Source organism: Peromyscus maniculatus, chromosome 11 (assembly GCF_049852395.1).
Source record: "Peromyscus maniculatus bairdii isolate BWxNUB_F1_BW_parent chromosome 11, HU_Pman_BW_mat_3.1, whole genome shotgun sequence".
Taxonomy (NCBI): Eukaryota; Metazoa; Chordata; class Mammalia; order Rodentia; family Cricetidae; genus Peromyscus; species Peromyscus maniculatus.
Window position 1 is genome coordinate 14,243,485 of NC_134862.1, and position 72,089 is coordinate 14,315,573.

Consider the following 72,089-nt stretch of genomic DNA (forward strand, 5'->3'; position numbering starts at 1 on the left):
ATAATTTGACTCACTGGAGACACAATTTCCATTTCACTAAAATCAGGACAATGATAACCAAACATGGATCAAAGTGATGTACACCAAGTCCTGTCACATGAGTACTAGCATTTAAAAAATTCTTATTACTAATTACAAAAATTGTAGTTAATGCATACTTTTAAATTTAGTTAACTTAATTTCATTTTTCACATCGTGTGTGTGTGTATGAGTGTGTGTGTGTATGAGTGTGTGTGTGTGTGTGTGTGTGTGTGTGTGTATGAGAGTGTGTGTGTTCACAAGGGTTTTAGCGTGTCTTCCTCTGTAGCTCTCCACATTAATTTTTGAGACAAGGTCTCTCACTATACTTGAACCTCACTGAGGTGGCTGGACTGGCTGGCTAGGAAGCTTCATGAATCCTCCCATCTCCCCTTCTTCAGCACTGGGGTTACAAATGTGAATCGTGGTGCCTGGATTTTTACACAGTGCAGAGGATCTGAACTCAGGTCTTATGCTTGCATAGCAAACACTTCCTCACTGAGCTGTCCCCCCAACCCACTCTGATACAAGGACTATTGAGTACCTTCAATGCCCTTTAGCTCTGAGGTATGTTTTCCCAAGAGTCATGTAAGAGCCTCTCTATTGTTTCTCTCACACACATAATACACACACACACACACACACACACACACACACATACACACACACATACACATAGTAAAATATGTTAACTATGTAGAGAAGCATCATCATTTAGACATTTTTAGTGTCTGTAAAGATTTAGTGAGTAGGGAATATTGAAGAATTTAGCACTCTCCTGCCACCTTTGACCCCCAACTTCCCTACCTTCCACACCAACCCACAATATGGCTTTGGACATCTACAGATTCAAATCAATGCATAACGATTATGCTCGGGATGTATGTAATCTAACTGCCATTTTTTTCTGCACTTAAAGATGTCGATTGACATTTATGGGGATATTAACACAAACTTGAATAAATTGCTAATAAACTGCCACCGTGAGACTAAAAAAGTATATGAATCCAGACACAGTCAAGCCTTGGCAGCAGCTAAGCTATACTAACTGAAACCTGGAAGGAAAATTACCCTTTTGTCATTTGACATTTTGAGATCCACTGACCTTTATCTCACTTGCAATAGCATTATGGTTTTATTTCATGTACTTTCTTGCTCCATTCCCAGCTGATTTTCCTTTTTGATTTCCAGGGGACAGGACACCCCTGCCTCTGAGCATGCCACTGCTCCTTGCTTTTCTTGAGTTTTAAGTGCAGCACAAACATTTGTTTAGGAATGTGGTACAATGTGTAGCAAGGCCCCTGCCCTCCTGTATGTTTCTGTCAGTGTGACAACTGAGACACAGGATTTTGAAGGGGAAGGGAAAGGGTGGAATCAGGAGTCTACAGGGAGGAGAAATGGAGGGAGGGCCACAGGAGCTGAGAGGAGAGACTTGTTTCAGGGTGATGGCAGGAAAGGAACAGTGAAGTTGCAGAGGGACTGCCATATCACAATTGTAAATGAGGGGCATCACACTGTTCCTGGCTCCCCTTACTCTGTGTCCCACTGAAACTATAGCTATGGACTAATTCTCAGGTCTTCTGCCAGTGTATTGGTGGTGCCTGTCTGTCTTCTGTGTGAGTGTGCGTGTGCGTGTGTGTGAGTGTGTGTGTGTGTGTGGTCATGTAGGTAGGAGTGCATATATTTGTGCAAATGTGTGTAAATATATGTGGAACTGCATGAGGAAGCCAGAGGATACCGTTGGTGTTGTTCCTCAGGCACCACCCCCTTCCCCTTTTGAGATGAGTTGCTCACTGGCCTGGAGATTGACAGGTCTACTAGGTTTGATTGACTAGTCAGTTTCAGGTACCAGGCCATCTCTGTCTCCACAGCATTGCAATTACACACATCACCATCACCACACCTGACTCTATAGACTGTTTTCTTTTAAAATTAGACTCTTCTGTCTGATTCTAAGACTGGGAATTGAACCCAGGGCCTGGAATGTGCTAGGCAAGCTTTATGCCACTAAGCTACTGTTCCTATGTCTAGATCTTTTTATTGGTTCTGAGCATGGAGTTCAGGTCCTCATGTTTGTGAGACAAGCACTTTCATATTTCCTTAGCCTCACTTGACAAGATGTATTTATTTTAAATCCTAACTAATGGCTATCTGCACCCAGGCAATGTGTCTTCTGCATTCTGCCTGCTGAGCTTGCTGTGGATTCCCAGGCTCTGGGGATGGGTGCAGGATGCTTAGCTGGGCTCCAGATGGTCAGGGATTTCTTACAGCCATTCTGTCCACACCCTCTCCCCCTATTTTCCCAGGTAGAACCTCTGTAACTTTAGCTGTAGCCTAAACACCCACTGCTTCCTCCCATCTCTTTCTAGAATGATTTTTCCTATCTCATTGGCCTGGACAACAAATACCCTTTCCCTTTACAAGTCTTCCAAAATCCCATTTGGCCATCTTTTTCTCCTCTAAATGTACCTCACATGGCCCCCTGTGAAAACTGCTCAGGGTCTGTTTTTCCTGGTCAGATGCAGCCATTCTGTTCCTTAACATCATGGCAAGCTCAGTGCTTAGGCTCCATTTCAAACTTCAGTTCTGTTAAACTGAAGGGTTTTCTCCAAGCTTTCTAACCCACAATGGGGGAGAAGGGAGTTCTTTTTCTGATATTAAAAAAAAAAAAGTTGATGTTTCATATAAGAAGTTACCTGAGGAGACTGGAGACATGGTTCAGTTGGTAAAGTGTCTACCATATAAGCAAAAGGGCCAGAGTGTAGCTGCCCAGGACCCAAGTAAAAAGCCAAGTATGGCAATGTACATCTGTAATCCAATATTGGTGTGCATGCATGCCTGTGTCTGTGTGTGTGTGTGTGTGTGTGTGTGTGTGTGTGTGTGTGTGCGCGCGCGCGTGCGCATGTGTTAATTGCATCCTAACTTTGACCTCTGTTCTCCACTTGAATGTGCAACTGCAAATGTGCAGGCACACACACACACACACATACACACACACACACACACACACACACACACACACACACGACAGAGAGAAAGAGAGAGAGAGAGAGAGAGAAAGAGAGAGAGAGAGAGCGAGAGAGAGAGAGAGAGAGAGAGAGAGAGAGAGAGAGAGAGAGAGAGATCATAAAGGCAGGAACTGTGATCCATCTTCTGCCTTGCTGTTTGGATTGCATATTAGTTGCATATTAGTCAGAACATCCAACTTTCTGTACAAATTGGCTTATGGTCAGGCCCCACCTCCTTCAGTGGCCTTTCCTAGTCAGGCCCCTCCTCCTACAGTAGCCTATGGTCAGGCCCCACCTACTACAGTAGCCTATGGTCAGGCCCCACCTCCTACAGTGGTGTTTCCTAGTCAGGCCCCACCTTCTACAGTGGTGTTTCATGGTCAGGACCTGCATCATCCAGTGGCCTCTCTAGTCTTCTAGATATGTGGGAGGTGATTGGGATTTTCTTGCATTCACAATTTTTATAGACAGAAATTTCTCTGTTCTTGATGCTTGAAAGTAAAGTTGGAGATAAACTTTGATTTCAGGTTCAATCCCTGTTTTCCTATTAAACCTTTCTAGAGAACAGTATTTATCAACTCTGTAGGGCCAACCCATTAGCACAGCTGTATTGTTCTCACATTTGCACCTTGAAATTGTTAGAAGTTTCAGCAAAGTACAGGTATTTGATTAGCACTTGAACCACCAGCGCTAATAACCTCCTGTGTGACAATATCATGGGAGCTGTGACGTTTTCACAGCTTTCCTCTTGATCCCATATTCCCTGCCCTCCTGAGGTGCTTCACAGCTTACAAGGTAGGGTAGCAACTCAGTAAATACCTCAGACTGATTCACTGTTTGCTGGTTATATTTAACAAAGATCATTGATCTTGAACACAATTTTCTGAGGTTATCAGATGGGCATTGTTTCCTGCTTTTCTGACTCTCTCTCTCTCTCTCTCTCTCTCTCTCTCTCTATATATATATATATATATATATATATATATATATATATATATATATATGTTTCTCTCTGTGTGTTTTTGTGTGTGTATACATGTATGTGTGAACATTTATACAGCCTAAATGAAACTAAACATGCATTATACATATTTGAAATTGTTGATGCTGTTTTGCATGCGTGACTGGGCATGTTAGCTTTCCCTTGCCATGAGCTGTAGAAAAATGCAGGATGCAAAGTTTCATCTCTAGCTGGGCTCTGCAGACCCAAACCTGCAGATTTAGAGCCCAAGCATTATGTTCTCTGCCCTTGAATCTGTCACTTACAAGCTATGCAGTTTTGGCAACATTCTTAGCTCATTTAGGTCAATTTTGATAACCCTGCCAGTATTCTTAGAATGATATCTATAGCTTTCAATAAGTGTCAGCCTATTGTATTTGCTCCTTTTCTTATTGTGACAAAATACTAAAAAAAGGCAACTAAAGGAAGCTAGGTTTTACTTTGGCTCACAGTTTGAGGGGCACAGTATACCACAGTGGGAAGCATCGTGGTGGGGGGTTTGAGGTAGCTGGTTACATTGTAGCCAGTCAGGAAGGAGGGAGGGAGGGGGAGAGGGAGAGAGAGAGAGAGGAGAAGGGGGAGGAGGAGGGGAGAGAAAGAGAGAAAGGGAGGGAGGGGGAGAGAGAGAGAGAGAGAGAGAGAGAGAGAGAGAGAGAGAGAGAGAGAGAGAGAGAGAGAGAGAGGAATGCCAGAGCTCAGCTCACTTTCTTTTTATTCAACCCTGCTCATAAATGGTGGGTATAACTACCCCAATTAACCCATCAAACTACTTCACAGGTATGCCTAGATAACTGTCTTCTATGTGATTCTAGGCACATTCAAGTTAGTAGTCAATATTAACCATCAAACCAAAATTAAATAACATTGCACTTTGTGTGAACTTTGATGTTATTGCTATAAAATTTCCTGATGAAATTTGTTTCATCATTTCTTTTAACATTTGTTTAAATGTATAGTCATTACTTGGCTCATCTTGATTTACCTTTAATATTGTTACAAATGTACATAACAATAATAAAGCACTTCTGTAAGTAAGGCAACATGCAGGGTCTCTAATGTTCATCTTTTAGTGAATGCATTTTTCTGTAAGTGTGTAATCAAGAAATGACTCATGTTCTGCTTTTATTTATCCAGAGCCATGGGAATGAGTTGCATTGTGGTCTGAGTGTCACTACTCTGGTAGATGTCACTGGGAGGGCATTCTGTTAAATTTAAAGGTCTCACTAATAATAAGCGATGTATGCCCCATGTATCTGAGGGAAGGCCTCCTACAGTAAAACAGGAGCTGTTCATCAACCTTTCAGTTATAATTTAATTCAAGAAGTGGGAGGATTTGAATTGTTCTGGAAAGGAAACTGAGAAGTCCTGGGAAGGACCTCAGGGCTCTACGTTCATTTTTTATTATAGCTTGAAGGCATTATCTTTCTCTGCCATTACTGGGGGCTGCCAATAACAAGGAGATAATATTTAAAAGGAATGTGTTAGAAGTTATGTGTATAAGGCTTAAGAATGGTACTGTAGAAAAGAAGGTAACACATGAGGGTAAGAAGATGTGAGAACTATTTGGAGTTCTGTATGAGGAGTTTAAAAAATCTGGACCTCAAAATAGTGTGCATGCATGTGTGTATGTGTGTGTGTGTGTGTGTGTGTGTGTGTGTGTGTGTGTGTGCATGCACATATACATGCACATATGGAAGCCATATGTTGCCCTGTGTTGTCACTCTGGAGCTGTCCACTTTGGTTTTAGCGACAGGGTCTCTCATAGGATTTGGGGATCCCTGATTTGGCTAGGCTGGTTATCCAGGGAGCTCCTAGGATCTACCTATATCTTCCTCCTCAGCACTGGATTACAAGCACATACAACCATGAGCGATATCTGCTGAGATACATGGCGTCTTAAGTATAGGCTAGTTGTATAGGTACAGTTCTCAGATTCTATTTTAATTAGAATGTCAGCATGAGGTTAGGGAGAGAAAATGGGGCTCCATGAAGAGAAAGGTAGATGCTTTCTAGCCTATGCCGCAGAATTACTGAGTATGTGGTGCAGTGCTGTAGTTTAGCTGTGGCTTGCCATCACAGTTTATGTGTGAAACATTTGGGCCCCCGGGTGACAAAAGGTGACATAGGGTGACATGGGCTTCAAGATGATTTGCAGATGGGGGTACCTTGCAGCCCAGCCTAATGACCTGAGTTCCATCCTTAGGAATTACTGGGTGAAAGGAAAAACCAACTCTCACAAGTGTCCTCTTACCAACATACATGTGCTGTGGCATGCTGTATATATGTATATGTGTATATACACTAAATGCATTCAGTTTACAAAGAAAGATTTAACATACTATTTTTTTTTCAGAGAGAGCCTATGAGAGGCTCCAAACTAGATTATGAAAGCTGTCATCAGAAGAGATTAGTGTTCCTCAAAGGGAACTGTCTTAGTTAGGGTTACTATTGCTGTGATGAAAATATGTGTTGCAGCTCTGAGGGGAAGCACTTACTCAGCAGAGGAGTTACAGCTCTGAGGAGAAAGGTATCCTGGCAGTCAGGAGCCAAGGAATATCACAAAGTCATACTGCACAACAAACCTCACACAAGATATTTATTAAGAGAGATACATGATGGTGACTGCCTCTCCTCAGGTGAGAAGCATCAGGGAACTCAGCAAGAGTCAGGTCTGATACAGCGTTTCTTGGGGGTAGAGTTTTCCAGAGTGGGGATTGGTAGGATTTCAATTCAAGCCCAGGGATTGGTGGGCTTTGGAGCTTAGAGATTGGTAGTATTTCAAAGCCAGAAGTAGACTTGGAGGACCTTTTACCCTACAGAAACACTATGACCAAAGCAACTTGGGGAGGAAAGGGTTTATTTATCTTACACTTCTATATTACTGTTCCTCACTGAAAGAAGTCAGGACAGGATCTCAAACAGGGTAGGAAGCTGGAGGCAGGAGCTGATGCAGAGGCCATGGAGGGATGCTGCTTACGAGCTTGCTCCTCATGGCTTGCTCAGCTTGTTTTCTTATACAGCCCAGGACTACAAACCTGGGGAAAGCACTACCCATCATGACTGGGTCCTCCCCCATCAGTCACTAAAGAAAATGCTCTACAGGTTTATTTACAGTTGGGTCTTATGGAAGAATTTTCTCAAATGAGGTTCCTTCCTCCCTGATGACTTTAGCTTGTCAAGTTGACATAAAACTACCAACACAGGGACCCTGGTACTTCTGAGAATTGTTATTTTAAACCCCAGCCTACCCTGCCCTGTTTCTTTGGCTTCCTGTTTTGAGTCATGACCTTGTCCCCCAGCTTTTTATTTTTCTTGTACAGCCATCTCCATCTGCTATGAGCTTTTCACCAAGGCTGAGCCAGTATGCTGCTATCCCTTGAATTTCCAGAACTGCTAGCTTAGCAATTCTCTTTTCTTTACAAAATTAGCTCATACCAGGTATTATGTTATAGTATCAAAATACTGACTAATCTTGAAGGATTACAATTGCATCCTTCAAGTAAGGTGTAAATCCTTAATTTTCACCATAGATTGGCCATAGTAATGCCTAGGATATGTAAAACAATCAAGGTGATAACACCTTTTTTGTTTTTTAGGTTAATTGAGTCATGTCAACTTTTAATGGATGTAATTGTCACTAAATATGATTTTTAGTTACTCCTGTATAAAAAAGAATGTGAATGTGTTGCATAGCAGTTGTCACTGTGATTGAAATATTAAATACTATAGGGAAGTTCTGTAAGACAGAAGGTAAACAACTCAAAATAGCTTCAGGAAGTACCTGAAACTGACCAGATTCACTGAGACCCTCCCACCAGAGCCAGAGTTAACAATGAAGATTGGGAGAATTACTCTAAAAAAGTTAAGCTGCCAGGAATATTTTGTCCTAGCTGCTTTGAAGATGCAGGAACCAAGAGAGCTTTCTAGAAGAGGTTTAGACATGTTGAATAACTTGGAAAAGATAGTCTCCAACCTGTTGAGCCCTCTGTAGGCTGTGCCATGTACTCCAAGTCACCAACTTCTGTGAGCTGTTAACCATGCTAGGCTTTGGTGACACAGCTATCTTGGAGAAATTTTTGCTCTTGTAAGTAACCCCATAAAGACATATGATTCACCAAGTTTGCTTTGGTGTTATCTGAACTTTGGACTGTCTTCAGTTTCCTCTTTAGGGTGAGTAAATGTGTGTGTGTGTGTGTGTGTGTGTGTGTGTGTGTGTGTGTGTGTGTGTGTTGCATCTCCTCAGGAAAAGTCTGTCACACAACAATGTTACCATGTCTAGAGAACACTGGCATATGGTGCCCTACATGGATTTAGTCTGGTCCTCTTGGTTGAGGAGAGCACTGTGGAGAAGTATATTGGATGCCTAGGAACAGTTTCTCTTTGCTATTCCCAGCAGACACCTACTTGAAGCTGTCTAAACAGCCTCCATTTTGAGTTCCATGTCAGAAAAACACTGGTAGGCCAATGTTCACCATCCATCTCCGTGGCTTTATGATTGGAATTTAATCTTTACACTCATTATTGTACATATTATGCTGGGATAAAAATGTGTTAAATAGAAACAATTCTTGAGACTTATTCCAGTACTGAATTTAACATTGCTTTATTTTTAGCCCAAAGTAAAACATTAGATGGCAGTCAAGGGAAACATTGAGACTCTTCAGCATTTCAGAAAGGCAGGGCTGACAGTTTGGGAGTTGAAGAAGAAACAAAGTAGCCAGGCTTGTGCTTATATTCCCAGTGTCTCAATTCCAGCAAGCTTGTCCTCAGGCCCCCAATGTGTCACTGTGTGTGTGTGTGTGTGTGTGTGTGTGTGTGTGTGTGTGTGTGTGTGTGTGTGTCCATGTGTATCCTCAGGCCATGAGATGGTAAACTGGGAGAACTAGCCTATGAATATTTCTCATGCATTTTTCCTATACATGAAATTTTCCACATGCTTCAGAGGATAATTTCCATAATAAGAAGGCAATTTTGACACCACAGTTCAATGCTCACCAGAGGAAATAAGGCAGACTTACAGAACTGACTACTGCATGGTGGGAAAGGAAATTACAGCTTCTCATAAAACTCACTACTTGTCTTCCCAAAGTAGAGTTGCCTGGACTTTCATAACTATGGACAATTGGTCTGTATTAAGTCCCTTGGTCACTTCTTTTGTGAGCCTGTATATACCTGCATGTGTGTGTGTGTGTGTGTGTGTGTGTGTGTGTGTGTGTAAGAGAAAGGGGGGAATATATGATATGTGGAGGAAAGAGGAAAACCCCTGATGTCCTTCATCAGGTGTCATTTGAAATAGTCTCATACTAGCCTTGAAGTCACCAAGTCAGCTAGGTTGTCTAGCTAGGCTGGCTGTTCAGTGTGTCCCAGGGACTTGATTGTCACCTCTGCCCAGCTCTGAGATCACAAGTTATGCTGCTTCAACAGGCTTTTCATGTGACCTATGGGGACTGAATTCATGTCCTCATACTCGCAAAGTGTACTAATTATCGTTTTGCCAACGTGACACAAGCATAGAATCATCTGGAAAAAGAGAACCTCAATTGAGAAAAAGAACTCCATCAGACAGACCTGTAAGCAGGTCTGTGGGGCATTTTCTTGATTAATGACTGATGTAAGAGGGCCAAGTCTACTCTGGGTAGTTCCACCCCTGGATAGATAGCCATAGGGTGTATAAAAACAGGTTGGACAGGTCATGGGCAACAAGCCAGTGCGCAGTGTTCCTCTATGTCTCTGCTTCAGTGGATGCTTCCAGATCCCTGCTATGGGTTATAGCCTTGGCTTCCCTCAGTGATGGACTCTAACCTATAAGATATAATTGACTTTCCTCCCCAAGTTCCTTTTGTTCCCTGTCTCTATTGCATCAAGAGAAAGAAAACTAGAATACAGAGGAAGTCCCTTACTAACTGAGCCATCTCTCCAGCATATTAGTAACATCTTAGTCTTGATTAAAGAAGCAGTGGAACTCATCTGCCCTTGCATAGCTCATATAGTCTATGAGGAACACAAGTCCTTACTGAGCAATCATTTATAAAGTACTGAAAAAAATTAGATTGGAGTTACTTTAAGGGTACTCTAGGGAACACAATCCAGGGCTTTCTAGATGAAGAGGGGGTGGGGTGATTCTATACTTTTCAGTGAATCTTGGAATAGTAAGTGCTTCTTGGACACAATCAAAGGGAAGGCAGTCTGAAGATTTCTCTTTTCCCAGAATTGTTTGTGGCTTAGTTAGGGTTACTGTTAATGTAATAAAACGATGAACAAAGCAACTTGGAAAGGGCTTATTTGGCTTTTATTTCCTTATCACAGTTCAAAGAAAGTCAGGGCAGGAACTTAAACAGGACAGGAACATGGAGGCAGGATCTAATGCAGAACCTATGGAGGGGTGCTGCTTGCTGACTTATTCCCTATGGCTTGCTCTGCCTGATTTATTATAGAATCCAGAACAACCAGCCCATAGATGGTGCTACATACTGAAAGGGCCAGATGAATATCATGACAGCCTGTTCTAATAACTCAATTAAGAACTAGGCCTTGGTCCCTGCTTTTTGCAAATGAGCAGGCAGTTTCTGAGGAGGCCACAAACAAGGATCTTCAATCTTCAATGCCCCTAATAGCAGAGAAGAGGGAGATAGTGTATATCAGGCCTGAGCTAGCCCCCACAGTCGATAGCTCAAGGTAATAACCAAATGAAGACAAAGTTTGGGACTTGTCCAGGCCTGCCAAAAAATGGGAAAGCTGTAGCCTTAGCCAGCCCCTGACTAGCCCTAACCAACTAGAATGTATTAATATGATTGCCATTTGCTTAAGCTAATTATATCTGTGATGACCTCACTGCCCTAGGAACTCTCCTTAATTTTGCTTAAAAGGAGCCTGCAAACTTTTCTTGGGGTCATCACCATTTGCTTTTGTGTAGGATGGACAGCTCCAGCATGCTAGAATAATATATGCTCTTGTTGATTGCATATATGGATGGTGGTCTCTTGTGGGACTTCTCCAAGACCCTAACAGCACAATGGGCTGGATCCTCCCCAATTAGTCACTAATTAATAAAATTTCTGTACGCTTGCCTACAGCCTGATCTTATGGAGACATTTTCTCAATTGAAGTTCATTCTTCTCAGATGACTCTAGCTTGTGTCAAGTTGACATAAAACTTACCTGCACAGTAAGGAGTGTGTGTGTGTGTGTGTGTGTGTGTGTGTGTGTGTGTGTGTGTATGCATAGAGGTAAGAGGACACTCACTGATGTTGGTTCTCACCTTCTGTCTTGTTTGAGACAGGATTCCCTGCTGCATACCTCACCCTAGCTGGCCTGTGTGCTTTCAAGGATCCTCCTATCTCTAAAGACGTTTATGGGAATATACTAATGATACATAACAATAGGCTTCCTGATGACATTTCACATATATGTTACATACAATGTATTTTGATCATTTACTCCAGTTACCTACTCTTACTCCCCTTCCCAAGTAACCTTCTACTTCTATGTTTTGTGTGTGTGTGTGTGTGTGTGTGTGTGTGTGTGTATAAAACCCCCAGTTTTATCATTGTAGGAAGTAATGTGAAGAACTGATGTCAGTCAGCAAGCATTAGTCCTGACTTGATAAAACTGTTCCTGAGATCATTTACAGACTAAGCAACAACTGTATTCATAACCCATTTTTCAAAGAAAAAATATTTAGTCATGGGGCACTTGTACTAGCAGAAGAATGAAAAGAGCATTCCTTAAACTGAGTGCCTTATGGAGCCTAAGAAGAGATTTGGGAGCTGGAAGAGTTTTTATTCTGATCAGTACAGACCTGTGTGCAAACATTTGCATGTGTGTGTATACTTGTGCATGTGCGTGTCCACATGTGGTGTGTGTGTGTCTTTGTGTCTACATGCATACATGTGTGCATATGATGTGTATATGTGTTTGTGATGTGTGTATGTGCATGTGTACCCATCTGTGTGTTCATGTGGTGTGCTTATGTGCATGTGTGTGTATTGTGTGTTTTTATATGTGCAAACATGGTGTGTATGTCTGTGTATCCATGAGTGTGTTTCTCAGTCACTGTAGTTATTTTTTGAAATGAAGTCTGTAGCAGGAATCTTTAAAAGTTCTTATTAATAAGATCAAACCTGAAGCCAGGTATTGGGGTGAATGCCGGAAGATCAGAGAAGCAGAACAAGTCACAGCTAACCTCACCTGGCCAACGTCTCAGCTGATCTTGTTTCCTCAGACTGGAAGCCTCTGTGTCCTCATATCTGAACGGCTGTCAGCTGAACTGCTTCTTGAAAGCCTGAATGCTTAACCAACTAAAAGCTTCTAGTTTCTGGTCCTCACGCCTTGTATACATTTCTGCTTTCTGCCATCACTCCCTGGGATTAAAGGCATGAGTCACCATGCCTGGCTGTTTCCAATGTGGCCTTGAACTCACAGAAATCCCTCTGCAATGCTAGGATTAAAGGCATGTGCTACCACTACCTATCCTCTATGTTTAATAATGTGGCTGTCTTGTTCACTGTCCCCAGATGAGTTTATTAAAGTGCACAATATTTTGGGGAACACAATATCATCACAGAAGTCTCTCATCATTTCTTTGGTTTTGATCTTTGATGACTTAGATGGCCAGTCAGTCCCAGAGCTTCTTCTGTCTCCACGCTCCCTCACACTGGAGTTATAGCTATGTGCAAGCACATCGGTTCTTTTTCTGTGAGTACTGAGGATCCAAACTCAGGGCCTCATGCTGTATAGCAAGCAGGCCATCTCTGCAACCTCACACACTGGCTGTCTTCCAGAGCACAGTCACCGAGGGGTGTGCACGAATGACACATGGAAGAGTGTGTTCCACTATACCTGCTTTTTATTTTAGTTCAGGGCACCGATTCCTGCTTATGTTGCAACCACTTTACCAGTGAAGGCATATTCATATTCCCAAATCTTTCATACAAGATTTGCATTGTTTTCCAGAAGAAACTGAAAGTTCTTAGGGATAGATAAATATTCTCATGTGAAGTTAAAGGTAGAAATAGCTAATTAAAGATGTATGATGATATATAACTTTGAAATTTTTAATCACATTTATCTATATGTCTACATATGTACATGTATATGGCTGCACATGTGCCAGAACACATGGTTGGAAGTTAGAGGGCAACTTGTGGGTGTTGATGCCCTCCTTCTACCACATGGGTTCCAGAGATTGAAGCAAGTCAAGGAGATAAACATCTCTGCCCACAGAGACATCTCATTAGCCCCTCATTGATTCCTTAAGTGATTTAGACATTAGTTAACCTGACATTCATACAGTCTTCTAGTTGGTGCCAGGGCTTCTCTGGTCCCTGTAGATGGATAAATGGCCATCAGCATTATATTATTTCTGTCTGATATCGACATCTATGACAGTGATGTCTTAGTCCACTGTGTGTACTTGTGAAAGATTAAATGCATTCAGTCTTGTCTGTCTGGTCTTTGGCCTCTGATTCATCCTCTGTGCTTCGGACAATAACTTCCAGTTTTCCCAGGCCTATGTCAGAATGCTCACACCAGACTTCCCATATCAATGCTTTTCATTACAGTCATCCAGTTCTGCTCATTGTGTTCATGACTCCCAAGTTAGCCATTCTGAGACAGTGATTTGCTGACTATTATGTCCAGTTAGAAAGGCAGGCATATGTAAAATGACCACTTATAGAAACTGTCCAAGTTTCCTTTCCATTGCTATGATAATACCCTGACAACAATCAACTTAGGGGAGGAAGGATTCATTGGGATTACAATTCCAGGGTACAGTCAATCATTTGGGGGAAGTCAAAGCAGAACCTCATACAGCTAGTCACATCATATCCACAGTTAAGAGCAGAGAGAAATGGATGAACCTGTTTGATTATTATTTATGCACAGTTAGCTTTCTTCACTCTTATACAGCTCAGGGCCCAGCTCAGGGAATGGTCCCACCCACAGTGGCCTGGATCTTTCTTCACCAAATAGCATTAAAGTCAGTCTTCCACTGACATGCCCATAGGGTAACTCTGTAGCAGGCTTTCTTTTGGGCTACCAGCCAGCTCCCAAATCATGACTTGGAGAATTATTATTAGTTATGAACGCTTGGCCTTAGCTTAGGCTCTTTTCTTTCTAGCTCTTATAACTTAATCTGTTTCTGTTCATCTATATTTTGCTCCGGAACTTTTTTACCTTTGCTTGTTTCTATCTTTGTTTGTTTGTTTCTTTCTTACTTTCTCTCTCTCTCCCTTCCTTCCTTTCTCTCTCTCTCATTTCCCTTCCTTTCTCTCTCTCTCATTTCCCTTCCTTCCTTCCTTCCTTCCTTCCTCCCTCCCTCCCTCCCTCCCTCCCTCCCTCCCTCCCTCCCTCCCTTCCTTCCTTCCTTCCTTCCTTCCTTTCTTTCTATCTTACTTTCCTACTGACTCCGTGGCAGGCTGACTTCTGGCCTCGGTTATGTCCCTTTCTTTCTCCCTTGTTCTTTTCTTCTTCTCTCTCTCGAGCCTAGTCCTCTCCTCTTACTTATTCTCTCTGCCTGCTAGCCCTACCTATTCTTCTCCTGTCTATCTTTTGGCTACTCAGCTTTTATTAGATGAATCAGGTGCCTTAGGCAGGCAAGGTGAAGAAATGTAACATATCTTTATATCATTAACAAAGTCAGCATAAATGAGTGCAACACACTTTCACATAAAGTAATATGCTGCAGCATTAACAAATGTAACACATCTTTGCCTGGTTAAAATAATATTCCACAAAATAACCCAATGAAGAAAATTACTCTGTTGAGAGTCTCTTCCCAGGTGATTCTAAGTTGTGTTGAGTTGACAGTTAAAAGTAACCAACATAGAAATTTTATCTTCATCTTGAAATAAATTTTGTTAAAATTCAGAACCCATGTTATCAGAAGCCAGGTGAACACAGTATAAAATGGCATAAGTCTACTGACTTTGCTGCAAGAAAAATTGCTTGTCACCTCTGAGTACCAGTTCCTATACCACCAAGGAAAGAGTCTTCAAAAAAATCACTTTGAGAGGGGAATGAAGGTAGGGCATATGTTTATAAATTTATGAGAAAATAAGTTCTTGTCAATGAAATAAACAGCTTAGTTCAATATATTTGATAAACTTTAAAAATCTCTTCTTGGCACAAGTACATATTCTCAGAAAAAAAATCATTTGTACTTTTAATTTGAAATAATCGCCATTAGGCTAAAATGACTTTTGGATACTTGTAATCAAATCAACATAAAACAAAACAAAACAAACAACACCAGCTTGTAAATGACTTTGATATGAGGGAGAAATTTGCAACGCCCTGGAAATTGTGTTTGTTTGTTTATTGTTTTAAGACAGGGTCTCCTGCATCACAGTCCAGCCTTAAACTCCCTATGCAGCCAAGGATTGCCGTAAACTTCTGATTCTCCTGCCTTCCTTTGAATGCATCACCATGCCCTGTTTATGCAAGGCTGGAGATGGAGCCAGGGCTTCCTGCGTGCCAGGCACACTCTCTGCCAACTGAGCCACATCCATATCTTGGAAGTGTTCATCCTGAAGAAACTGTGAATGCAGTGACTTAAGAAACAGATGTCTTCTTTTGTTTGGTTTTGTTTTGTGTTTTTCTTCTTTGCTTTTAGAGACAGGTTTTCTTTGTGTAGCCTTGGCTGTTGTGGAACTTGCTCTGTAAGTCAGTATGGCCTCAAATTCATAGAGATGCTCCTGCCTCTGCTTCCAGAGTGCAAGGATCCACTACCTGGATTAAAAAAAAAATATTTTTATTTTATGTGCATTGGTGTTTTGCCTGCATGTGTATCTGTGTGAGGGTATCAGACCCCAGGAGTTACACACAGCTGTGAGTGGTGGATGCTGGGAATTGAACCAGGGTCACCTAGAAGAGCAGCTGATGCTCTTAACCACTGAGACATCTCTCCAGCTCCTACAGAGATTTTTTTTTTAATTTGGGAAGGTATTGTTTTAATCTGTTTTTAAAATTTTTTAAAAATTCATTTTATATACCAACTACAGATCCCCCTCTCATTCCTTCTCCAACTCCCCCCTCGCCTTCCCTCCACCCTCCTTCCCTTCTCCAACAGGGTAAGGTTTCCCATGGATGGACAGCTAAGCCTGGTACACTCAGTTGAGGCCCGATCAAGCCCCTCCCTGCTTTATTAGGGTGAGCAAGGTGTCCAACCATAGGTAATGGGATCCAGAAAGCCAGCTCATGTACCAGGGATAGATCCTGATCACACTGCCAGGGGCCTCTCAAACAGACCAAGCTACACAACTATCTCATTTATGCAGAATGTCTAATACATCCCATGCAGTTTCCAAAGCTGTCAGTCAAGAGTTCCTGAGTTCCTTTGAGACTGGTTCAGTTGTCTCTGTAGATTTTCCCATCATGGCCTTGAACCCCAACCCCCAACCCCCTTGCTCATATAATCCCTCTTCCCTTTCTTTGACTGGACTATCAGAGCTCAGCCTAGTATTTGACTATAGATCTCTGCATATGCTTCCATCAGTTATTGGATGAAGGCTCTATTATGACAGTTAGGGTATTCACCAATTTGATTACCAGGGTAGGCCAATTCAGGTACGCTCTCCATTATTGCTAGTAGTCTAATCTGGGGTTGTCCTTATGGATTCCTGGGAATTTCCCCAGAGATTTCTTAAAAGATTTCATTTAATATCAAGATGTATAGCCTTTCTTCATTTGCTCAGCATGAATGATTTCTCTCGGTAAGTGTTTAAAAGTCCATCTGTTATAGACAAGAAATTATATGAATCATGGATTTCCTGTGTGTCTATGTGTTTGTGTCTATGGTGTATGTGTATGTAGTATGTGTATGTTTGGGACTCAGGTCTGGTGAATGGTTAGAGGCCAGGAAAGGGTATCAGGTGCCCCAATCTATTATCTATAACCTTTGTCTTTGAATGAGGGTCTCTCACTGTACTAGAATCAGGCTACTGTTCAGCAAGCCCCAGAGAGCCTCCTGTCTCTGGCCTCCACATCACTGGGGTTTCAAGCCACTTCTAGCTTTTTGTAGGGGTGCTGGAGATTTGAACTTGGTTAAATGTGTGAGCACAGTACATATTTTTACTCATGAAGTCATCTCTTCAGATCCTAAACATGGATTTTATATCCCAACATTCACAAAAATATTCTGCTTTTGTTTGTCTTTTGAGGAACCATGTACATATTTTGGAATTATATTTGGTAAGGTCTTCTAACGTGGAAACCTGCCTGCTCTCTTCCACAAGCCACAAGGAGCTTTTTTCTCAGCAGTGCCCTCTGAGCCCATTCACTGAATCAACTGAGTCATTTATCTGGAATAGGAAATGGAGTTGGTCCAAAGTACCAAGTACTAGCAGGTAGTAACAAAAGCAATGGTCAGGATCTGTCTTGCCAACAGCCTTGGCTATTAAATGATGGAATAATCCCCACCTCCCACAGTATTTAAGTCTCTTTGGAAAATCAATTTCCTTAAATTTCTTTCCTCAGTACCAAGTACTACTCTGGTCTTCCTGCCATCTATGAAGTAGAGAAATCCGTGACTCCATGCTTCTGTAACTCTTTGTATGAAAGCCAACAATCCATCACCAAAGGTTAATCAGTGAGACAGCCCAGAGAGTGACCAAATGCTACTAGGCTTCGGATGCCAAGAACTGGAGATGGAGACCTGAGAGGATCTGTGACCTATAGGCTGACATCTTTTAAGAAGTATATTCAACAGTGAAAGACAACATCTTAGAGCCCTCAAGATGGCTCAGAAGGTAAAGGTGCTTACTACCAAGCCTGACAACCCAGGTCTAATCCCTAGAACCCATATGGTGGAAAGAGAGATCAGACTCCTCTAAGTTGTCCTCTGACATACACATGTGTGCTATCACATGTGCATGCCTCTCTGTATACATGTGCCCATAGGACAAATAGATAAAAATATTATAAAAATTAAAAAACAGCTTTAAACATAGAAAGACTTCTGTAAATTCAGACTTGGAGACAAAATATTCAATCCTTATTGGATTAAGATTATTCTTTACTTCACTGCTTTCCAGAAGATAAAGCTTCCTCTCTGAGGAACAATCGCTCCATAGAAACATTTTTCAAGCAAAGGTCAGCCAGACTTCAGCCATTACTAAATGGCTTAGAAGCCACTGATGGAGGCATTGCTGTTTATATTAACACTGGTGCTCTACACATATTAAAAATGAGTTCTAGAGTAGGGGAGGGGGCTCAGTGGGTAACACCATTTGACCTGAATTCAAATCCCCACATGCACACAAAAAGCTGGGTGCTGCTGTGAGCATACCTGTAACCCCAACACTGTTTAGAGGGTGAAGAGGAGGATCACTGGGGCTTGCTGGCTGCCAAACTAACTCCAAATCATGGTGACACTTTGGCTCAAGGGGCTAGAGAATGCAATTTGACATCTTCCTCTAGCCTCCACGCATGTGCATACACTTATATAATGTGTGCAATCATCACAAACACACTACAGTCTAGAACTCTCTCCCTCCCTCCTTCCCTCTCTCTCTCTCTGTAGCAGGAATCTTAAAAGTTCTTATTAATAAAATCAAACCCGAGGCCAGTTATTGGGGTGAATACTGAAAGGTCAGAGAGACAGAACTAGCCACAGCTATCTCACCTCGCCGGATTCTCAGCTGGTCTTGTCTCCTCAGATTGGAGGCCTCTGAGTCCTCATCCAGAATGGGTCTCAGCTGAATTACTGCTCAAAAGCCTGAATGCTTAACCAGCCAAAATCTTCTAGTTTCTGGTCCTCACGCCTTATATATCTTTTTGCTTTCTACCACCACTCCCTGGGATTAAAGGCTGGCTTTTTGGGATTAAAGGCGTGTGTCACCATGCTTGGCTATTTCCAATGTGGCCTTGAACTCACAGAGATCCAGAGGGATTTCTATCTCTGGAATGCTAGGATTAAAGGTGTGAGTGCCACCATTTTCTAGCCTTTGTATTTAGTGGCCGTCTGTTCTCTGACCCCAGATAAATTTATTAAGGTACACAATATTTTGGGGAACACAATACCACCACACTCTCTCTGTCTCTCCCTCTTCTCTTCCTCCCTTTCTCTCTCACACACACAAGGAGGGTATTATTATATTTTAGAAAACATGATAAAATTACTACATATTCCATGTAAAAAAATGATTTCCAAAAAGAGGCCAGAGACAAAGTAAATGAATTTGTCTAAGATAATATAGGATCAAGGACTATGAAATGGACTCAGTAAAAACCAAAAGGAAAACCTTCAATAAGGATTATGTTAAATGGATTAACAATGATGAGTGAGTAGAGGTGAGAAGAACTATGATAGATCAGTACAAAATATACAATATAAATGTAAAAGAAAAGGAGGAGGGATTGGGAGAAAGGAAGAAGAAGGAGAGAGAGAGAGAGAGAGAGAGAGAAGTTGGTATCTTAGGAGGAGAAAAGAAGTAATAACTGAGGATACAAAAGTTGAGTAATTTCTAAAACTAAGAAAAATACTAAACCATGAATTGAAGAATTTTTATTATCCTCAAGTAAGAAAATATTCACAATGGAATTCACAAAGAAAGAAAAATCTCAAAAAAGTCCAACAAAAATAAAATGTGGCCTTTGAAAAAGGAACAATGAGAATGAGAAATGCTTCTCAGGTAGAAAGTGTTGTCAGAAGATTGTAATGCCAGCTTCCAATTAATTACTAATAATTGAAAAATAAAAGCGAAATTCAAAGTAGACTTAATTTTCTCTTTCCTGGTGACTAAAGATGTTAAACATTTCTTTAAGTGTTTCTCAGCCATTTATGTTTCTTCCTTTGAGAACTGTTTAGATCTGCCCCCCCACTTTTTAATTGGATTATTTGTTTCCTTGATGCCCAGCTTTTTGAGTTCTTTATATGTTTAAGATATTACCCACCCAATATCACATGGTAAAATCCTTTTCCCACTCTGTAGGCTGCCATTTTGTCTGAATGATGTTGTTCTTTGCTATAAGAAGCTTTTGAGGTTCCTAAGGTCCCATTTATTAATTGTTTTTCTTAATGCCTGTGCAATTGGTGTTCTGTACAAGAAGTATTTTTTGTACCAATGAATTCAATCTCATTTCTCACTTTTTCTTCTATTAGATTTATGGTAGTTGGTCTTATGTTGAGAATTTTTATCCATTTGTAGCTGAGTTTTTTGCAGGGAGATAATTGTGACTATATTTGCATTCTTCTACATGCAGCCACACACTTTGAACAGTACCATTTGTTAAAGATGCTGTCATTTCTCCAAGTGCACATTTCTGTTTCCTTTACAAAAAAAATAGGCCAGGCGGTGGTGGCACATGCCTTTAATCCCAGCACTCAGGAGGCAGAGCCAGATGGATCTCTGATTTTGAGGCCAGCCTGGTCTACAAAGTGAGATCCAGGACAGGCACCAAAACTATACAGAGAAACCCTGTCTCGAAAAACAAACAAACAAACAAACAAACAAACAAACAAACAAACAAACATCAGGCATTTATAGGTATGTGGACTTATGTCTGGCTCTCCAGTTCAATTATATTGATTAATGTGACTATCTTTATGCCAGTTTCACGCTGTGTTTATTACTATTACTCTGTAGTATAATTTGAGAGCTGGGATAATGATACTTCCAGCAGTTCTTTTATTTTTCAGTTCTATTGTTTTAGCTGATAAGTTTAGGTTTAAAGTCTACTTTGACAAATATTAGAATGACTACACTGGCTTGCTTGTTAGTTCCATTTGCTTAGAATATATTTTTTACATTCTTCTACCCTCAGGTGATGTTGATGGTTGATATTGAGGTGCATTTCTTGAACACAGCATAAAGATGCATCCTTTCTCTAATCCATTCTATTTTTCTGTGTCTTTGGGGGTCACTGACACCCACTGACATTGAGAATTGTCAATGAGCAGTGTTTATTGATTCTCATTTTTTTGTTTTTGTGGTATGGGTCCCCCTTCCTTTGTTTCATTAGTTTATTATTCATTCCTTGAATTCTCTTGGGGGTGTGGTTAACTTCTCCTAATTTAAATTTTCCTTTTAATGCCTTCTGTAGAAAAAGATTTGTAGATAAACACTGCTTAAAATTGGTTTTATTGTGGAATTTTTTTCTTTCTCCATCTGTTGTGTTTGTTGGGTATAGAGTCTGGGGTGGCATCTGTGATCTCTTAGAGTTTGTAAAATGTTCAACTAGGCTGTCTGGCATTTAGAGTCTCCATTGAGAAGTCAGGAGTTATGCTAATGTGTCTGTCTTTATGTTACTTGGTCTTTATTTCTTACACATTTTAATATTCTTTATTTGCTCTGTATAGTTACTGTTTTGATTATTATATGTTGTAGGGACTTTCTTTTCTGGTCCAGTGTATTTGATGTTCTGTATGCTTCTTGTACCTTGATGAACATCTGCTTCTTTAAGTTAGGGAATTTTTTGTTATGGTTTTGTTGAAAATATTTTCTTTGCATTGACCAGGGTTTCTTCTTCCTCTATTACTATCATTTATAGATTTGTTGTTTTTCATAGTGTACCAAATTTCCTTAATGTTTTGTGCCTGAATTTTTTAAGATTTAATATTTTCTTTGACTGAGAAATCCATTATATTTTGTCTTCAGTGCCTGAGATTCTCTCTTCTATTCTCTTGGTAAGTCTTACCTCTGAGATTTTTGTTTGATTTCTTAAATGTTTCATTTTCAGTTTTATCTCTTTTGTGATTGTACTTCTATTCTCATGTCTTCTGAACTGCTTTCATCATTTTATTCCACTATTTGTGTTTTCATAAATGGATTTACTCATATCCTCTTTAAAGTCTTTGAACATATTCATAGCTATTTGGAAGACCTTGCCTTGTGCTTCAGCTATATTACAGATCTCAGGTGCTGCTATAATAGAGTTACTGGGTTCTGGTGCAGACATTTTGTCCTGGATGATTTTGATTGTGGTTTTACATTAGTGTCTAGGCACCTGGGCTTGGGGTGAATGTACTAGGTGTTGATATCTGGTCTTGTTTTAGTTGGTTGGATGTTCTCTTACTTGGTTTCTGTAGCCCTATCTAGATCTTAGGACAATATGTTAGCTGTGGATTTACTTGTAGTGAGTGCTTCTGAGTCCTTGTCACATGTGCTCACTGGTGGTCTTGTGTGGAACAGTTAGGGACTGACACTAGAAGGAGTGTTTGTGTGGCTGAAAGGGTCCACATGAAGGAGGAAGCCTTGGTCTACATGAGTATCTGATGGTTCCCCAGCCAGTGGAGGCAAAGAGGGTAGGCATGCTCCTGCACATGGTCTCTTACAAGGCGAGGGATGAGACTGGGCAGTTGCAATGGAAAATAAAGAGGGGATTGAAGACTACTTACATGATTTCCAGGCTGGTGAGGCCAGTGTGTTCCCAGGTAGGGTGTGCTCTGGATATTGGCAGCTGGAGCAGATGGTGGGGTAAATGAGGAAGGCTTGGTCCTTTGAGGGTCTTTAGAGTCCCTAGTTCCCATGTTCCCTCTATTCCCTAGGGAATAGAGGCAGAGATGGAGGGCAGGTCTCTGCAGATGGTATGCTAAAGGGCTAGGGATGAGACTCATAAGTTAATATTTTAATAAAGAACATATAACTGAAAAGTAAACATGGAAGGAATACTATATTAAAAAAATTAGTCCAAAAGAAAAAAGAAACAAATGCAAGCATATATAGCAAAGTAGGATAAATTGGAATAATTATTTAAATTACATAAGTAAATAGCAATGTATCAGAAGTTTCACCAAATGCAAATAGACTTCTACTAAAGGCAAAGTTTGTCAGAATGAATTAAAAATTGATGCTAGAAAAACTGGATGTTCTCCTGTTGATGAATGAAACTAGGTCTGTATCTCTCACTCTTAAATTGCTACAATTAAACATGAGGAAATACATCATGATGTAGGTGTATATGAAAAGAACAGTCTCATGGGAAATATTCCAAAAACCTGACAAATGGAATCCACAAAGTGATAAAGCTTCCATAGAACAACAACAAGCAAGAAAATACCAGGAGAGTTCAGGGGCTACCTACAGAATGAGAAAAAAAATATTTCAAAACAGGGGACTAATACAAAAAAAATTCTGTAGAACTGCAAAAATTAAACACCAGTAAAACAAATAATTGAATCAGTAAGTGAGCTAATTAAAGGACACGGTTCTTCATGAAGACACGCCTGTGTCCAACCCTACCTGAACAAGTTTTCACATCCTCAGTTATCAATGAAATACAAATACAAATTGCAATGAGACTGCATCTCACCCTGCTCAGAATGACTGTCATCGGGAAAACTAATGACAACAAATCTGTTCAGGCTGGGAAGGCATGGGAAAGGACTCCTGTTCAAGCCCCATCAGGATGTAAGTGAGTCAGTTCTCTCTGGAGGTCAATAAGGAGGTCTTAAAAAACTAAGAACAGAATTACAGTATGATCCAGCTACACCACTTCTGGGCACACACACAAACTACTCTAAATCAAAATATCAAAAAGATGCTTTTTGTGTCCATACAGCACTGCTCATAATGGCTAAGATACAGAGCCAGCCTAGATCAACATCTAGGTGAATGGTTAAATAAAATATGAGCATAGATAAAATGGAATTTTATTCAACCACAAAGAAGTATGAAATCATGTTGCTTCTGAAGAAATTTCTTGAACTGGAGATTATAATTTTAAGTGAAAGAGGCTAGATTCAGTAAGTAAAAAAAATTCAAATTTTTCTCAAAATTGGAATTGAGATTTAGATACACATAAGAAAAGGCACATGTATATTTTATACATATGTGTAACATGATGTGTGAAGGGTGCTGTCTGATGAGGGAATAATAAGCTATCTAAAGGAGAAGGCTAATGGGAAGGGAAGAAAGGGAAAAATCACCTGTTTTCTTTAATATGTGTGTTCTAAACTGTGTGTGTGTGTGTGTGTGTGTGTGTGTGAGAGAGAGAGAGAGAGAGAGAGAGAGAGAGAGAGAGAGAGAGAGAGAGAGAGAGAGACATGAGGAGGAAGGAAACCAGTAAGGCGGGGAAGGAGTGATGATGAAGGGTACTGTAGTGGCAAATATGAGCAAGGTGCATCCACACATGCTGCATGAAATGGAGTGATAGATGCTAACAATGTTCTTTAATACTTCAAATTAAAAACTCAATGAATTCTACTTTGAAGAGACTTGGCATTGAAAGGTTGAAAATGTAAAGATAAAATAAAAAATGTAGGCTCCAAATGCCAAGTTAAGAATGCTAAGTGCTGGGGGCATAATAGTATGGACTTGTAATCCCAGCATTTGTGAGGTCACCATAGGAGGATTATGAATTCACAATGGGACCTTGCCTTAAAACAGTTAGTGAAATCTTTCCAATGTCATATGCACCAGACTTTATGAAGAAAAGTATCATGGGAGATAAGGATAACATACTATGATGATCAGGAATACATACAAGTTCTAAATTTGGATGTAATTGGTAACAAAATGTCTGAGAACCTAAAGCAGAGATAGACTTATCAATGGAAATGGATAAATGTAAAATCATAAGAGGGCATTTTTAACATAGCACCTCTCCTCATGTGGTAGAACAAGGAGTCATATTTGAATTTATAGACACTTTGAGCAAACTGTATATTGCTGCCTTGTATTTATAGAATATTAATCAAAATTGCACATATGTTGGGACATAAAGCAATTTTAATAAATTCCAAAGACTGAAATATCCAGAGTTTCTTGTCTGACAACAGAACTAAAGTAAAAATGAGCAACAAGAAGTATATCTAAAATTCCCAAATCAATAAAACACTTTAAATTATAGAGTGATTGAAAAAAATCAGAGTGTAAATAACTTTCAAAACATATGTGTTGCATCAAGAGTTGATCTTAAAAGGAAATTTATAGCACCTAAAAATCTAAGTTTAATAATTCATGATTTAATCTACAATTCAAGGTAAAAGTTAGAGAAAGAAAACCAAAGCAAAATAAGAAAATATTAAATTTAAGAAGTGATTTTTTATAAAGAAAGAAACAACCACAACAGAAAAGAAATTTACAAGTACAGGAGGGTACTGTGAAAAGATGCAGTTAGTAAAACTCCCACAATGCTGTGAGAATTACTAAGTATAAAACAAGACAGAAAGAGCGTCTATCCTGAACATGCAATTAAAAATACTAAAAACAAATGAGCAAATGATGAAAGTGTAGCTGTGTAACAAAGTCCTTGGAATCACAGTTAGCAAAGTCTGAGATAAGAGGGTGTAGGAAACCTGATGGCTCCAAATCTACATAAGTGATTTAATCCAGCCAATGATATTTCACCTGAGGTCTTTTAAACTATTGAATCAAATGACTCCACCAAAGAATAATGCTTTCAAGGAACCTTGTCCAAAAGGAAACTCTTCCCAAATTTTTTCTAAACTAGCATCAATATCTTTAAGCTTGTCTCAAATTTATCTGGCAAACTTTATCTTCTGTACAGATGCAAAAATACTAGATAAAATGAGAAAAATGCAACAGCACATCCCACTGAAGAGGATAAAATAAAAACAAACACTTGGCATAACATAAATTAGTAGTATATAATTCATCAAATGAATAAGTAGAATATAAAAAACTGTATGATTATTTCAAAGGTTATAGTATAGTTTTTTTGGTAACATTAACACTACCCATAATCAACTGAAATAAAACATAAAAAAACAACAACAAAAACCACTAAATTAACCAGAAGGGCCAAGGGATTTCTGCCATCTGTTACAAGCTAACAACAATGGCCAGAACACATCTTCTAGAAAGTATTTTACTTAATCCTGAGATTGGGAAATGGAAGAGAATTAACTGTCGGGATTATTTAACATTTTGCAAGGACTCCAAGGAAGACTGATAAGGCAAGGGAAGTACATAAAAACCATGATATTTAGAATATAGTACAGAAATAAAATGTTTATTATTCACAGATGGTACAATTTTGCATATAGAAAACTCCAAAGAATCTTTTATTATTTTTTTTTAAATTTTATAATTTAATTTAATTTTACATATCAGCAATGGATTCCCCTGTCCTCCCCCCTCCTCCCCCGCCAACCTTCCCCCCAGCCCAACCCCCATTCCCATCTCATCCAGGGCAAAGACTGCCCTGGGGATTCAGCTCAACTTGGTAGACTCAGTCCAGGCAGGTCCAGTCCACTCCTCCCAGGCTGAGCCAAGTGTCCCTGCATAAGCCCCAGGTTCCAAACAGCCAGCTCATGCACAAAGGACAGGACCTTGTCCCACTGCCTGGGTGCCTCCCAAACAGTTCAAGCTAATCAACTGTCTCACTTATCCAGAGGACCTGATCCAGTTGGGGGCTCCTCAGCTATTTCTTCACAGTTCATGTGTTTACATTAGTTTGGCTATTTGTCCCTGTGCTTTTTCAAATCTTGGTCTCAACATTTCTCATTCATACAAACCCTCTTCTTTCTCATCACTTCCCTCAGTCATTGGATGAGATTTGTAGCATGACAGTTAGGGTGTTTGGCCATCCTATTACCCGAGTAGGTCAGTTCGGGCTTTCTCTCGACCATTGTAAGTAGTCTATTGTGGAGGTTATTTTTGTGGATTTCTGGGGACCTCTCTAGCACTTTGCTTCTTCCTATTCTCATGTGGTCTTCATTTATCATGGTCTCTTATTCCTTGTTCTCCCTCTCTGTTCTTGGATCCAGCTGAGATCTCCCACTCCCCTAAGCTCTCTTTCCCTCCACGCTTGCCCTTCATTACCCCCACTCACATCCAGGTTGTTCATGTAGATCTCATCTATTTCTCCATCATTGGGTGATCCCTGTGTCTTTCTTAGGGTCCTGTTTTCTAGGGAGCCTCCCTGGACTTGTGAGTAGCAGTCTAGTCATCTTTGTTTTACATCTGGTATCCTCCTATGAGTGAGTACATACCATGTTTGTCTTTCTGAGTCTGGATTACCTCACTCAGGATGATTTTTTTCTAGATCCACCCATTTGCCTGCAAGCCTCATGCTGTCATTGTTTTTCACTGCTGAGTAGTATTCCATTGTGTATATATACCACATTTTATTTATCCATTCTTCAGTTAAAGGGCATCTAGGTTGTTTCCAGGTTCTGGATATTACAAACAATGCTGATATGAACATAGCTGAGCAAATGCCATTGTGGTATGATTGAGCATTCCTTGGGTAAATGCCCAAGAGTGGTATAGCTGGGTCTTGGGGAGATTGATTCCCAATTTTCTAAGAAAGTGCCATATTGATTACCAAAGCGGTTGTACAAGCTTGCATTCCCACCAGCAGTGGAGGAGACTTCTCCTAGCTCCACATCCTCTCCAGCATAAGCTGTGTTCATTGATTTTGATCTTAGCCATTCTGATGGATATAAGGTGGTATCTCAGAGTTGTTTTGATTTGCATTTCCCTGATGATTAAGGATGTTGAACAATTCCTTAAATGCCTTTCAGCCATTTGAGTTTCCTCTGTTGAGAATTCTCTGTTTAGATGTATAACCCATTTCTTAATTGGAATGTTGGGCATTTTGATGTCTAGTTTCTTGAGTTCTTTATATATTCTGCATATCAGCCCTCTGTCAGATGTGGGGTTGGTGAAGAACTTTTCCCATTCTGTAGGCTGTCGCTTTGTCTTGTTGACCATATCCTTTGATCTACAAAAGCTTCTCCGTTTCCAAAGGTCCCATTGATTGATTGTTTCTCTCAGTGTCTGTGCTACTGGTGTTATATTTAGAAAGGATTCTCTTATGCCAATGCATTCAAGACTACTGTCTACTTTCTATTCTATCAGGTTCAGAGTAACTGGACTTATGTTGAGGTCTTTAATCCACTTGGACTTAAGTTTTGTGTATGCTGAAAGATATGGATCTATTTACAGCCTTCTACAGGTTGATATCCAGTTATGCCAGCACCATTTGTTAAAGATGCTTTCTTTTTTCCATTGTACACTTTTGGCTTCTTTGTCAAAAATTAGATGTTCATAGGTGTGAGGATTAATGTCAGGGTCTTCAATTCAATTCCACTGGTCCACATGTTGGTTTTTATGGCAGTACCAAGCTGTTTTTATTACTGTAGCTATATAGTAGAGCTTGAGGTTAGGGATTGTGATGCCTCTAGAGGTTGTTTTATTGTACAGGATTCTTTTGGCTATCCTGGGGTTTTGTTTTTCCATATGAAGTTGAGTATTATTCTTTCCAGGTCTGTGGAGAATTGTGTTGGTATTTTGATGGGGATTGCATTGAATCTGTTGATTGCTTTTGGTAAGATTGCCATTTTTACTATTTTAATCCTGTCTATCCATGAGCATGGGAGATCTTTCCATTTTCTGACATCTTCTTCAATTTCTTTTTTCAGGGACTTAAAGTTCTTGTCATATAGTCCTTCATTTGCTTGGTTAGTGTCACCCCAAGGTATTTTATATCATTTGTGGCTATTGTAAAGAGTGATGTATCTCTGATTTCCTTCTCAGCCTGTTTGTCAATTATATATAGGAGGGGTACTGATTTTTTTGAGTTCATCTTGTATCCTGCTATGTTGCTGAAGGTGTTTATAAGCTTTATCAGTTCATTGGTTGAATCTTTGTGGTCACTCAAGTATACTATCATGTCATCTGCAAATAGGGAAAACTTGACTTCTTCCTTTCCAATTTGTATCCCCTTAATCTCCTTATGTTGTCTTATTGCTCTGGCTAGAACTTCAAGTACTATATTGAATAAGTATGGGGAGAGTGGACAGCCTTGCCTCGTTCCTGATTTTAGTGGAATTGCTTTGAGTTTCTCTCCATTTAATTTGATGTTGGCTGTTGGCTTGCTGTAAATTGCCTTTATTATGTTTAGGTATGTTCCCTGTATTCCTGATCGCTCCAAGACTTTTATCATGAAGGGATGCTGGATTTTGTCAAATGCCTTTTCTGCATCTAGTGAGATGATCATGTGGTTTTTTTCTTTGAGTTTGTTTATATGGTGTATTATATTGATGGACTTTCATATGTTGAACCACCCTTGCATCCCTGGGATGAAGCCTTCTTGATCATGGTGGATAATTGTTCTGATGTGTTCTTTGAGTCTCTTTGCCAGTATTTTATTGAGTATTTTTGCATCAGTGTTCATGAGGGAGATCAGTCTGTAGTTCTCTTTCTTTGTTGCATCCTTGTTTGGTTTAGGAATCAGGGTAATTGTAGCCTCATAGAAGGAGTTTTGTAATGTTCCTTCTGTTTCTATTATGTGGAACAATTTAGAGAGTATTGGTATTAACTCTTCTTTGAAGATCTTGTAGAATTCTGCGCTGAAACCATCTGGTCCTGGGCTTTTTTTGGTTGGGAGACTTTTAATGACTGATTCTATTTCCTTAGGGGTTATTGGACTATTTAAATAGTTTATCTGGTCTTGATTTAACTTAGGTATGTGGTACCTATCCAGAAAAATGTGCATTTCTTTTAGGTTTTCCAGTTTTGTGGAGTAGAGGTTTTTGAAATATGACCTTATAATTCTCTGGATTTCCTCAATGTCTGTTGTTATGTCCCCCTTTTCATTTCTGATTTTGTTGATTTGGATTCTCTCTCTCTGTCTTTTGGTTAGTTTGGAAAAGGGCTTGACTATCTTGTTGATTTTCTCAAAGAACCAACTATGTTTCATTAATTTTTTGTTTTGTTCTCTTTGTTTCTAATTTATTAATTTCAGCTCTCACTTTGATAATTTCCTGGCATCTATTCTTCCTGGGAGACTTTGCTTCTTCTTGTTCTAGAGCTTTCAGGTGTGCTGTTAAGTCACTAGTGTGGGATTTCTCCAACTTCTTTATGTGGGCATTTAGTGCTATGAATTTCCCTCTTAGCCCTGCTTTCATAGTGTCTCATAAGTTTGGGTATGTGGTGTCTTCATTTTCATTGATATCTAGGAAATCTTTAATTTCTTTTTTTTATTTCTTCCTTAACCCATTGGTGATTCAGTTGAGCATTATTCAGTTTCCATGAGATTGTAGGTTTTCTGTAGTTTTTGTTGTTGTTGAAATCTAACTTTAAACCATAGTGGTCTGATAGAACACAGGAGGTTATTCCAATTGTTTTGTATCTGTTGAGATTTGCTTTGTGGCCAAGTATGTGGTCGATTTTAGAGAAAGTTCCATGGTGTGCTGAGAAGAAGGTATATTCTTTCTTGTTAGGATGGAATGTTCTGTAGGTATCTATTAGGTCCAATTGGGTCATGACATCAGTTAAGTCCTTTATTTCTCTGTTAAGTTTCGATTTGGGAGATCTGTCCAGTATTGAAAGTGGGGTGTTGAGATCTCCCACTATTAATGTGTGGGGTTTTATATGTGGTTTAAGCTTTAGTAATGTTTCTTTTACATATGTGGGTGCCTTTGTGTTTGGGGCAAAACTGTTCAGAATTGAAATTGCATCTTGGTGGATCATTCCTGTGATGAGTATGTAATGCCCTTCTTGATCTCTTTTGATTGAATTTAGTTTGAAGTCTACTTTGTTGGATATCAGGATGGCTACACCTGCTTGTTTCTTAAGACCATTTGATTGGAAAGTCTTTTCCCAGCCTTTTATTCTTAGGTAGTGTCTGTCTTTGAATTTGAGATGTGTTTCTTGTATGCAGCAGAAAGATGGGTCCTGCTTTTGTATCCATTCTGTAAGCCTATGTCTTTTTATAGGTGAATTAAGTCCATTGATATTAAGGGATATTAACGACCAGTGATTGTTCATCCCTGTTATTTTTGGTGGTAGTGTGTGTGTACTTCTCTGCTTTGGGGTTTACTGTTTTGGTTTTTTTTTTTATTGCCTGTGTTTTCAAGTGTGTATCTGACTTCCTTCGGTTGGAATTTTCCTTCTAGTGCTTTCTGTAGGGCTGGGTTTGTGGACAGGTATTGTTTAAATCTGGCTTTGTCTTCGAATGTCTTGTTCCTTCCGTCTATGATGACTGAAAGTTTTGCTGGGTATATTAGTCTGGGTTGACATCCATGGTCTCTTAATGTCTGCATTACATCTGTCTAGGTCCTTCTGGCTTTCAAAGTCTCCATTGAGAAATCGGGTGTTATTCTGATGGGTTTACCTTTATAGGTCACTTGGCCTTTTTCCTTTGCTGCTCTTAATATTCTTTCTTTGTTCTGTACATTTAGTTGTTTAATTATTATGTGTCGAGGGGACTTTTTTGGGGGGTCTAGTCTGTTTGGTGTTCTATAGGCTTCTTGTATCTTCATAGGCATTTCCTTTTTTAAGTTGGGAAAGTTTTCTTCTATAATTTTGCTGAATATATTTTCTGTGCCTTTGAGTTGGTGTTCTTCACTGCTTCAATCTTTATGATTCGTAGCTTTGGTCTTTTCATGGTGTCTCCAAATCTTGGACATTTTGGTTCATGACTTTGTTGGCTTTTGTGTTTCCTTCGACTGATGAAACTATTTCTTCTACTGTATCTTCAATGCAGTAGAAGTAGGGATGCAGATCTTAACTCTTTTAAGAACAGTTTTTAAAATACTTTAATTTATAAGGCTGTTGGACATTTTCCGTTCATAAAATGCTCTATATTATAAATATTTGGACTTAAAATAAAATTAGGGTCACAGTCATAAGCACCAAATACTAACCAGGAACTGGAATAGTCATTTCTTTTGATGCAGCAAGACAATAACCTATGCATTCTGGCAAAGGGTTTGAAACAGCTTCTGACTCCATGAGTCTCGACCCTTTGGGAGTTCAAAAACCTTTTTAGAGGGGTAGCCTAGGACCTCCTGTATGTCAGATGTTTGCATTGAGATTAAACAATGGCAAAACTGAATTTATAAAATAATATTGAAAAAGTTGAGAACCAATGACTTGGAGAATGTTTCTCCTTACCCAAGGTACATTCAGGCTTAAGAAGGTTGCATAGTCTCCTTGCCTTTGCTAAATTTGCTAAATTTAGGCTATTTAGATAAACTAAATCATATACATATTTTACGTTAACGTTTTGTTTTAGTTTCTTTATTGAATTCGTATTTGATACCAGAAGAGTTTCAATTTAAAACCATTGTTTTTAAGGCTACTTATTGTAGACTGTTAGAGAACATAAGTAAATAGTCACGTATAAATAATCAAGTTTTTTAATTATAGTTATGCTAAGTACTGATGTAATTAATTACAGGGATAAGCTTTACTCAGTCCCTTGCATATGTTTTCAGGGTTGAGTTTAAAATACATAAGTATAAACAAAGTTTGTCTATTCAGATGTACCTGGAAGCCCTCATACTTCAGAGATATGTAGAATATGGCATTTAAATGTTGATCTAAAAGTTTATCATATCAGACAAACTTCCAGATCCTAGCAGTTACCCAAGGTCTCCAAAGAAGATTTTGTATGAGTCACCACAATGTCTCTTCCTGGATTACAACAATGCTGACCACAGCACAAGATGCCCCAATGCAAGGCCTGCTGCCAGGACCCAGCCCAGACTGTGGACAAGCAGCAGGACACTGGAATTGATTGCACCCTTTTGCCTTGGCAAATCAAGGTCAGTCTTCTGTATCCCTATTCCAAAGGAAAAATACTCTGCCTTATGGGCTTGATAGTGGAAAAAGTTTGATGCTGTTCTGACTGTTGCCTCCAGACCTTGGTATGGACTCGTCCCTGTCATTTATAGAATTGGAAGCTGCTTGGTCTGCACTCAGATATAATTTATTCTTCTTAGATCTCTGACAGCTAGGTTAGCTATAACTTTGTCAGCTTGGCAGTATCCGACAACCAGGTCCTTCTGCTAAGCTATAGCCAGCCTTGTTAGTTCATTTTTAAAAAATAATTTAAGATAAAAAATGTTTCAGATTGCTCTCCTGTCCTATGAAATAACAGTTTAGAGCTTAACTTTTAAGAGATAAGCTGGTAAAGCAATGACTACTTACTGTTCAGTCACAAGCTCAACATTTTAGATTTATTTTAGATTTTATCTAAATATGTCTAACTATAAACCTAAAAGTGCTTCTCATCAAGTCAAAAATCTCTTTCCAATTCATACCTGGCTCTCTGGACAGAAGAAAAATATAGAAAGTTTTAACCCACATCTGTATTTCTTGTTCAGACTCAAAGGTATGAGTCCACTTCTGCTGGGGTTTTTTTTTTGTTGTTGTTGTTGTTTGTTTGTTTGTTTTCAAGACAGGGTTTCTCTGTGTAGCTTTGTACCTTTCCTGAAACTCACTTGGTAGCCTAGGCTGGCCACGAACTCACAGAGATAGGCCTGCCTCTGCCCCCTGAGTGCTAGGATTAAAGGCGTGCACCACCACTACCCGGCACTTCTGCTGTTTTACAGATATCCATTACCTGCTTTGTCTTCAATATGAATCTCAGTACTGATTGGTAATACTCAAGTATATAAAGCTTTTATGTCATTTTGTAAGTAGGCCTCAGAGGATTAAAAGAGTCATACAACCTAGATCCACTTCACAGAGGTTGGAAGGACCCTAGATGGTATTTTTCCTCTCTCCTGGTATTGGGACTCCTTTTTTTTTTTTTATTTACCCTTGTATGGACCTAAGGGTTCCAAAAAGTTCATAAATTTTTACTTGTGTTCCTAGTTTAAGTTTGTCTCAACAGATTTCTACTCAGCTGGCAGTCACCTCCAAGCCTCAGTTGCTGACTACACTGTTCCAGATGACTGTGAGCTCTGGACTTGCTAAAAGCTGATGTTGCTCAGCCCAGCCATGGGGTCAGACAGCCACATGCTTCTGACAAATGCACCACTGCCCAGTCTTTGACTAGCCTTTTTAGTCTTTGACTAGCCTTTGTAGCCTTTTGGGGACCCTGACAACCTGCCCAGTGCCAACTCAAAGTAGTTCCAGAACAGAATACGTCGTCCCATGTTCCCTCTTCAGATAAGTCTGAAATGCTGGGTCAAAAGAAAACTCCCTGACATAGAGACAAAATGGCCATTATTAACTACTTTAATTTCTACCCTAATAGGCCCATAAATAGTCAGTCTTGTTTCTGGTACTAACCCTCAAGCCCTGTATCCTCAACTGGCTGCTCCAATACATAAGACAGAGGCTGCACACAATTCAGTTCATGGTATACACCCGTGGAGAGAAGGGACACCTATGAGCTGGCCATTAGGAACCCATGATTAGGTTCCATTAGGCACAGAGAAGGGGGAAATGAAGAACCATAGCACCCCCATTTCAAGCAAGCCTCTCACCCCAGGTTGAAACAGGCCTGAGTTTCAAAATTCTCAGAGCTGCTGACATAGGTCAAAGGACAAAGTCAGGATGTTTGAAGAGCCATCTGGTAGCAACTGATTAACCATAGAATGCCCCAAATGCCAGAGATGGTAAAAGGACAAAGTCAGGAAGTCTGGCCATCTGGTGGTGACTGATTAACCATGAGATGTCCCAACCCCGGAGATAGCATGTCTCAACTCTGGAGATGAGCTGTAAAGGTTCTGACAAAGCAAATGGACAAACAAAAATAAGATAACACAGAGGCCCGGGAAGATTGAGCCAATTATAATTGTACCCATACTAACTCCCCCACAACCTAGAGAGGCTTGTGGTTTTTGCCTTTAAAAAGCTAGCCTCACAAAGAAAGAGCAAGTCTTCCCTGCCTTGATGCGACTACTGCTTTGGGACCAGTTCCCTGACTGGCTTGTACTGCCTACAATAAACCTTGCTGTTGCATTCTGGACATCCTTGGTCTTTGATGGTCTCTCAGGGGGTGATCTGGGAATAATAACAACAAAGTCTCTTATACAGTCTGGGGAGAACAATCTAGTGAAATCACTTTGGAAAATTACTGAATATGTACAACCTCTCTACATTAGTAATTCTTCTGAATTAAAATCTAAGAAAAAGTGCATGCTTATTTACCTAAGATTTAAAAAATTTCTTTAAAATGTATACATGTATGTGAGTGGAGATAGTTATATGCACATGAGCACAGGGTCCTAAGGAGGTGAGACGAGGGCTTCAGACCCCCTGTAGCTGGAGTTATACATGGTTGCCAATGTGGGTTCTGAAATCCAAACTTCATCTACAAGAGCAGCTCCTGTTTGGGGCTACTGATCCACCATTCCTTCATCTTCTCCCCCCCCCACTCCTTCCCTTTCTTATTTCCTTCCTTCCTTCCATCCTTCCTTTCTTCCTTCTTTCCCTCCTCTTCTCCTTCCTTCCTTCCTTCCTTCCTTCCTTCCTTCCTTCCTTCCTTCCTCCTTTCTCTTTCTTTCCTATGTGTATGTTTATTAAAAGGCATGTATAGTATACAGCTACACCTTTCTTTTCATTGTGATAAAAGACTGACCAAAACCAACTTTCAGGAGGAATACTTTATTTGGTTCACAGGTTGCAGTCCATCATCAAGGGATGCCAGGATATCTACTCAAGACAGAAACTTGAAAACTGCAACTGAACCAAAGGCCATGGAGGAAATCATATTCAGGTGCCTTTCTTACATAGCTCAGACTTGTCTTCCTAAAGGTGGTACTGTCACCATGGACTAGGCCCTACTACATAAATTAACAATCAATAAAATGTCCCACAGACATGCCCACAGATCAATCTGAACAAGGAAACACCTCATTTGGAACTTCCTTTTCCCAGAAATCTCTTGATTGTTTCAGGTTGACAATCAAACTGACCAGTATATAGGGGTTTGTAAGATTGCTCAGCATGTAAAAGTGCTTTCCATGGAAGCATGATGACCAATCTCCAAACTTTAGAAACTATGTTAGGCAAACAAAATAAATATCTGGATCTGGTGGTGAGCATCCATGATGCTAGGAATCCTATGGTAAGATAGCAGGCACAGACAGAAAGATGCCAAGGAGCTACTTGGCCAGCTGTCCTGGAATTCACAGCACTGCAGAAACAACAGAGAGCCCCTACCTTAGGAGGTGGGAGGAGAGATCTGACTTCCCAAATTGTCATTCAATGTTGGAAGCACAAAGGTCCTTGCACCCACACATAGCCAGGGAAACCCAGGAATTTAATCACACAAGATTATCTTTTCAAAGACAAAACTGTAATAGTGTTTTCTCCCCTCAAGACTGGGAGTGGATGTAATTAATTACCTGGGAGTTTTGCTACCTGTAGAATCAGATCTCACCCACATCCCCCAGACTGTTTATCTTATCTTTGTTCTCAGTCAATAGTACCCATCCTAGGTGAGATGTCCCACGGACTTTGTAGCCTAAATGACCTCTACACTATCTGTATGATTGAGACCAAGCCAGGTCCTCCCCTAAGCCATTAAGCTAATATATGTAATCTATTTCTAGAACCCATCTTCTTGGAAGAAATGACATGTACTTTGAGTTGAGTTTCTATGTAATTATGCCTCCCTGTGCAATGGGGATTGTGTTACACCAGGAAATGTTTCCCCAAATTTATTGTATTTCAATATGCTTCCATTAAACCACCTGGTGTCAGACTCCATAAGTTTTGACTGAGCACCAGCCAAATCAGGCTAAGCTGAGTTTCTTCTTGTTTCACACAGATCATTTCCCTGCCAGCTGTGATACTTGTAGGGACCCCCACAATTCAGTACTCTGATGAGATGCTCATAATGTTGTTATCTTTATCTGAATGCTAGATACACAGGCATGCTCACTTTACATGAATTGTTTTGACTATAAACTCATGGTTATTTTGCTTTTCTTTATGTAAATAATATTTCAATAAAGTATTTATTTAAAAGGATGGCTGGGGGGTGGATCTCCCCTGCTCAGGTGCAGGCCATGTCAGTCAAAGAACAGGTAATCTGCTTGCCTACGGAATTCTCCCACTCTCTCATTTTGTTTCTCAAAGATCCAATCTGCTGCTGCCAACCTTTCCTTTCCCACCACCCACTACTGCTACCATCTCCACAGACCAACTTGGATGGACACCCCCTGCTCATGTGCAGGTCATACCATCTGGAAGAACAAGTAGGTGAACACAGGCAGAGACTCATTGGACCAGAGGCCACACAAGTCTCTAGAACTCCAGCTATGCTTAGCTAAAGGCCATGTGAACACCTAGAAGTCTATCCTTCAACTTGGGTGAAGACTACATGCTGGACCAGAGGCCATACCAGCTGTCAGAACTCAGGCCACACAGACCAGAAAACTACAGAGAAAACAGAAATCCATCCAACAAAGACAAACTCAGAAATCAGCACCTAGACGTATATCACTCAAATCCCAAAGACCTAGACAGTAGCATAAGAACATAATCAAGAATAGCCAAGGCAATATGTTACCACCAGAGCCCAGCTAGCCTATTGAAGTAAGCCTTAAATATTATAACACAGCATAAGCATAAAAAGGCCTTAAAACCAACTTTATGAAGAAGATAGAGGTCCTTAAAGAAGAAATAAATAAATACCTTAAAGACATCAAGGAAAAGACAAACAAAAAGTTGGAGCAAATGGATTAATCCTTTAAAGAAAACCAAGAAAGGCCATATAAACAGTTTAAGGAAACAAATAAATCTGTTCACCTGAAAATGGAAATAGAAGCAATAAGGAAAACACAAACTTAGGGAATTCTGAAATTGGAAAAGTCTAAATAAGTAGAGAGGAACTACAGACATAAGCATCATAGAATTCTGGGACATTCTGAGAAGAACAAACCTAACAATAATAGGAATGGAAAAAGAATAATCCCAGATCAAAGACCCCAAAAATACTTTCAATAAGACCATAAAAGAAAAATTTTCCAACCTAAAGAAAGAGATGCCCATAAAGTTACAAGGAGCATACAGAACAAGAAATAAATTGGAACAGAAAAGAAGTCTGGTCCTGGCCACATAATAATCAAACTAAAGATATCAAACAAAGAAAGAAAATTAAAAGCTGCAAGGGAAAACCAGCAAAAGCATTCAAAGGTTGACCTATTAGAACATCTGACAATGCAAGAAGGACCTGGAAAGATGTCCTGCAGACTCTAAGAGATCACAAATGTCAGCCTGGATTCCTATATCCAGTAAAACTTTCAATCACCATAGACTGAGAAAACAAGGTATTCTATGATAGAGTCAACTTCAAATGATAGCTATCTACAAACCCAGCTCTACAGAAAATACTATAAGGAAAATTCTGACCCATAGAGGTTAACTACACCCATGAAGACACAAGAAATAATAATCTCACACCAGCAAAACCAAAAGAAGGGAAACATAAATACACACTCACACACACCATCACCACCACCAACAACAAAATAGCAGGAATTAACAATCATTGGTCATTGATATCTCTCAATATCAATGGAATTAATTTCCAAATAAAAAAAGACACAGACTAACAGAATGGGTATGAAAACAGAATTCATTCCTTTACTGCGCACAAGAAACACACCTCAGCATCAAAGGTAGACATTAGCTTAGACTAAAGGCCTGGAAAGAGTTTTTAAGCAAATAAACCTAAGAATCAAGCTGGTGTAGTCATTTCAATATCTAAAAAAGTAGACTTCAAACCAAAGTCAATCAAAGAGACATGGAAGGACATTTGATACTCATAAATGAAAAAAATCCCCCAACATGACATTTGAATCATTAACATGTATGCCCCAAATTCAAGGACACCCACATTTGTAAAATTAACATTGCTAAAGCTTAAATCACAATCTACCCTCACACCTTGATAATGGAAGACTTCAATACCCCACTTTCACTAATGGAAATGTCATCCAGAAAAAAAAAAAGGAAGACTGTCACTGTGGAGGTGGACTTTGAGGTCCAATATATACTCAAGCACAACCAACGTCTCAAACCACTTCCTGTTTCCTGTGAGTCAAGATGTAGGACTGTCAGTTACTTCTCCAGTGCCATGTCTACAGGCCACCCTATTGCACCATAATGGTAATGGACTAAGCCTCTGAAAATATAAGCAATGCCAATAAAATGTTTTTTTTTTCCCTTTATAAGAGTTGCCGTGGTCATGGTGTCTCTTCACAATAATAGAAACTCTTACTAAGACAGAAGTTGGTACCAGGGACTGGGGTATTGCTGAGATAGGCCTGACCATGTTTTTGTTTGTAGTAATATGGACCTTAAGTTTGTAGGTTAGAAAAACAGTGGAACACTTTATGTGCTGCTTAATGGGTCTTCTTAATAGAAGCATGGAAGACAGTGGTGCTGAATGTGATTTGAACAGTGGGTGCCTGGATAAAGAAGTTTCAGAGGAGAAGAATAACTAATGTATTTGGACTAATAACAGGTTCTGTGACATTTTGGTGAAGAATGTGGCTGCTTTTTGCCCTTGTCCAAAGGTCTGCCTTCCATTGGCAGAGAAAATCACAAAAGGTCTATTATTTACTCTGTTGTGTAGTTATTACTGGTCACTTAAAGAGATTTGCAATAAAATGGAGCAAGAAAATATAAAATTTCAGGGGAAAAGGAATAATAGAAAGTGGAATGGAGCTAAATCCTGTGTTCATGGAGATAACAGATTAAGAAATGGAATAAAGGGAGTAGTGACCTCAGAACAAGATTCTACCCAGCTAAGTTTCAAATTTGTGAGAAGGAATTAAAGAAAATCTTAGAGCCTTGTGTGATGGTGCATGTCTTCAATCCCAGCACTAAGAAGGCAGAGGCTGATGGAGTTATGAGTTTGAGGTCAGCCTGGTCTACAGACCAAGTTCTAGAATAGCCAAGCTTAGGAAATGAAGGTAATCATTGGAAACAGAAAGCTGGTGAAGATGTAATTGCAAGTTCTCTGAGTTCAATGTTAGCCTGGTCTATAGATCCAGTTTCAGAATAGCCAAACTCTGGCAGTGATGGAAACCACTATACCTATAGATCAGTGCCTAGCCTAATTATTATCAGAGAGGCCTCATCCAGCAACTATGGGAACAGATGTAGAAATCCACAGCCAAACATTAGGCAGAGTGTGGGAAACCCCATGGAAGAGGGGGAGTACAGATTATAGGAGCCAGAGGGGTCCAGGATGCCAGAATAACATGGATCATACAATCAACTAAGCAGTACTTGTAGGGGTTCACAGGAACTGGAGCCACAAACACAGACCAAGTTTGGGTCTGAGCTAGGTCATCTTTATATACCTTATGATTGTGTAGCTTGGTGTTCTTATGGGACTCTTAATAGTGGGAGTGTTGGGTGTCTCTGAATGTTTTGTCTTCTCTTGGGACCCTTTTCTCTTGGGTTGCCACAACCACTCTTGATGTAAGGGTTTGTTCCTATTCTTATTGTAACTTGTTATGCTGTGTTTATTTGATATCCTGGGGAGGCCTGCTTTTTTTCTAGAGGAAAATTAAGGAGTGGATCTAGGGGAGAAGGTAAGTATGTGTGGGAGGGGGAATGGGAGGAGTGGAAGGAGGGGAAACTGACTGAAGTTGGGATGTAATGTTTAAGAGAAGAATCTATTGTTTAAAATCCAAGGGGTGGGGAGATAGCTCAGCATTTATTGTTTTAATAGGCTTTAATTATGAGCATGTATGTGTGTGGAGGTGATTATGTGCACAAGAGTGCAGGTACTTTAGGAGGACAGAAGAAGGTCATAGACCCCTATAGCTGGAGTCATAGCAAAGTGGGTGCAGAAAACTGACCTGGGTAAGCATAAGGATTTGTATTCAAATCACCAATTTCTACATGAAAAGCTGGGCATGATAGGATAAATGCATAAAGACACATGTCTTAATTAGGATTTTTGCTGTAAAGAGATATCATGACCATGCAACTCTTATAAATAAAACATTTCATTGGAGTGGCTCACTTATAGTTTCAGAGGTTCAGTCTGTTATCCTCCTGATAGTGTTGTGGCATGGTGACATGCAAGCTGACATGGTACTAGAGATAAAAGTGCTACATCTTGTAGGTAACAGGAATTCAACTGAGACACTGGGCAGAATCCCAAGCATAGGAAACCTTAAAGCCCACCCCCAAAGTGACACACTTCCTCCAATAATGCCATACCCACTCCAACAAAGTCACATCTCCTAATAGTGCCACTTCCTGTGAGATTATGAAGGCCAATTACATTCAATCTACCATAACACATTTGCTAGTAAGAGTATAAAAACCAATGTAAAGCTCTATAGCTGCAGAAAGGCTATTCCAACTGTATAGAAGTTCATCAAGTTTTATAAGCTTGAAGTCTGGTTTTGGTCTCTGAGTGATATTTTTATTTGCAAGTTCTTTAAAGCAAAGTTTTAAATAAAATGTCTAAAATGTCAGCTGACCATATGTGATATGGAGAAAACAAAGGTATACAGTATACAGCATTGTGGGTGGGGCATGGTAGCTACAACTTGTACAGTGTATTCACAGAAAAGTCACCTTGAGGGCAACATTAGAATGCAAGTTGAAATAGGTGAATGATGAGATATTTGGACATCAGAGGACAAGTTGCTTAGCAAGAAAAAGATGAGTACAAAGTAGTGGAGAGGGCTTTGGCCCAAAACATCTCAGGACTCCAAAGGGGAACCTTTGGAGAAAGATGAGTGATGTGCAAAGTGGGAATTTAAAAGGTCAGAGAAACAATGGGTTCAGGTCCAAGGGACTCAACATGAGGCCCTTGATATAGATTAGGGGTGAGCTTGGGAGTCTGCCATGAAGGAACTTGGTCTGGGAAGGAGTAATGACTGAGTTAGAAGTAACTCAGTCACTTGGATTACTGTGGTACAGACAGGCTGTGTCAAGGATGAGAACAAATTTCCTTGAGGGATAACTATGGCAGTCCCAGCGCTATCTGTAAGAAAAGAACCCAAGAAGAAAGAGTAACTTGGGTCATAGAAAAGTGATAGGATTTGATGGATGCTTTGATAGAGTTGGAGGAATAGTTGACTTGATTCATCATCAGATAAGGGGAGGGATATTAGAAGAAATTAAGAAAAACTCCCAGGGCTGCTTTGAGTGATGAAAATGATAAAGCTCCCAGTAATGAAGCCCAGAGAGAATATGGGCTGAGGTAGTAGACAGTATAAGTTCTGGATAATGTGAATTAGAAATGCTTCTCAGATATTGAAGTGGAGATGCTGAGAAGGCAGTTGGGTGTGTATGTCTGGGCTACCCCCAAGCCCTAGAGTGGACATTCTAATTTTAGTCCATTTGCATATAGATTATATTTGAAGCCTGGAGACTTGATGGAATAATAAAAGAGATGACCTTAGGAAGGGTAAGATAATGGGTTTTGAGAATTTTCAAATACAATCTCCAGTCCTGACCTGTAAATCCATGGACTACCCATGATTTTAGTGTTGTTGCCCTGAGGTATGATGGGTAAAATTATAGGAACGTGGGGCAGAAAGCACGGTATAAAAAGGGGCCCTGCATACTAAGGTCTGTTTGTATTCCCTACAAAGAAAAGTAGGAAGTTGCCAATACCACAGATGAAGTGCAAATGCCCACTGAGACTGTACTTCCTTAGACCAAAATGGTCCATAACCTTGAAATCCCAGAAAGTTTCTGTCAATGCTAAATTCAGTGTCCTTCACATACCCACCCTATACCTTTGTTTACTAAAGAAAATCCCTTAACCTTTAAACCTTGTAATGAATTACACTCTTTAAACACTTTGACTTACAAAGTCACAGAAAATAAAAACAAAAACAAAAACAATTATACATACACACAAGTACAACTCTTCTTTGGGAAACCTATCCCCACATTTTGGATATGTTTTATTATTTCTAAGTGTCTCTTTTTATTCACCCCTGATTTAAGGTTTGCATTAGTAAATTTGAGTTTTAATAAACCCAAATTCTCCTTTATACTGTCTCTTCCTGAAATTCCTTCCTGTATTAAAGCCACAAATCTTGATTTTGCCAGAATGGAGGTCCCTAAGGAGAAAGGGACATGTTCAGGCTGCTGGACTCGACCATGAGGAACTCTGCCTCTGCCCCTGCTGTGACAGTCCCATCCATTCTGCTCCTCCCCTTCTAGCACCCTGTTTTACAGACTTGTTTTCATGATGGTGACTATAGACTGTGTCCTTCCTCACCCTCTTCCTTGCCTCCCACAAAATCTGAGCTACTTACTGACAGAGTTCTTGTGTCTTTTGTTCAGTAGTCTGTCAGGCTGGATCATCTCAGCTAGTCCTCTCAAAATTGTCCTGACCAGTTTGTAGTCCAAAGTCGATTTTTCCATAGTGTTAATCGGCTTAATGGCTTTATCATAGTCCATGTGGAATCATCGTTGCAGGATCCTGTAAAATTTTTTTTGTGAAGATTTCAAAGTCACTGTTAGGCATGGTCATGGTTTCCTGCAGCATTTTTTTTTTTTGCCTCCTCTGTGGTCTGGAGCAATCACAGTCTGATAAATGTCTGTCTCTCGGAACCATGAACATTCTTCCCTAGAACAGAAAACCTTCACAACAATTTTCCCCACCATTTTTCTTGCCAATCTTTTCTAAACTGACCTTTGTCGATGCTTTCTTGTAACACAATGGTCCTGGCAATTCTTCTCTGAACCAGCAGCAGTAAACCCTTCGTCCCTGGTAGCAGCAGCATCGCAGTCACCAACACGATGAGAAGGAACTGGTAATGTGGAGCAATAGCCACTGCTTCCATGGTCCCACCACTGTTTGTGGATCAGTCCGGGCCGAAGTTTCTCCCAAACCTGCTAGGCCAGCCTCAAACTCAGGATCCTCCTGCCTCTGTCTCCTTCAGCAAATCCTACCAGTATGCACCACCACAACTGGCACTTTTTCGTGAATTCATACCACAAACGTTGGGCGCCAGGTATAGCATGAATCTTAAAGGTTCTTACTAATAAAATCAAACCTGAGGCCAGTTATTGGGGTGAACACTGGAAGATCAGAGAGACAGAACAAGCCACAGCTATCTCACCTCACCAGTTCCTCAGCTGGTCCTGTTTCCTCAGACTGGAAGCCTCTGAGTGAGTCCTCATTCAGAATGAATCCCATCTGAACTGTGCTGCTTCAAAGCCTGAAAGCTTAACCAGCCGAATGCTTAACCAGCCACATGCTTAACCAGCCAAATGCTTAACCAGCCACATGCTTAACCAGCCAAATGCTTCTAGTTTCTAATCCTCACGCCTTATAAACCTTTCTGCTTTCTAGCATCATTCCCTAGGATTAAAGGCTTGCTTCCTGGGATTAAAGGCGTGAGTCACCATGCCTGGCTGTTTCCAATGTGGCCTTGAACTCACAGAGATCCCAGATGGATTTCTGCCTCTGGAATGCTAGGATTAAAGGCGTGTGCTATCACTGCCTAACTAGTGGCTTTTCTGTTCTCTGACCCCAGATTAGTTTATTAAGGTGCACAATATATTGGGGAACATGATACCACCACAGTAATGTAATTAAGATTCCTTATATAATATCTTGGATTGGGCACTCAATAAATATTTGTGCTTAATGAAAAAAATGTGGTTTTATTAATTTCTCTCTTAAAGATCTTTTGGCCTTTAAAATGCACTTTTAAAGGTTAAGAAAAAGTCAGGGAAAGATGAAACTTGCCAAGTTTCATGTTAGTTGACATTCTGTACCTTTGAAGACAGCTTTGAGAAGGATCTCCCCCTTCCCCCTTCTCTTTCTGTCTCTTTGCCTCTGGGTGTGTCTGTGTGTCTCTGTGTGTATGATTTGTATCTGCATGTCTGGGTCTCTGTGAATGTGTGTCTCCAATGTTCTGTTGGGATGATGGTTATTGATATAATATTCTTGCCAACACAGAAGCAACACAACATCATAAAACAAAGGTCTAAATCTACCCAGGATAGTTAGAAAGCTCTGCAAAGTAGCATCAACTTGAAGACTAAGATTAGGTATGGCAGTCACATGCATTTCCTAGATATTGTTTTTGTCACATTGATCTTGACAACTGATAATCCCCTCTTCATGCACATATGACTATCTATCATCTCTATCTATCTATCTATCTATCTATCTATCTATCTATCTATCTATCTATCATCTATCTATCTATCTATCTATCTATCTATCTATCTATCTATCATCTATCTATCTATCTATCTATCTATCTATCTATCTATCTATCACCACATCAATTTACATATATATGTATACATATATACATACACACACACATATGATTCAAAAGCCATATGGGAGGGGATTATGGACAAATGGCTTATTTGATAAAGTGCTTGCCTCACAAACATGGGGACTGGAGTTTGGTACCCAAAGTTCATATTTTAAAAGTTTGGCACGGTGACATGTACATGAAATCTCATGTTGGGAGATGGAGACAGGCAGATCTATGGGATTGCTGGCCAGCATAGTTAGTGAGCCCCAATCTAAAGACAGACCCTGTCTCAAAAGAGACAGCTTGTGTTCCAGAGGATGACCCCTGAGGATGACCCTTAGCCTCTAAATGCATACACATACACACTCTCCCTCATACATACAAATACACGCATGTCCAGATATACACATATGTACACAAGTATACACAATCTTTAAAAAAAAGTAAACCTATGCCCAGTCATTCACTGACTGTATACTTTATGTCACTCACCAGACACTGGAAGTCACAGCTTGAGTAACCTATGGGCACTGCTTTCAAAGGCTCTGTGCTCTGTAGCAGTGTCTCTCAGCTTTAAGGTATGGCCACATTGTCCTGTCAGTAATAAAATCCAATGAGAAATACAGGGTGCTGGCTTGGGCTATGGAAGCATGGATCTGCTAGGTCTAGGGAAGAACTCAATCATTTCCACATTTGGCAGGTTCTTGGGTAATGATATGCCACCTGCCTGCACACCTCTGTGAAAACCACTTATCTCTGGAGGAAGCAGACAGCTAAGCACGTCTGGGAGAACCAATGAGTTTGGGGAGCACATGACCTAGCAGCAGTCAAGGTTTGGGAACAATCCCATTTGGGATTTGGAAACACAAATCACAGTGCACAACTCCATCTTTGCTCTGTACCCCCAGAGGTTCCTTTCTGATGAATTGCAGACTTCCTTAATAATGTGTTGTAGAGAGAAGAATCAAAACTGAGGCACCAGTGAATTACACCTCCTGAAGTTTTCATGTTCACTGTCAATTTTCAGCGGCTTAGATGCAAACCCAGTGTGTCTACAGTTTGATTGATTTCACTAAAAAAACAAAAACAAAAACACATCTTTCACTGTGGATGAAGGCAATTGAAAGGGAGAATCAGGCATTTTGTAAAATCCACTGACTACCAAGGATTCAAAAATTTGCTGAACCAGAAGAGATGACTGATTTGAGAGTACAAATAAAATATTAAACCAATGGACCTTTAACTGATCAATATTGTTCTGTGGGTATCAAAGTGTAAAAAACTTCCTTAGCTGTCTATGTCAATGAAGCATGGTATATCATGAGAGATGGCCCAAGTCCTCAAATAGATTGCAGTGTAGTCAGGTGGATAGAAAGATCAAGTAATATTATTCATGCAGGCACTGATTGATTCTGCCTTTTCTCTATAATAAGAACTGTGTTTCATGCTAAGAATATGAACATAAAATATCATATGAACTCAAGTCTAGGGAGTATTGTTCTACTTTCTTTTCTTCTGCTGTGACAGACACTCTGACCAAAAACAACTTAAAAAAAGAGGTTCTAATTAGCTTATACTGTCATGTCACAGAATGTTCTTGAGGGAAGTTATGTCAGGAACTCAAGACAGAGACCTGAAGCAGAAACCATGCTTGCTGGCTTCCCCTGCCCCCAGGTTCATGCTTACATATCCTACTTTTATAGCTTGGACATCCAGTTCAGGGAATGGTGAGCCCACAGTGTACTGGGTCCTCCTTCATCCCTAAACAGTCAAGACAACTCACCTCTATACACAAGCCAACAGACAAATGTACACTGGACAATCCCTCAAAGGAGATGTCTTCCTCAGATAATTCTAGGCCATGTTTTGTTGGCAGTTGACACTAATGAGGAAAAGCACATGCTATCATCATTTTTATGCACATATGCAGAAACTGAGGCCAAGCTAAGCATCTTCCAGAGCCTTAGAGTTAGTGAGTCCTGGACACAGTGTTTAAACCTGGGAAGTTGGGGCTTGTGACACTTGTGTTAAGTAAGTCTCAGGAAGAGACACAGAAACTGGTCAGGGAGATGAGCTCAGACATACTCAGGGTTATTTGCTGGTGGAAGAGAAGCAACTATCTGAAGGAGTTCTTTTGTCTACTTGAACTCAGCCATATTTCCAAAGATGGTACATTAGTTCTAAGCTGCTTTGTAATAAATTTCCCCAAAACCAGGGATGGCAAATAACAGAGATAATCTCAAATTTTCCATGGGTTGGGAATATGGACATGACTGGTCTAGGTGACTCTGACCCATGCAGGTTCTTTCAGAAGGTTTCAATCAAGATTTTCATGGGTGGATACCGTGGACTCACTTGAGAGCTGGATTTGAGGAAGATATTATTTTAAGTTCACCTAGGTGGTTATGGGAAGGATTCAGCTCCTCCTGCCTGCTAGATTTGGGACCTTGGTTACCTTGAAGGTAGTTGGTTAAAGACCTTCAGTTCCTTAGCATATGGAGCTTTGCAAGGGTAGCTCACACACGGTTGCTTATCATCATGAAGGCTGGCAAAAAAGGGAAGAGATGCCTGCATCCTTTTTGAAACTTTCATCTTCTTTTAAATTTGTGTGTGTGTGTGTGTGTGTGTGTGTGTGTGTGTGTGTGTGTGTTTGTGGGTTTTTTTATGTGTGTGTGTGTAAGTTCTGTGTGTGAGTATGGGAGCAGGTCAGTCTCCACTTTCCACCTTGGTTGAGACAGGGGCTCCCTGTGGTTTACTGTATACAACAAGTTAGCTGGCCCACCAACTTGGTGTGATGCTCCTGTTTGTCCATGCTATGTAATCCACAGCGGAACACTGTTTAATGGCTTGTTTTCCCTGTCTTACTCAGTCACTTTCTTATAAACCCCAGGACCAGGGGAGTCACCACAGTGGACTGAGTCCTACATCAATCATTAATTATGAAAATGCTCCACAGGCTTGACTACAGTTCAACGTGATGGAGGCTTTTCCTTGCTGAAGTTTCCCCTTCCCACATGACTGAAGCTTTGTGTCAAGTCGACAGAAGAACCAGCACACTGTGATGTATGTATGTATGTATGTATGTATGTATATATCACATGTATCTTGTGATAGATGTTAGAAATAGTTGGATTCAACCTTGTATATTTCATCATATTTAATATTAATCATTTGTATTTCATCATATTTTGCACGATATTTTACTTAAAAACAATCCCTGAACTGTGTTTCCCATGGACTGTAACTCTCAGGCAGGGCTTGGCTTTGATAACGGACTCAAACATGGAAGAGATTCCAACAGGAGAGAAGGACCTCTGAGTCAGAATCAGACATACGTGTCATAGTTCACAGTACAATACTGGCCTGTTTCCTTGTACTACTGAACATCATTGTAGGAGGAAAAATGACTCCCTTTTCATCTTCAAAGTAATTTACCTATAGCTAAAAAAATCTAAGGAACATTTACAAGTTGTAAATATAGAGGCTGAGAAAATGGCACACTGGGAAAAGTGAAAGCACAAGGACTTGAGTTCAGATCTCACCACACATCCATCTGGCATGCTTCCTACAGGAACACCAGGGTTGGAGAGGTGGAAAAAGAGGAACACGGAAGCTCACGAGCAGACCACTGGGGCCTGCTGACCAGACTGCCTAGAGAGTTGGTGAGCTCCAGAGACAGTGAGAAACCCTGTCTCAAAAGGGTGATGGGGAATGACAAAGGACAACACCTGACATTGACCTCTGACCTTCACAAGTGCATGCACAAGTGTGTGCATCCATATATATGTACATATGCTTGTACACTTGCATGCTCGTGTGCGCGCACACACACACACACACACACACAATACATGAGTACAGAATAAGAAAAATAATGCAAAATGTAATTTCCTGGTACTCTTTAGGGTAAATGTTCCAGGACCAAAATGACTCAAATAACATCTAACACACAGATTCAACAAGGAGGAAAAAAGGTCCCTCAGGTTTTCCAGAGAGCTGAATAGATATTGATGGATATGTTTTTCTTTCAGATTAAACTGAACTTCTAATGTGAAGAGAGTTTACAAGCTTCTGACCTTGAAAGCTACATTTTCCTCCTTAACTAAATTTCTCTTATTTATATGTGTTAGTTCTCAAGAAACCAAAAAGCACTATATTAGTTTTGGAAAGATCTATATGTTATTTTGAAAATGTGAGAAAAAATTTATCTGGCAAATGCCCCCTTCCCTCTGGTGAAATGGACTCACAAACAGACCATTCCCTGGTCTTAAAAGTTTTGTCTGAGGCTTACATGCCACAAAATATACAAAGCATCTTTGCAGCAGTATTTCATAACTTGCTAAGATAAATATTTTGGACAGAATGTGGATATTTGTGCAAATAATGCCTGGCCTTTAAAGACAGAGAACATGCAGGGCTGTCAGGAGATGGCCATGCTAGGTCTTAATTAGGTAATTTGCTGAAAGCTTGGTTTCCACTTAGCTTTTATGGTCATAATCATTGCCTTAGGGTTAGCTGTTTCAGGAAAGATACAGTAATTTATAGTTTATGAAACATATTTTAATTTAAGGAATTGACAAATTAGCATATCTAGACAGACCAGAGACATCTTTAAAGTATTGAATAAATAAATGCTATCATTCATGTGTGATTACAGTCCTCCTAAGGGCTGTGTTGTATATTATTCATTTTTATTAATGCTTACTTAGTTTCTAGAGTGCAGCCAGGAACCTAAACTTATACAGAGCTAGGATGAACTAATGTTCCCTGGAAAATCCGCATCTGTTAAATCAGTCAACAAAGCTGACTGGTTACAACTTCTGTGACTTGAACAAAGTTAGAATGTTGCAGTTCTAGAACAGAATTATCTTGGTCTGTCTTTAGTTCATAATTAACAATTTACTGCTCACTTCAGAATTTGACATAATAGCCTTGAGACTGTCATGTGAAGCCTTTGGAATATATAAACAGATTCTTAGTCAACCCAAAGGCTTCAGGACCATCAGACAACATCCAAGGCCTGTAGCAGAGACTGCCTCACTTTACTCTAACCCACACACCCCATGTTTGCACCCAAGTATTTGAAAAGTACTTGACTTATAACTTTTTTTAGTTTTGTTACAAATGAAACTGTGACGACATTGAAACCCAGTCTTGTGCTGTGATGCTTTGAAGGATAACTGTCTCCATAAGCTCCTGTGTGGTTTTGTTGTTGTTATTTGTTGTTTTTGCTTTTGCTCTTTCAATACAGGGTTTCTCTGTGTAGAGCTGGAACTCGCTCTGTACACCAGGCTGGGCTCAAACTCAGAGATCTGTCTGCCTCTTCCTCCCAAGGGCTTGGATTAAAGGTATGTACCACCACCACCCAGCTCCTATTTTTGAATACTTGATCCCCAGCAGGTGGAACTATTTGGGGATGATTAGGATGAACAGCCTTATCTGAGGAAAGTGTCCCTGGGGGCAAGCTTTGAGGTTTTAGAAGACTCCACCATGCCCAGTTAGCTCTCCTCTACCTTTTGCTCAGAGATCAAAATATGAGCTCTCAGCTACTGTGACTGCCATGCCTTTGTTCCATCCTCATGGACTCTGAACCTGTGAAACCTGAAGCCCAATTCAATTTTTCTTTACACGTTACCTTAGTTATGGTGTAACGTCACAGCAATAAAAACAGACACTAATACTGTATAAATTCACATCCCTGAAGTGGGGGGGGGCCTCCCATTTGACCCTAGAATATAGTCTATTTTATTCCAGAGACAGCTGTGTCTTGGTATCACCACTAGGCAGTGTGGTTTTAGAACAGGGCTACATGTTGATTTATCTACCCAGCATCTGCTGTCCTGTGCTCAGTAGCATTTCTCCTCGCTAATCACCAAATATCAGTTGAAATCTTTGCCTCTCACTCCAACACAATTAACCAAAAATCCAAAACCAACCAAATAAAACCCTCCATGTATTTCCAAATATTCCCTGGGGACAAAAATGAGTATTATAAAAAACACAGTAGACCATGAAAGTTTTAATTAATATTTTATGTGTAAGGTGCTATGTGTATGTTTGGTGCTGTCCAGAGGCCAGAGGAAGCTGCTGGGTATCATCCTCTCTCATTCCATGCTTCTTTCCATTCAAGTCAGGGCCTCTCCTTGACCCTGGTGCTCAAATTTTTTAGCTAGGTTGTCAGTCTCCAAGTCCAGATTATCCCCTATCTCTTCCTGTCCCTCCATGCTTGAATGCCAGCTCAGATTTTCCCACTTTTGCAACAAGTGTTCTCACCACCTGAGCCATATCTCACAGTCCTTTCCTTTCCTTTATTACCTAGAGTCCAACACCACTCTTTTCCTCCTCCTTCATCTTTCTCCTCCTCTTTATGTACCTGGACCACCACCCTCTGCACCATTTGAGGGACACTGGACTCTGGTACTTGGCATGGAACAAATATTTGCCAAGTGTTCTGGCTAGTTATATGTCAACTTGACACAAGCTAAAGTCATCTGGAACAAGAGAACCTCTAGTGAAAGAAAATGCCTTCATAAAACCCAGCTATAGGGCATTTTCTTATTACTGATTGATTGGGCAGATCCCATTCCGTTGTCAGTGGTGCTATTTCTAGGTTGGTGGTCCTAGGTTCTATTAAAGGGCAGGCTGATCAAGCCATAATGAGCAAGCCAGTAAGTAGCACCTCTCCATAGCCTCTGTATCAGCTCCTTTGGAGTTTCTACCCTGTTGAAGTTCTCCTGATTTCCTTTGATAATGAACAGTGCTGTGGAAGTGTAAGCAATATAAACCCTTTCCACCCCAAGTTGCTTTGGTCATGGTGTTTTGTCACAGCAACAGATACCCTAAGACACCAAATATAGACTAATGTTCTGGAAATATGCCAGTGAGTGAGGGATGATGAACTAAAGGAGTAAATGGAAGCAGGCCATACCACAGAGAGTGTCAAAGCTATATGCTTTTCTACACACACAGAACAAACACACCTTCATGCATGTATGTATGTACAGTAATGAATAAGACAAGACCTCAACTTTCCATGGGATTGTAACCTAGTTGGGGAAATGATGTATTCATATGGAGATAAGCAATAACAGACAGACTATCCTATATATCAAAACAATGGCATTATAAATGAAATGTAAAATACCTAAAAGACCACACTGCATCAAAAAGAATAGACTTAACCACTTGAGTGTGTGAAGAGGCAAGTTAGGTAGTTGAATGGAACAGAAAAAAAATCATTTTCTTTTTCATCCAGTGTATTGGGCATATTTGAAGGAAGCAGAAAGCTGCCATACAACAGTAAGAGTCTTTTTATGATGGGACAATTTACCTCTGCGTTCTGCAGGTCAGAAATCCAGGTTAGTCAATTTACCACTGGGTTCTGCAGGTTGGAAATCCAGGTTAGTTGGGCTGATTCTCTTGATAGGAATTTCCTAAAGCTGAGGTCAAGAACAGTTTGGGAAGGAACTGCTTTCCAAATTCAGCCATGCTATCATCAGAATCCCATCCTTACCTCTGCAGGATGGAGCTTCTTTGCTGCTGACTGGCTTTTGGGGGGAGGAGAACAACTTCCTTGGGCTTGCAGAGTTTTTCTGGTCTGTGTGGAGGTTCATGTGTCTGAGTCAGCCATGTGAATTACAGATTTCTCCTGTTTGAAATCTCTCAGACATCACTTCTGTGGCATCTCTTCTGCTTCTAGCAACAGCACAACAATGCCAACCCTCCAACCCCTCAGTGAAGACATGCTGTGCCACCACGGGTTGCTTCTGCCCCCATTCTCACATGAGCAGCTCCCTCTTTTCTGTGGCTAATTTCAATCAATTCACAGTTTCAATTTCCCAAAGCCAATTTCCTGATGGTAACATCACCAATACCATTCACATGCATTCTAGTTTACCTATGAACACTACTGAGCTGAACCAGACCTCAGGATCTTTGAACAAACCCCTTACCAAGCCCTGGCTAAAACCATAGCCTGTGAGAGAAGTCACTCTCTAACCTTCTCAGATGAGAGCCCTCAGGTGTGCCTGAGCTGCCTTTTTGCCTTTGTTTTCTTTTTTCCAGAGGAAACTTCCTGCCGTACATGGACTCCAACCCTTAGGTTAGACCTCAGTACCATCTTTGGTTCTATGAGCATTCATATCACTTGGGACAATGTTTTTAAACATTACACTGCACTCTTAAGTCACCACAGAGCCCTCTTGTCACTCCAGTATCTATTGCTCATTCCCAGTGCTCTTTTGTGCTGTCACTGTCACCTATTTTGTCATTACTATGTACTGTGTGCCTTTTTTCATCCTGTGTCTGAATAACTTACTACTATGTGCTATTTACCATCATGTAACCCAATAAATCACCACTGTTCCCTATGTGGCCAGCACTATGGCCAATTATACTATCACTGAGCCCTATTGTGCTATCAATGTGTCCTATTGTTCTGTTACTATGCCCAATTAAGTCACCATAGATCCCTATTGTGCAATGACTCTTTTCTATTATCCCATCACAATTCTCTATTATGCTATCACTATGTCTAGCTGTGCTATCATGCTGACCTATTTAATAAATACACTGACATTTAGTTCCATCACAATTTCCTCTTGTGTCACAACTGTGTCCCATTGTATCACCATTGTGCCCTACTGAGTCATCACAGAGCCCTACTATATCATTACAATGCCACCATGCCATCAATGTGTCCTACTGTGCCATCACAAAGCTCTAGTGTGCTATCACAATACTCTATTGTGGATCACAGTGTCATGCTGTGTCTTCAAGTTCATTGTTCTGTCTTCATTTTGCCTATTTTGGCATCACTGTGCCTTATTGACTCACTGCATTGGCCTATTATACCATCACATTGTCTATTGTGCCATTATTATGCCCTACTGTGAAATCATTATATCTTATTGTACTATCACTATGCTCTTTGTGCCAAAACTGTGCCTGATTGTGCCTCCATCTCCTCTATTCTGCTAGCACTGTCCTATTATGCTATTAATGGCCCTAGTGCACCCTAAAACTTCTCTATTGTGTCATATTATGCAGCATCTGTATCAAACTGAGTTACAACAGTAACCTATTATATAGTGTCCTATTGGGTTGCCATGGTGTCGTCACTACGGCAGATTGTGAAGTCACTCTGTATTTGCCATCACAGTCCTACCATGCCAACAGTTCCCTACTGTGTCATTACTGTGGTACCTACCACTGTACTCTATTGTGCCATAACTCATTAATATGTGTTCATTGTTCATTATTGAGTCATCAAAATGCCCTATTTTTTCATTAGAGTGTCACATTATTTCTCTCCAGTGACCTGCACCGTCATCATTATGTCCTATTGTCATAAAAGTCACCAGAGTTCACTATTGTGCTATCATCGTGTCCCATAGTACCATCACTGTATTAAATTTTGCTACCACAGTATCCAATTTGCCATCACCATGCCCACTGTTAGAGTTTTCTCTTGTACCTTCACAGTGGGCTATTGTTATGACTGTGCCCTATTGTGCCATCATTGTGCCCTAATAAATCATCACAGTCCTCTACTGTGCCATTACTATGTCCTATTGTGAAATCACTATTGTATCATAACTGTGTCTTATTGAATCATCAAGACTCCCTATTGTGCCATGAAAATGTCCTATATTGCCATCACAGTCTTTTTTTGTGCCACTACATTGTTCTATTGTGCTATCACTGTGTCTTAGTGTGCCATCATTGTGACCTATTGTGATATCACAGTGTCCTATTGTTACATCACTGTGACTTATTGTGCCACAACTGTCTGCTATGAAATCATCACAGTTTCCTAATGTGCAATCACTGCTCTATTGTGCCTTGTTGCACCATCACAGTGTCATTAGACTTTTTGTAGTGCCTTAACTTTGGTCTGTTGTGCCACCCCCTTGTGATACTGAGCCATCGTGTATCCTATTGAGTCATCAAGTTAGCCTATTGTGTCATCACACTGTCCTATTGTGATATGAAAGTGTGCCATCACTGTGCCCTATTAAGTCATCACGGTACCCTGTTGTGCAATAATTTTGTCTTATTGTGCTATCACTGTGGCCTATGAGTCTTCACTGTGCCCTATGAGTCTTCTAGTGCCCTCTGGTATCATCATAATGTCCCATTGTGTCATTACTGTGTCCTATTATGCCATCACAATAAAAGTGTCTTATTGTGCTATCACTAGGTGCCGTTGTCCCATCATAATGCCCACTTGTGTCACTGATGTGTCCTTGTACACCATCACAGTGCTCTATTGTGCCAATACCATGGCCTATTGTGATATCACTGTGGTGCCCTATTGAGTCATCACACTGAAATATTGTGCCATGTCTGTGTCTTATTGTGCATCAATACGGGCTAATATGCTATCATGATGCCCACTTGTGCTATCAGTTCCTAATTTTTCCCTAAAAGTGTTATTTTTTTCTCATAACTTTGGCATACTGTGTCTTCATTGTGCCCTATGAGTCATTACTGTACCCTGTTCACTCATCACATTGCCTGGTTGTGCCACCACAGTGTCCTATTTTACCATCACACTATCCTTTGTAACATCCATTTGTCCTTTTATACCACCATTATGATCTTCCATCATCTCGGTGCCTTTTTGTGACATTGTGCTATTAGGTCTACATTGTGTTAAATCTATATCCTATCATGCCATTGCTGTGCTTTATCATGCCACTTTTGAGACCCACTATAGCATTTGTGTGCTACAACTGTGGCTTGTTGCACTGTGATTGTGTACTATTGTCCTATCACTTGTTACAATTTTGCCATGACTGTACCCTATTTCAACATCACAGAGACCTATTGTGTCATTACAGTGTTCTACTATTTCTCCCCACTGACCTGATGCCATCACTGTGTCACAATGAATTATCACATTATTGTAGCTACTGTCTCATCACTGTGTCCTGTTACAACAACAAAACAACACAGGACATTATTATACTATTATTGTACCACATTTTGCCATCAGTATGCATAATTGTGCCATCATTGTGCCCTAGTCAACATAGTGAACTGTTGTTCAATCACTATGCCTTCTTGTGCTATCACTGTGTCCTATTGAGCCATTGGTTCTACTGTATCACCACAGTGCCTTATTATGCTTTCACTACAGTCTATTGTGCCAACAACATGCCCAGATGAACAATTCCAATGCTATATAATGTCACTACAGTGTCCTACGGAGTACACAGTGATGACAAAATACATCAGTGTGCCCTATTGAGACCTCAGAGGTACTTACTGTGCCATCACTGTAGCCTAAAGTGTCATTATGGTGTCCTATGGCGTCATCACAGTGCACTTTTGTGCCATCACTGCAGCAAATTGTGCTACCACTGTGCTGTACTGTGCCAACCATGGCCTTCTTTGCCATTACTGTGCCCTACTGTGCCATCATTATATCTTAAAGTGCCATTATCATGCCCTATTGTGTCATCAAAATGTTCTTGTGTGTCACCCATGTGTCCTATGGTACCATCACTGTACCCCATTGAGTATATTAGCTCCCCACTTAGTCATCACAATGTCTTATTTTGCCACAACAGCATCCTATTGGACCATAACAGCATCCTATTTATGATCACAATTTCTCGTGTCAAATGTTATTTCTTTATGCCTTCCCTGTGTCCTATAGTATAATCACAGTATCTCTTGTGTCTTCACATTAGTCTATTGTGCTATTACTCTGCCCTACACCTGGGTCATCACAATGCTCTATGCTGTCGTTCTAACATCCTCTTGTATCGTTACTCTGGCCTATTTTACCATCACTGTGCCATACTATACTATCACAGGACTCTCCTGGGCCCTCATTGTGTCCCACTGAGGCGTCATTTTCTCTAATGTCCCATCAGAATGCGAACTTGTGCCTCCAGTGTTACCTAGTGTACCTACTGTGCCTACTGTGTCATCACTTTTTTACAAGACTGTGACCTATGTAGTCATCACATTGACATATTTTGCCTTGACAATGTTGTTTTTGTCGTCAGTGTGTTCTATTGTGCCATCACTGGTGACTATTGTGCCACCAGAGTGCACAGTTATATTATCATGGTTTGTAATTGTGCCCATACAGTGTTTTATTGTTTCATCACACTGACCCACTGTGCCATACTTTGGCCTGTTATATTATCATTATGCCCTATGAGTCTTCACTATGTCCATGTGAGTCACCACAGTGCTCTCTCTGTCATTACAGTGCCCCATTGTGCCATCAGTGTGACCTGTTAAGTCATTACAGTGGCCAATTGAGGTATCACTGTGCTCTCTTGTGCTAACATTGTGCCCTATAGTCACACTGCTGTGTCCCATGCCACAATCACTGTGCCCTGTTGAGCCATTCCTGTGTCCCACTGTGCCATCATGGTATCTTATTTTGTCATCAGGTTCTTATTAAACAACCAGAATTACTTCTGTCAAAATATTTTTCTTTGTGCTTTCACCATGTCCTGTAGTGTCATGACAGTATGCTGGTGTACCACTGCATCAGTCTACTGTGTCATTATAATTCCCTACTGGGTCATCACAGTGCTCCATCTTGTCATCATAGTGTCCTAATGTGACATCATTCCGGCCTAGTTGTCACCATTCTACCCTATTGTGTTATCACTAGGTCTTATTGTGCCATCTCTGTGCTCCAGTGAATCATCAAGTCCCCTATTGTGCTGCTATTAGTGTTTCCTGTTGTACAATCTTTGTGTCATACTGCATCATCACAGTTCCCTATTGTACCATAAAAGTGTCTTATTATATCATTGCATTGTACCCTTGTGCCATCACTACGTCCTATTGTGCCACCCCTGTACAATATGGTCATCACTGTGGCCTATTGTGAGTCACTATGCTCTATTATGCCATCACAGTCTCCAGTTGTGCCATTACTTGGTCCTACTGTGCCATTATTGTGTCCCCTCAAGACTTCACACTGCCCTAAGATGCAATTTCAGCCATGATGTGATATTACAATACTTTAGTGTACCAACATTATATTCTATTGTGCCAACACTGTGCCGTATTTTATCACAGTGTTGTTTGGTGTCATCAAGCTCACAATTACAACATAATTTTGACTTTTGTGCCATAATTGTGCCTATTAACTCATCACTGTTCCTTATTGAGTAATTACATTGGCCTATAGTGCCATTACAGTGTTCTATTATGACATCACAGTGGCCTACTATGCTATCACTGTGCCATCTTGAGTCATCACTGTACACTATTAAGCTATCACTCTGCCTATTGTGCCATCACCATGCCCTACTGTGCCACTGTTGTGCTCTTTAGGCCAAATATGTGTCCTATGACTTCATCACTGTACTTTAGTGTTCTGGAACTATGACCTATTATTCCACCACTGTGACATATTAGTTCAAAACACTTGCCTATTATGCCATAATTGTGCCATATTGAGTCATCACAGTGACCTATTATGCCATTACAGCTTTATTGTAACATCCTTGTTGCTTTTTGTGCTATACTGTGCCCTATTTTGACATAATGGAATCCTTTTATGTCATCCCAGTTTCTTTTAGTGTCTTCACTGTGGCCCCTAGTGCTATGATCATGAACTACCATGTCATAACTCATTAATAAGACATCATAGTGCCACATTTGACCATCCCACTGTTGAATTGTTTTTCTCACTAGCCTGTTTACATCACTTGCCCTTTGTACCATCACTGTGCTCTAATGAATCACCATAGTAGCCTATAGTGCCATGAATGTCCCATTGTGCCATCCTGTTTGCATATGCTTCTATCCCCTTACATTATTTTGCCATCCCTGCAGTGTCTTTTGCTCACAATGTGCCCTATTGTGCCATCATATTAACCTTTTGAGCATCATTGTACTGTATTGTGCTCTCACTATGCCCAATTATGCACTATGACCTACTCTGACATCACTCTGTTATAGTGTATTATCACAATATCCTATCATAACATCACAGTGTATTATTTTGCCATCACTGTGATATATTGTCCCATAATTTTGTTCTGTTGTGGCATCACTGTGACCTATGATGTCCATCACTGTGTCCCAATGTGCTGTCATTATGTCCTATTGAGTCATTAATATGTTAGACCATCAGAATGTTCTCTTGTGACATACACATTCTATTGTGTCCTCACTTTTATTGTGTTATCACAGTGTCCTATTTTACCATCACATCACACAATCGACTCATAACTGTGACATACCAAGTCATCACTGTGCCCTACTGAGTCATGGTATTGGCCTATTGTGCAATCACATTGTCCTTAAGTGACCAAAAAAATGGCCCACTCTACCAAAACTGTCATCTGCTAAGTCATCAGAGTGCCCTGTTGGTAATTACTTTGCTTTACTGTGTCATATGTGTCTTCATTGTGCCTACTGAGTCATCACAGTGTTCTCTTGTATCATCAGAGTGTCTTATTTTGCTATCACTGTGTCTAGTGTGTCATCACTGTGGTCTACTGTACTTTCAGAATCCCTTATTGTGCCATGATTATATCATATTTTACCATCACTGTGTCCTGTTGTATTAGCACAGTCTCCTACTGTGTCATAACAATCTTCTATTGTGACATCACAGTCTCCAGTTGTGTCATCACAGTCTCCTATTGTGTCATAACAGTCTCCTATGTCATCACGGTATCCTACTGTATCATCACAGTCTGCTACTGTGTCACCAGTGTCTCTTAATGTGTGACCACAGTCTCCTATTTTGTATTCACAATATTCTACTGTGTCATTACAGTCTTCTATTGTGTCATCACAGTATCATATTGTGTCATCACCATCTCCTATTGTGTCAACACAGTCTCCTACTGTGTCTTCACAGTCTTCTACTCTGCCATCAATGTCTCCTACTGTGTCATCAATGTCTCCTATTGTGTCATCATGGTCTTCTACTGCATTATCATAGTCTCCTACTGTGTCCTCACAGTCTCCTACTCTCACCCAATTGTCCTATTCTGTCATATCAATCTCCTACTAATTAATCACAGTCTCCAATTGTATTATCACAGTGAACTATTTTGTCATCACAATCCCCTACTCTGTCATCACATCCCCTATTGTGTGATCATGGTCTCCCATTGTGTCATCACTGTCTCCTATTGAGTCATCTCCATCTCCTATTGTGTAATCCCAGTCTCTACTGTGTCATCACACTCTCCTACATAATATTCACAGTATCCTATTGTGACCTCTAGTCTCTTATCGTGTCATCAGAGTCACCTAGTGTGTCATTATAGTACCTGATTGTGTCATCATGGTCTCCTATTGTGTCATCACAATCTCCTTTTATGTCATCAGTATCTCCTATTGTGTCATCACAATCTCCTTTTATGTCATCAGTATCTCCTATTGTGTCATCACATTCTCTAACTGTGTCATCATGTTCACCTACTGTGTCATCAGGGTCTCCTATTGTGTCATCATGGTCTCCTATTGTGTCATCATGGTCTCTTATTGTGTCATCATGGTTTCCTAGTGTGTCATCACATTCTCCTACAGTGACATCACATTTTCCTATTTTGTAATCATGGTCTCCTATTTTGTCATCACAACCTCCTATTGTATCATCATTGTCTCCTATTGTCTCATCATGTCTCCTCTTGTTTCATCACAATCTCCTATTGAGTCATCAAGGTCTCCTATAGTGTCATCATGGTATACAGTGTCATCACAGCCTCCTATTGTGTCAACAATGTCTCCTATTTTGTCATCACGGTCTGCACTGTGTCATCACAATCTTCTACTGTGTCATCACAGACTCCTACTGTATCATCAACTTCTCCTATTCTGTCATCACTGTCTCCTACTGTGTCATTACATTTTTCTATTTTGTCATCACTGTCTCCTATTTTATCATCACAATCTCCTACTCTGTCATCAAGGTATCCTTCTGTGTCAATACAGTCTCCTACTGTTTTATCAGTCTCCTATTGTGTATCACATTCTCCTACTGTGTCATCACAGTCTCCTATTGTTAATCATAGTCTCCTATTGAGTCATATTTGTCTCTTATCATGTCATCATGTTCTCCTACTGTTTCACCATGGTCTCCTATTGAGTCATCACGGTCTCTTATTGTGTCAATAAGGTCTCCTACTGTGTCATCACAATTCCTATTTTGTTGTCACAGCCTCCTACTGCATTATCACTGTCTCCTACTGTGTCATCAGAGTCTCCTACTGCATTTTCACTGTCTCCTACTGTGTCATCACAGTGTCATATTGTGCCATCAAGGTCTCCTTTTTTGTCAATACAATCTCCTACTGTGTCATCAGACTCTCCTATGTTGTCATCAGAGTTTCTAATTGTGTCATCACTGTCTCCTACTTTGTCATCACAGTCTCCTACTTTGTCATCATGTTCTCCTGTTGTGTTATCACATTCTCCTACATAATATTCACAGTATCCTATTGTGACCTCTAGTCTCTTATTGTGTCATCAGAGTCTCCTACTGCATTATCACTGTCTCCTACTGTGTCCTCACAGTCTCCAGTGAGTCATTACAGATTCCTACTGTGTCATCACAGACTCCTTCTGGATCATCACAGTCTCCTATTGTGTCATCACAGTCTCCTATTGTGTGATCCTGGTCTCCCATTTTGTCATCACAGTCTCCTACTGTGTCTTCACAATCTCCTACTGTGTCATCACAGTCTCCTATTGTGTCATCACAGTCTCCAACTCTGTCCTAACATTCTCCTATTGTGTCAGTAGTCTACTTCTGTGTCTTCACAGTCTTCTCTTTTGTCATCACAGTGTCCCATTGTCTTCACAGTCTCCTACTGTGTTATTACATTCTCCTACTGTGTCATCACAGACTCCTATTGTGTCAACAATGTCTCCTATTGTGTCATCACAGTCTCCTATTTTGTCATTACAGTCTCCTATTGTGTCATCATGTCTCCCCTTGTATCACACCATATCCTACTATGTCATCAAGGTCTCCTATTGTCTCATCATATTCTCCTCCTGGGTCATCACAGTCCCCTACTGTGTCATCATTCTCTTCTACTGTTGTGTCACAGTCTCCTATTGTGTCAACATGCTCCTATTTTGTAATTACAGTCTCCTATTTTGTTATCATGGTTTTCTACTGTGTCATCATAGTCTCCTACAGTCTATTCTCAGTCTCCTATTGTGTCATCATGGCCTTCTATTGTGTCTTCATGGTTTTCAATTGGATCATCATAGTCTCCTTTTGTGTCCTCACAGTCTCTACTGTGTGATCAGCGTCTCCAATGTGTCATCATAGTCTTTTATTTTTTCATCATGGTCTCATATTCTCTCATCACAGTCTACAAATATTTCATCAAGGTAACCTATTGTGTCATCACAGTCTCCTACAGTGTCATCATGGTCTCCTACTGTGTCATCAGGGTCACCTACTGTGTCATCATGGTCTTTTATTGTGTCATCACAGTCTCCTATTGTGTCATCACAGTCTCCTATATGTCATCATTGTTACCCACTTTGTCATCTCAGTCTCCTATTGTGACATCAAGATCTCCGATTATGTCATCAAAGTCTCCTAAACTGTCATCATTTACTCTTATTTTGTCATCACGGTCTTCTACTTTATAATCATGGTCTTCTACTGTGTAATCACGGTCTCCATTTGTATTATCACAGTCTCCTATTGTGTCCTCAGAGCCTCATACTGTATCATCACAATCTCCTACTGTGTCATCACTGTCTCCTACTTTGTTTTTACTGTGTCTTATTATGTCATCAAGGTCTTCGATTATATAATCAGAGTCTCCTATTGTGTCATCAGGATCTCCTACTCTATCATCACTGTCTCCTATTGTGTTTCAAACACTTTATTCACCATCTCCTATTGTCTCATCTTGGTCTCCTATTGTGTCATCATGGTCTCCTACAGTGTATTCACAGTCTCCCATTGTGTCATCAGTGTCTCCTATTGTTTCATCACAGTCTCCTCTTCTGTTACCAATGTCACCTATTGTGTCATCAGAGTTTCTTACTGTGTCATCACAGTCTTCTAACTATGTCATCAATGTTTCCTACTGTGTCATCACAGTCTCCTATTGTGTCATCTCATTCTTCTTCTGTGTCATCAAGGTCTCCTACTCTGTTATCACTGTCTCCTATTTTGTCATCACAGTCTCCTATTATGTCATCATGTCTCCCTTTGTATCATCACTGTTTCCTATTGTGTCATCAAGGTCTTCTATTTTGTCAAAACGGTCTCCTATTGTGTCAACATGGTCTCCTATTGTGTCATCACTGTCTCCTACTGTGTCATCATGGTCTCCTACAGTATCATCACTGTCTCCTACTGTGATGTCACAGTCACCTACTGTGTCATCAATGTATCCTATTGTGTCATAACAGTTTCTTACCATCATTACACTCTCCTATTTTGTCATCACTGTCTCCAATTGTATCATCAAAGTCTCCTACTATGTCATCACAGTCTTCTACTGTGTCATTACAATCTCCTTCTGTGTCATCAATGTCTCTCATTGTGTCACCACAGTCTCCTACTATGTCATCACAGTCTCCAAATAGAATATCACAGTCTCTGACTATGTCATTACAGTCTCTTACAGTGTCATCACATTCTCCTACTGTGTCGTCAAGGTCTGCTATTGTATCATCAAAGTCTTCTATTGTGTCATCACTGTCTCCTACTGTGTCATCACAGACTCCTACTGTGTCATCACAGTCTCATTCTGTATCATCCATGTCTCCTATTGTGTCACCATAGTCTCCAACAGTGTCATCAAAATTTCCTACTGTGTCATTAAAGTCTTCTATTTTGTCATCACTGTCTCCTACCATCTTCTATTGTGTTGTTACAGCCTCCTATTGTGTCATCACCATCTCATTCTGTGTTTATAAGAGTCTCTGATTTTGTTTTCACAGTCTTCTATTGTTTCATCATTGTCTCCTATTGTGTCATCACAGTGTCCTGTTATGTCATCACAGTCTCCTATTATGTCATCACAGTCTCTAAATATGTCATCATTTTCTCCTACTGTATCATCACAGTCCCTATCTGTGTCATCACTGTCCCATTCTTTGTCATCACAGTCTCCTATTGTGTCCTCAACGTCTACAATTATGTCATCAGAGTCTCCTATTGTGTCGTTGTGGTATCTTATTGTGTCATCACTGTCTCCTACTGTGTAATCACTGTTTTCTCCTGTGTAATCACGATCTCCTATTGTGTCATCACTGTTTCCAACTGTATCATCAGAGTCTCCTAGTTTATATTTACAGTAACCTATTGTGTCATCAAGGCCTCCACTTATGTCATCAGAGTCTCTTATTTTGTAATCATTGTCTACTATTATGTCATCATGGTCTCTTATTATGTCATCTCATTCTTCTACCTTGTTATCAGACTTTCCTATGATGTCATCACAGTCTCCTATTGTGTCATATTTTTCTCCTATTGTGTCATCACAGTATTATTATGTGTTATCACTGTCTCCTGTGTTATCAGAGTCTCCTATTTTGTTATCACAGTCTACTATTATGTCATGATGGTATCCTACTGTGTCATCAAGTCTCGTAAAGTGTCAGTTCAGTCTCCTACTGTGTCATCACAGTCTTGTATTGTATCAACATGGTCTCCCACTGTGTCATCAGCGTGTCCTACTTTTCATCATAATTTCCTATTGTCATCACTGTCTCCTATTTTGTCAAAACTGTCTCATACTTTGTTATCATGATCTCCTCTTTTGTTATCACAGTCTCTTACTTTGTCATCACAGTCTCCTGCTTTGTCATCACTGAATCCTTCTCTGTCATCACAAACTCCTTCTGGATCATCACAGTCTCCTATAGTGTTATCAGAGTCTCCTATTGGGTGATCAGGATCTCCCTTGTGTCATCATAGACTCCCATTGTGTCATCATAAACTCCTATTGTGTCATAATTGTCTCCTATTATGTCATCACAGTCTCCTATTGTGTCATCACCATCTCATACGGTGTTATCATAGTCTCCAATTGTGTCATCATAGTCTGAAATATGTCATCACAGTTTCCTGCTGTGTCATCACTGTCTCCTAATGTGTCATCACAGTCTCTTATTGTGTCATCATGGTCTCCTATTGTGTCATCATGTTCTCCTATTGTGTGATCATGTTTTCTTACTGTGTCATCACAGTTTCTATTGTGTCATCACAGTCTCCTGTTGTGTCATTATGGTCTCCTACTCTGTCATCATGGTCTACTATTGTGTCATCACAGTCTCCTACTGTGTCATCACAGTGTCCTATTATGTCATCACTGTCTCCTATTGTGTCATACATTCTTTTATTGTGTCATTGTCTCCTACTGTATCATCACAGGCCCATACTTTGTCTTCACGTTCATTTATTGTGTCCTCAACATCTATGATTAAGTCATCAGAGTCTCTTATTGTGTCATCATGGTCTCCTACTGTGTAATCACTGTCTTCTCCTGTGTCATCATGATCTCCTATTGTGTCATCACATTCTGCTATTGTGTCATCACTGTCTCCAACTGTATCATCAGAGTCTCCTACTGTGTCATCACAGTTTCCTACTTTGTATCTACAGTAACCTATTGTGTCATCAATGTCTCCAATTATATCATGAGTCCCTTATTGTGTCATCAAGTTCTCCTATTGCATAATCATGGTCTCCTATTATGTCATCATGGTCTCTCATTGTGTGATAACATTCTTCTACCTTGTTATCACAGTTTCCTATTGTGTCATCATTGTCTCCTATTATGTCATCAGGTCTCCTAATGTGTAATAACGGTCTCCAATTGTGTCATATTTGTCTCCTATTGTGTCATCACAGCCTCCTATTGTGTCATCACCATCTCCTAATGTGTTTTCACATTCTACTCTGTTATCAGAGTCTTCTATTGTGTTATCACAGTCTCCTATTATGTCATCATGTTATCCTACTCTGTCATCATATTCCCCTACAGTGTCATCACGGTCTCCTACTATGTCATCACAATCTCCATTTGTGTCATAACACTGACCTATTGTGTCATATTTGTCATTTATTGTGTCATCATTTTCTCCAATTGTGTCATTGTGGTCTCCAATTGTGTCATGACAGTCTCCACTGTGTCATCGAGTTCAATTACTGTGTCATCATGGTCTTCTATGGTGTTTTCACAGTCTCCTACTGTGTCATCATGATCCCTTACTGTGTCATAATAGTCCTCTACCTTGTATCACAGTCTGCTACTGTGTTATCAGTGTCTCCTATTGTGTTATCACAGTGAACTATTTTGTCTTCACAGTCTCCTACTCTGTCATCACATCTCCTATTGTGTCATCATGTTCTCTTAATGTGTAATGACAGTCTCTTACTCTGTCATTACTGTCTCCTATTGTATCATCACAGTCTCCTATTGTGTCATTAGTTTCTCCTATTGTGTCATCACGGTCTCCTACAGTGTCATCACAGTTTCTTAACTATGTCATCACAGTCTCCTACAGGTCATCGCAATCTCCTACTGTGTCAAAAGTCTCTTATTGTGTCATCATGGTCTCCTACTATGTCACCAGTGTCTCCTATTTTTCATCATAATCTGCTATTGTCATGACTGTCTCCTACTTTGTCATCACAGTCTCCTACTTAGACATCACTGTTTCCTACTATGTTTGCAAAGACTCCTTCTGCATCATACAGTCTCCTATTGTTTCATCACAGTCTCCTATTGTGTGATCAGGATCTCCCATTGTGTCCTCACAGACTCCTATTGTATCATTACAGTCTCTTACTGTGTCATCAGTCTCTTATTGTGTCATCACCATCTCCTACTGTGTCATCACAGTCTATTGTGTTATCACAGTCTCCTATTGTGTTATCATAGTCTGCTATTGTGTAAATCCCAGTCTCCTATTGTGTCATCATGTCTCCTCTTGTGTCTACAGAGTATCCTATTGTGACATCAAGGTCTCCTATTGTGTCATCACAGTCTCCTATTTTGTCATCAATTCCCCAGTTATGTCATCACATTCTCCTAAAGTTTCATCATAATCTCATAACTATGTCATCACTGTTTCCTACTGGTCATCAAAGTCTCATACTGTGTCATTACAGTCTCCTATTGTGTGATCACAGTCTCCCATTTTGTCATCATTGTCTCCTATTGTATCATCAGGGTTTCCTATTGTGTCATCACAGTCTCCAATTGTGTCATCAAATTCTCCTTTTGTGTCAACATGATATCTTACTGTGTCATCACAGTCTCCTATTTTGTCATCACAGTCTCGTATTGTGTCATAAATGTCTCCCAATGTGTCATCACGGTCTCCTACTGTGTCATCACATTCTCATACTGTGTCACCACCATCTCCAACTGAGTCATCAATGTGTCATGTTGTTTCATCATAGTCTCCTACTGTGTCCTTACAGTCTCCTACTCTTTAGTCACAGTCTCCTGTTATCACTGTGAAATATTTCTCACCAAAGTCTCCTACTTTGTTATTACATCCCCTTTGTGTCATCATGATCTGGTAATATGTCATCGCAGTCTCCTACTGTGTCAACATGGCCTCCTACTATTTCATCTCATTCTTTTGTGTCATCACGATAACCTACTCTGGCATCATGGTCTCCTATTATTTCATCACGGTCTCCTATTGTGTCATCATGGTCTCCTATTGTGTCATCAATTCCCCAATTATGTCATCACATTCTCCTAAAATTTCATCATAGTCTCATAACTATGTCATCACTGTTTCCTACTGGTCATCAAAGTCTCCTACTGTGTCATTACAGTCTCCTATTGTGTGATCACGGTCTCCCATTTTGTCATCATTGTCTCCTATTGTATCATCAGGGTTTCCTATTGTGTCATCACAGCCTCCTATTGTGTCAACGTGTCTCTTACTGTGTCATCACGGTCTCCTACTCTGTAATCATGATCTCCTACTGTGTCTTCACCATCTCTTAGTGTGTCATCAGAGTGTCCCATTATGTCATCACTGTCTCCTACTGTGTCATTAGAATCTTCTTCTATGTAATCACAGTCTTCTTCTGTGTCATCAATGTCTCATATTGTGTCATCAAGATCTCCTACTGTGTCATTACAGACTCCAACTGTGTCATCACAGTTTCATATTGTGTCATTACTGTCTCATATTGTGTCATCAGCATCTCCTACTGTGTCATCATGATCTCCTATTATGTCATCACAGTCTCCTACCATGTATTATAGTCTCCTACTATGTCATCAATATCAACTATTGTGTCATCACAGCCTGCTATTTTGTCATCATTTTCTCCTATTGTGCCATCGGAGTCTCTTTCTCTGTCATCATAGTCTCTTTTTGTGTCATCACAGTGGCCTACTGTGTGAGCACATTCTCCTTTTGTGTTATCAAATTTACCTGTAGTGTCATTACAGTTCCTATTGTGTTATCACAGTGTCCTATTGTGTTATCACTTTTTCCTACTGTGTTATTACAGTCTCCTACTGTGTAACCACAGTCCTCTATTATGTCATCAAAGTCTACAATTGTGTTATCATTGTCTCCTACTGTATCATCACAGTTTCCTACTGTGTAATCACTATCTCCTAACTTTATCCTCACAGTTTCCTATTGTGTCATCAAGATCTCCAATTATGTCATCAGAATCTCCTATTGTGTCATCATGGTCTCCTATTGTGTCATCACGGGCTCCTACTTTGTAGTCACAGTCTTCTACCATGCCATCATGGTCTCTTATTGTGTCATCAGTGTCTCCTATTGTATCATCATGGTGTCCTATTGTGTTATCATGGTCTCCTATTTTGTCATCATAGCTTCCTATGTTGTAATCTTGGTCTCCTATTTTTCATCATTTTTCCTATTATGTAATCACGTTCTCCACCCATGTCATCACAGTTTCCTCTTGAGTCATCATTGTCTCCTATTGGGTCATCACCATCTCATAGTGTGTCATCACAGTCTCTTATTATGTCATCACATCTCCTATTATGTCATCACACTATCCTATTGTGTCATCATGGTGTTTTATTTTTTCATCATGGTCTCCTATTGCATCATCATGGTCTCCAACCATTTCATCAAGGTCCCTTATTATGTCATCACACTCTCCTATTGTATCATCACAGTCTCCTACTATTTGATCACCGTCTCCTATTCTGACATCAAGATCTCTGCTTATATTATCAGTCTCCTATTGTGTCATCATTGTCTCTTATTTTGTCATCACAGTCTTCTTTGTAATCACAGTCTTCTACTGTGTCATCATGGTCTCCAATTGTGTCATCACTATCTCCAATTGTGTCATCATAGCCTTGTACTGTATCAGCACATTCTCCTACTGTGTCATCACTGACTCCTACTATGTCTTTACCATGTCTTATTTTGTCATCAAGGTCTCTGATTATATCATTAGAGTCTCCTATGTGTCATCATGGTGTCCTATTGTGATATCATGTCTCCTATTGTATCATCATAGTCTTCTCTTGTGTCATCAATGTCTCCTACTGCGTCTTCACATTCTCCTACTGTGTCATCACAGTCTTCTACAGTTTATTCACAGTCTCCTATTGAGTGTCAGGGTCTCCTATTGTGTCAATAGGGTCAACCTATTGTGTCAAAATTTTCTCCTATTGTGTTATCATGATCCTCTATTGGATAATCATGTTCTCCATTTGTGTCATCTCAGACTCCTTCTGTGTGATCACAGTCTCCTAACTACGTCATCACAGTCTCCTGCTGTGTCATCATAGTCTCCTACTCTGTAATCACCGTCTCATATTGAGTCATCGTGGTCTCCTACTGTGTCATCACTGCACCCTACTGTGTTATCACAGTCTCCTACTTTGTTATCATAGTCTCCTATTGTGTCATCATAGTCTCCTACTGTGTCATCAGTGTCTCCTAATGTGTCATCATGGCCTCCTATTATGTCATCATGGTCTCTTATTGTGTAATCATGGTCTCCTATTGTGTTATCATGGTGTCCTAATGTGTCATCACAATCTCCTATTGTGTGATCATTGTCTTCCATTGTGTCATCAACGTAACCTATTGTATAAAAATGGTATCCTACTGTGTCACCCCGGTCTCTTACTGTGTCATCACATCTCCTACTCTGTCTTCACAGTCTCCTACTATGTCTTCAGTGTCTCCATTGTGTCATCACAGTCTCCTACTGTGTTATCATTGTGTCTGATTCTGTCAACATAGTCTCCTACTGTGTAATCACAGTCTCCTATTTTGTTATCAAAGCCTCCTATGGTGTAATCATAGTCTCCTACTGTGTTATCACAGTCTCTTCTTGTGTGATCACAGTCTCCTTTGAGTCTTTACAGTCTCCTATTGTGTCTTCAAGGTCTCCCATTGTGTCATCACTGTCTCCTATTGTGTCATCACGGTCCTCCTATTTGTCATCAAGGTATCCTACAGTGTCATCACTGTTTCTTACTGTTTCATCACAGTCTCTGAATCTGTCATGACAGTTTCCTACTGCTTTTTCACAGTCATCTATTGTGTCGTGTCATCATGGTCTCCTACTGTGTAATTACACTCTCCTATTGTGTCATCACAGTGTCCTACTGTGTCACCATATCCCCTATTGTGTCATCACAGCCTCCTATTTTGTCATCATTGTCTTCTACTGTGTTATCACAGTCTCCTACTGTGTCATCATGGTCTCCTACTGTGTCATCATGGCCTCCTACTTTGTCATCACATCTCCTATTGTGTTATCACAGTCTCCTACTGTCATCACATTCTCCTATAGTGTCAACACTGTCTCCTATTTTGTCATCACAATCTCCCATTGTGTCATCATTGTCTCCTATTGTGCAATCAAGTCTCCCATTCTGTCATCACTATCTCCTAATGTGTCATCATGGCCACCTACTGAGTCATCACAATCTCCTATGGTGTCATCACGGTTTCCCAATGTGCCTTCACTGTCTCCAATTGTGTCATCACGGTCTCCTCTTGTGTCATCACGGTCTCCTCTTGTGTCATCACAGTCTCCTATTTTGTTATCACAGTCTCCTATTGTGTCATTCTGGTTTCTTCCTGTGTTCAGTCTCCTATTTTATCATGAGGGTATTTTTGTGCCATCACATTCTTCTATTGTGGCATCACAGTCTCCTACTGTGTCATCAAAGTCTCATACTCTGTCATCACGGTCTACTTCTGTCATTTTGTTCTCTTATTGTGTAATCATGGTTTCCTATTGTATAATCATGGTCTCATATTGTGTCATCATGTTTTCTTACAGTGATATCAAAATTTCCTATTGTGTAATCATTGACCCCTATTTAGTCATCACATCCTCCTATTGTGTTATCACCATCTTCTACACTGTTATCACAGTCTCATACTCTGTCAACACAGCCTCCTATTGTGCCATCATTTGTTGCTGGAGGGCTTCTCTCCAGGTTCCCCAAGCCCCGCAGTCCCACAATCCACTTATAAAATAATCACTCAGACGCTTATATCACTTATAAACTGTATGGCCGTGGCAGGCTTTTTGCTAACTGTTCTTTTATCTTAAATTAACCCATTTTTATAAATCTATACCTTGGCACGTGGCTGGTGGCTTCTCAGCATCTTTACATGCTGCTTGTCCTGGCGGTGGCTGCAGTGTCTCTCCCCTCAGCCTTCCGCTTCCCAGAATTCTCCTCTCTCCTTGTCCCACCTACTTCCTGCCTGGCAACTGGCCATCAGTGTTTTATTTAGATATAGAGCAATATCCACAGCACTTCCCCTTTCTTCTTTTTTTTAAAAAGGAAGGTTTTAACTTTAACATGGTAAAATTACATATAGCAAAACAATTACCGAGGAAGAATTATAGTTACAATATTAAAGAAGATGTCTTATCTATCTTATATTTGTGAGTTTAAGGTTTTATAGCTAACTTATCTTTTATCATAACTGAGGAAATTACAACTATCTAGTTTTCAACCACATCAAAGACCTGAGAAGGAACATAATGGTCCCTGAGAAATGGTAGATGGATGCAAGCAACTTTCGGGAATCTTGCAAGAGTAGACCAAGACAGCTGGCAGCCTGGACAGTCACCGAATGTTTCTCAGCATTGTTGGTGCATTCAAATTGGCTATAGGCCTAGAGTATCTGACAGACCATTTTCAGAAGCAGGAATTCTGAGAGACCATCTTACCCTGTCTTGGCAGAGTACAGTGGTCGCTTTCCTT

The 72,089-nt window shown here is 40.1% G+C and overlaps 1 long non-coding RNA gene across 2 annotated transcripts; it reads left to right on the plus strand.

Moving 5' to 3' along the window:
- The first annotated feature begins 31,106 nt into the window (after positions 1 to 31,106).
- On the plus strand, positions 31,107 to 38,854 carry LOC143267757 (uncharacterized). Of its 2 annotated transcripts, XR_013043181.1 has the most exons (3): positions 31,137 to 32,487; positions 35,297 to 35,393; positions 36,761 to 38,854. It is a non-coding gene; the product is annotated as an uncharacterized LOC143267757 (long non-coding RNA). The 2 variants fall into 2 exon arrangements; XR_013043180.1 differs by having other exon boundaries at positions 31,107 to 32,487; positions 35,297 to 38,854.
- The last annotated feature ends 33,235 nt before the right edge of the window (positions 38,855 to 72,089 follow it).